At 39.8% G+C, this 72,089-nt stretch overlaps 1 protein-coding gene across 3 annotated transcripts; it reads right to left on the bottom strand.

Annotated features, from left to right (window-relative positions):
• Positions 1–49,931: 49,931 nt before the first annotated feature.
• Positions 49,932–65,156, bottom strand: LOC148027228 (uncharacterized). 3 transcript variants are annotated; one of them, XM_087691782.1, is made up of 5 exons: positions 64,930–65,155; positions 62,262–62,517; positions 53,234–53,436; positions 52,899–53,086; positions 49,932–50,652 (listed from the first exon to the last, which is right to left on the bottom strand). In XM_087691782.1, the coding sequence occupies exons 1-5, from the start codon at positions 65,022–65,024 to the stop codon at positions 50,315–50,317; spliced, it is 1,080 nt and encodes a 359-aa protein (XP_087547908.1). In that variant the 5' UTR covers positions 65,025–65,155; the 3' UTR covers positions 49,932–50,314. The 3 variants fall into 3 exon arrangements, with proteins under 3 accessions (XP_087547908.1, XP_087547909.1, XP_087547910.1); XM_087691783.1 differs by having other exon boundaries at positions 49,932–50,628; positions 64,930–65,153; XM_087691784.1 differs by having other exon boundaries at positions 50,353–50,656; positions 64,930–65,156.
• Between the last annotated feature and the right edge of the window lie 6,933 nt (positions 65,157–72,089).

The raw sequence follows: 72,089 nt of genomic DNA, 5'->3' as shown, positions 1-72,089 counted from the left end.
AATTACTACAACAAAATCAACTCTTGGTAAATGGTAAAAAGAGTGAATTTTTCATGCATAAAATAAATTACCTTGGCCATGTCATCTCTTTTGAAGGGATTCAGATGGATCCTGAAAAGATCAGGATAATCCAAGAATGGCCTTATCTTCGTGATGTACATGAGGTGCGATCGTTTCTTGGCTTATGTTCTTATTACCGCCGCTTCATCAAGCATTTTGCACATATGGCTTCTCCACTTCATGACCTTACAAAGAAGAAGATCTCTTTCCAATGGAAGGAAAAAGAGAAGGCAACCTTCACAAGGCTGAAAACAGCTCTTACTTCTGGACCTGTTCTTATCATTCCAGATCTGGTAAAACCATTTGTGGTGGAAGCAGATGCTTGCGGTGATTGTATTGGTGCAGTGCTAAATCAAGAAGGCCATGCCGTAGCCTTTGAAAGCCATCGTCTAAATGATGTGGAGAAAAGGTATGACATTTATGAAAAGGAGCTCTTAGCAGTGGTTCATGCTTTAAAGATATGGAAACATTATCTTTTAGGCAATGAATTCCTTATTAAAACCAATCATCAAAGCTTGAAGTATTTCAAGACTCAAAAGCATTTGCAGGAGAAACATGCAAGATGGGAAAATTTCTTGTCTATGTTTCATTTTCAAATTATGTACACTCCAGGGAAACAAAATGTAGTTGCTGATGCATTTCTAGAGTGCCTCGCATTGCAACTATTACAGTGGCTCATCATGAAGATTTTCAAACGATGAAGAATACTTATGATGAAGATACTGATTTTGCAGCAATTTGGTCAAATTTACAGCAAGGAGGTTCTCATCCAGATTATTCCATCAAAGATGGTTACCTTCTCATGAACAATTGCCTTTGTGTCACTCTTCCTGTTCGACAAAAGGTGCTTAAAGAAAGTCATGAACCCCCTTATGCAGGGCATAGAGGGAGGGCAGCCACTCTAAGTGCAATTGAGCGCTACTTTTATTGGCCAACATTACGAAAAGATACACATAACTTCATTGAGGCTTGTCTGGTATGCCAAAAATCCAAATATGATAGGCAGAAGATTCCAGGATTGTTGCAACCTCTTCCAGTGCCCAAAGATCTATGGGAATCTATCACAATGGATTTCATCTCAGGTATTCCAAGAACACCTCAAGGTCATGATATGATTTGGGTCATAATTGATAGATTCAGCAAACAATCACATTTTATTCCATGTCATAAAACATTGAAATCCGCACAAGCTGCAAGACTTTTCATTCAACATATCTTCAGATTACATGGTATGCCTTCTGAGATCATTTCAGATAGAGACTCCAAATTCACAAGTAACTTTTGGCGTGCTTTATTTGAGAATTTGGGAACCACTTTAAAGTTCTCCTCAGCTTTTCATCCTCAAACTGACGGCCAAACAGAGGTGATGAATCTCACTCTTTTGGATATGTTGAAAGCTTTTGTTAGTGAACATAAGTCACAATGGGAGAAATATCTTCCATTATTGGAGTTTGCTTACAACAATACAGTGCACTCATCCACAGGGAAAGCTCCAAATGAAATAGTACAGGGTAAAGTGATTCCTCCTCCAATTATTCGCACTAAAGATAAGATTTTTGCTGCTGATGAGTTTGCTTCAGATTTAAAAACAACAATGGATCAAGTTCGAGCCACTATCAAAGTTGCGCAAGAGCGACAAAAGAAGCAAGCAGATAAACGAAGAAGACCTTTGGCTTTTGAAAAAGGTCAATATGTCTTGCTAAAGTTTGATAAAAGCAAGCTCAAACAAGGTTCTGGTCAAAATTCATCTTTTCCAAAGCTCTCCAGTAGATACTTTGGACCCTTCAAAGTGATTGAGAAAATAAATGAAGTTTCTTATCGACTTGAGCTTCCTACTCATTGGAAAATACACAATGCTTTTCATGTAAGTTTGCTAAAACCTTAAATAGGACCAGAACCAAAGGAACCCATTACTGAAGATCCCCCAGAAGTTGAAGAAACAGAGCAACTCTTGGAACCTAAAAAGATTTTGTTTCTCAAGGATCGAACCACGAGAAGTGGCCTTGTGACACGAAAATTCTTGCTAAAATTCAAGAATCTACCCACCACAGATGCACAGTGGGTAGATGAAAAATTCATGAAGGATTACCCAAATATTCTACAACAATATCAAGAAGATTTTCAGCTGAGGACAGCTGAATAAAAGCCAGAGGGCTGTCACAACTCTATAGAAACAGAATTTGTATCCTTTTTCATTAATTTATCTATATAATGATTTATTAAATTTATTTCCTTTGCACTAATTAGATATAAAGAAAAGTGCATTGGAGCTGGCCACTGATGAGTGGTCACAGGTTATGGTGGACCCACACGGTGGGTTAGAGAAAAGATAGTTCACACTTCCACCTATATGACCCGATTGGGCGCCTGTGACTAGAACTCACGCATATCAGGGTTAGCTCGCACACAGAAAGGATTGATGCCTTGAAGTGTGGGCTAGATCCACCAGAACAGACAGTTACAATCAACAAGATGGCATGATCATGAAATGCTTGTATAATGTGCATGTGTGGGCTGAAAGCTTGAAATGCACATTCTTTGCATAGGAAAGTCACATGAAGATTCGGATACCATTTTTGCGATGTACACGGAAAAAGCTTTCATATGATACCCATATTGGGAGGGTCCCTAAATTCTAGGAGATCCTTAAATTTTAGGAGGTCCCTAAATTTTAGGAGCCTCGAATTAGCCTAAAAATGCTAGTCCTAAAAAATAGGGATGTCATTCTAAAAATAGTAAGTTCTGTACTCTGACTGTGCTTACTAAATTTGGTTGTTTCTATTCTTGACAGTATTCAACCCAAAAAGGAAGGCCATAAAGAAGAGACAAGTGTCAAGACACTTGTCACACAAGTTTCCAAGTGTCCCACCACTTGCCACATCTCATGACATGTGGCTGGACACTTGTCTTGTGCTACTCCACTTTCCCCTTTTGTACTAGCTCTCCCCTCTCCTATAAATAAGAGCTCGTTTTTCTTCATTGAGCATCATTTTTCTTTGCTGTAAACTCATGTACAGCACCCACAGATAGCCAGAAACTGCCCCCATCCATCCCCATCATCATCCCCCACTTCTCCATTATCAAATTCCTCCATATTCCCTCTTCTATCACTACTGTTTTACAAGACAGCAAGCCTGTAAATTCATTACAGCACCTCCTTCTTGAGCTCTTTCTTCCATTTTAGCTACAAGAAGCAAGCTCTATCCCTGTACTGCTGATCAACGATGGAGAAAGGTTGAATTCCCTTTTTTCTTCTCTCATACTGTAAAGAAATCAGTTCTTATCATTGCATAATAGATAATGCATGTGTGTTTGTACATCTTTGCATGATCTTGTGAGAGTGAGAATTACTTCTTCTCACTCTCAGGTTGATTGTAACTGAGCTCTTCCCTAAGGGCCTTGGGTTGAGCAGAAATACATTCCTTCGGGGGGGGTTGCCCATCTTCAACCCTCAATCTTGTCTCCATTACTTTTACATTTTTATGGCTGTAATTTTGTGAGTAATTTTCATTTTCAGCTTTAAGTGTTCATTCTCTTTTCTATTAAATCTCGAAAACAAGCAAATATCATAATTGTTAAGCATACTACGTTGTTCAGGGCGTTTACATTTGCTCTTGGATTTTGGCTTCACTTTCAATGGGAGCCATTCGTACTTACATTGTAGAGCTTGGTTCTTTGAGTCCATGGGAGACTCTCTCATTATTACATGATTTATGTAGATACTCTTGATTGCAAAGATTCATGACTGTGGGCTGATTTGCTTCTGATCTTGGTGGATACCTTGTACCTATCATTGTTAGTGGTAGATACTGTGAGACATGCGGGATCTAGAGCATGGCAGTGAGTTATGGTGGATGAAAGGAGAAGTGTGGACTCATGATGGAGAAGACAAAGACACTGTTTGTTACACAAGTGAATTAGGTTCCAAGATTGAGACTTGGACTCATAAACACAATCTTGTGTATGTAGACAATGACATTGACACTTCACTGAAAAGAAAAGAGTACTATCATTGGATTTAGAAAAGGAAGCAAGTAAAATGCTTTATAAGGAAAGTAGGAAACTGTAGTAGGCACCATTGTGCATATGGGATAGGTTAGCCTGCATGTCCTTGGCCCTGAAGCTCCATACAAAGAGGATGTTTAGTGAGTGTGATTGCCGATTCTCAACACCCCTCCTCAATCACAACTAAAAAGGCACAAAGTGTGTAGAGGCTGTAATGAGAACCACCTGCAAAGTGTGGGCACACCACAAACATGGTAGACACCAAAGGCTGTTGCAGAAAAGGCTAAGTGTGGGCACCAAAACATGATGGACATCCAGAGGCTGTAACAGGGGCCTCACAAAGTGTACAGGGACTGTAATGCCAAGTTACATAAGGAGTTTACAAAGCTTATGGCAGGAAGCATTAGGGCAAGGAAATACAAGGCTTTTAAAACAGTCTATCAGAGTTATGAGAGTAGAAGGACTGATGAGTCTTGTCCTTCCGATCCTGGTGGTCTTCATCTGCATCTTCTTCTTCCTTTGCTCCATTTTCTTCTTCTTCTTTGACTGTGACTAGATAGACCTTTTGGGATCTCTTTCTTGCGTGGCAGAACTTCTCGGTGTGTCCGGTCCTTTTGCAGAAGTCACAGAAGAGCTGATTCTTCTTGCCTTTGTACCTGTTGCCAACATATAATGCATGCTCATCTCTAGAGGTACTTGGTTCTTCCTTAGTTTTTAGCTTCTTTTCCTCTTCTAACAGTGATGCCTGGATATCAAAAAGTTCAGGATTTGGCATGTTGATTAAAGTTGTTGATACATTATTATATTCAGGAGGCAAACTCTTAAGTAGAACACCGATGCAAACATCTTCATCCATTTTAATGTTGATTCCTGCAAGTTGGGTTAGGAGTCCTTCCATGTAATTGAGATGTGTGGCAAGTGATGTGCTGGACTTCATTTCAAGCCTGAAGAACTCAATCAGGAGACCGTACTTTGATGATTTAGATTGTGCACCGAACAGGGTATCAAATCTCTTCCATGTATCATGTGAGGTCTCACGGTTATCCACATGGTGGATATAACTGTCGTCTAGCTCCAGTTTGATAATGGCCTGGGCTCTGTCATCATTCTTTTGCCAAGTAGTTGCAAGGTCCGCGTCCCGAGGTTTCTTCTCTTTGCCATTTGTGATGGCCCAGAGACCCTTTTTTATCAATATGAGCTTGATGCGGGTTTGCCAAGTGTGAAACCCGACTCCTTTGAATCAAGCATTTGGAGAGTCTTTTCCCATGTTGAGGTTTCAAGATCAGCAGCAAATCAACACCAGAATTCTGAGATTTTATCAGTAGAAGAGCAGAATGCAGTGTGTCAAGAGACACAGTTAGTGACAGTGTGAAAACACACTATGTCAGTGTTGATGTTGAGCTTGATTCTTCTTGTTCAGGATCGTTCGGTTGTTCTTCAATCTTCTCAGGTCCTTCCCCTCCTTGATTTGATGCTGGGTCAATGGATTAGAGTGGCTTTAGCTTGGTTTAGTGTCAAGAGTGAGAAAAAATGAGAAAAAAAAAGCTTGAGAGATTTTGGCTATGGTGGAATTAGGGTTTCTGAGACAGGGGCCTGGTTTTTCTCAGATTGCATGAGCTGTACTTGATCATTTTCAAAAAAATTTACATGTCTAGGAAGCTTATGTCAAGGGCTATCAAACCCCTATGGAAATCATCCAGATGTGGACAGCACGACGCAGGCAGAGGGCGCAAACAGCCACGGCGCAGTTTGGGGCAGCGACGTCGAATTTGTGCAATGCCAGGGCTGTAGATCACCAATGTGGTTGTTTGTTGTACCAGGAGGGAGCGCCCTGAGTGAAGGAAGATATGTCTAGAACAAAGTTCCTGAAGATATGCTCTACAGAGAGAGATATGAAGGCTCCATGGAGGGTATGTCCTGCAGGCCACAGTTGAAGACTATGGCAGTGACTAGGAATTTTCACAATGCTGAGCTTCAGATAGCCAAATGTCATGGATTGATGTGATATAAGGAAGCTTTTTGAGTTGGGGAATACTTTTCCAGAAGGAAGCTCCAATAGATTTGACCTGTGGAGTGAGATATAAGCAGCTCAATCTGACAGGGGTGCCTGCTGGCTATGGCTGCGATGGAAGCTTCAGTGAGGATAGAGTTGGGAGATGAAGTCATGAGATGGAACTAAGCTGACCAGAGATTAACATGAGCTGAGAGAGAGCAGAGGAGAGCTAAGCCGAGCTGAGCCATGCTCGACTGGGCTTGATACCATGTGAGACATGCGGGATCTAGAGCATGGCAGTGAGTTATGGTGGATGAAAGGAGAAGTGTGGACTCATGATGGAGAAGACAAAGACATTGTTTGTTACACAAGTGAATTAGGTTCCAAGATTGAGACTTGGACTCATAAACACAATCTTGTGTATGTAGACAATGACCTTGACACTTCACTGAAAAGAAAAGAGTACTATCATTGCATTTAGAAAAGGAAGCAAGTACAATGCTTTATAGGAAAGTAGGAAACTGCAGTAGGCACCATTGTGCATATGGGATAGGTTAGCCTGCATGTCCTTGGCCCTGAAGCTCCATACAAAGAGGCTGTTTAGTGAGTGTGATTGCTGATTCTCAATAGATATATACTTGATATGCATTATTGTATGCATCTATGTATCTAACACCTTAGATTTCTTGACAATCTTTGGTATTTGGTGGTTTATGCTTTGTCTTGCACCACTAGTTGTATTACATATTCCAGTCACTACTCGGATATTCCTAATAGTGGGAGCCTACTCTTTTGGTTATTTTCCTATAGACATATGGTCATTTATTGTAGTTTTATAGATAGCTATGCTGAAAATTATTTTTGAGCACTTTCTTTAAGAGTAAACACTTTGTTTGAGCAATCTACTATTTCCTCCTATGGACAGTAGTGTGCTACCTCAGTCCCTTCCCTATAATACTCTCTTTGGCTAAAATTTGGGGTTGATTTATAGTTATTATACTAGCAATAATCTATTTTGTTTGCAAACATAATGGCAGGTGCTTCAAATGCCTCCAATGACAGTGTTATATTCAATATAGCAAAGAAAGCAAGTTAGGCCATTAAAAGCCAAGGGTATAATGTCAAAAAACTGGGATATAGATGATTGGGATGAGCTATACAAGTCTACTATCATGCAATCATTGTCTAAGTAGGTGTACTTCAATCTTATTTCGATTGATGGTGTTGCATATGCATTATGGAAAAACGTATGTAATATTTATGAGAAGTAGAGTCCTACATCTCAATTGTATTGGTTGAAGAATCTTATGGACCTTTGCATGAATAAGGGCACCTCTATTTCTACTCATTTGAATGAGTTACACTCTATTTTCAGCTAACTTATCTCATAGGGTATTCAGTTTGAGGATAACATAAAGTCTTTGTTCTTGCTTGTCACACGATGAGAGTAACGAGATACATTTTGTACTACTATGAATGCTAATACTCTTAAAGTTAGTTTTAAAATGCAATGATGTAGAGAGTGCTTTACTTATAGAGGAAGTGAACAAGAAGAATATTGATGCAACCATACTTTTCATGCACTTACAGTGAGAGACAAAAATGATGGAAATGGGAATAATAATCATGGTAGAGACTCGCAACCCAACAAGGGAAGTCTAAGTCTTGTGGGTAATTATGTAGTAAGTCTTGTGATCCTAAATTCTCTCATACTTTTCATTATTATGGGGAACAGGGTCATATAAAGCCACAATGCCATAAGATACACAATGATAGGAAGAAAAAAGACAAAGGGAAAGCACATGATAATGCCAAATGTTCTGATGAATGCAACATTGTTCCTAAGTCTAGTGTTAATATAGAAGAGATAAATGCATTAGAGTACAATGAAGATGATTGTATCCATTTTGCTTCATCACTTGATGCTACTCAATTGATCGATGATCCATTTTCTTATCTCAGTGTTGGGTTCTTGATTCGAGGGCTTCATTCCATGTTACTCCACATTGTCATTGATTTTATAGCTACCATACTATTGTGGGTTATGTTAGACTATGAGATGACACAACATTGGATATCATTGCATAAGTGATGTTAGATTGCAATTTAATATCGGTGCTTTTTTTGTGCTTCATGACATATGTCATGTCCCAACTCTTACCAAAAGCCTTATCTCAATTGGATAGTTGGATGATAATAGGTACCATATCTCTTTTTGTAATTTTGCATGGAAGATCACTCGTGGCTGTCTTATTTTTACTAGAGGTGCCAAGGTTGGTAGCCTATACCCTTTGCTTGTATCTAGGTCTATTGATCATGTCTTTGCCATGACCAATCTTCCTCGTCTATCTCTTTGGCATTGTCTTGTTGGCCATGTGTCCTTGAAAGGAATGAAAGTACTCGCTCTTTTGTAGTATTTTTTGCCTCTTGACTACTCATGTTTTGACTCTTGTGATCATTGTTTATATGGTAGGTAGACACATAACTCTCATAAAAAGTCTGGCTCTATGTGTGTGGGTGAGTCCTTTGGTTCTTGTTCATTTAGAAGTTTGTGGTTCCATGCTCTGCCAACCATTAGGTGGTGCTAAGTTTTTTTTCACATTTATTGATGATTATTCACATAAGATTTGGACCTATTCCATTGATAAAGTTGATGCACCCAAGTACTCGAGGGAGTTTCAAGGTTAGGCGTAAGGATGTTGCAAACCCTAGCAAACATTGGAAAGGTAGAATTTTAGAGTTCATAAAAGTGTTTAATGAAACAAATACATTAACAGAAGTGTTGATCCAACATGTTTATATGCACAAACAAATCTCTATATATGACAAGAACTACACTGCAAATTATAAACAAAATAGTAAGTTTTTTAATTTTATCATTATTTATTCTTTTGCATCAGAGTTATTTTTAAACATCTTTGCAGTGTTCTAATTCAATCTTGTTTTACTGACAACTCTATATCCATAAACTTTGCATGAATGGCAGAATGTGGAATGTTTGAGTGGCGAGATACATGTTTGGCATGAAGACATAGGTTCTTTGATCTATGATAATAACTTTGCAAGTCAACTTCCAACTCAAAATATCTTTTTTTATAATTCATTGTATGTAGTAGAAAGCCAGAGATTGCAACATGTCCCATTGCCACCACTATCTAGTGGTGGTGAATGGTTTATTGGTAGCTTGAAGTTGTCAGGAGCATGTAAATCCAAGATAAAATCTGACATCAATAGTTCTATGAAACCCACCATAGGCTCCATAGATGTGCATCTTAGTTGGTTTATTCCATTCTCATTGTTTGCACATTTGTTTGGTTCATGTGATGTTCTGAAGAAAACAAAGATTACTTATCAATGCAAGTGTCCATCCGAGGAATGAATGAGTCAGCTATTGGGTGAGTCTTGGCAAGTCAAAAGAACACATTTTATGAGATAATTGAGTGCAGGGTCAACCAATCTGATCTCACATTCATGTAAATCTTTTTTACTACTTTGAATGCCTTGATTTAATTGACATAGGTCTTGCTTAGATGAATTGTTGTGTTAGTTGCATTTACTTACCATTATTTTTATTTTTATTACAGGTATTTCATTGCTAGACAAACTACGTGCATTCACTTTTGATATAGAAGATGGTGACTCTTGCAAGGAGAGTGGATCAACTTGGATCAAGATACCCGAGATGAGACATATACAGCTCTCATAGATGTGGTTATCTTGTGGAATGGTCATAATCCTTTTGTGGTCAGTGCAGAGAGCCATTGGCCCATTTCTTTTTTGAGACAAGAAATCCAATTAATGTCTAATGAGCCCCTCTACACCTTCTATTTCAAGTTAGATAATAGAAAAGTCATGATTTGTAGTGAGCAATTCATGACATGTAAACAATGTGCTTCTCCATATATCCTTGAGACAGTGGAATCCTTGTAAAAAAAAAATATACAGAACGAATATTTAAAAAATCTAAACTTCTGAGTACTTTCAATTTAGATAATCTTAGTTTACTATGATCCAAGCGTGTGATAATATATACTGTAATTAGTCAATCGTGCTGGTTAAAATCATAATTAAATTGCAGACTAGAGTTCTATAATCTATGCAATATTTTCTTTGCATAAATGATATATTGTAGCTTATCTCTTCTACTTATTTCTTAAATTTGAATATTAAATTGGATCCAAGGGATTTTGAAGATATTTTAGATTTCAAGTTAGATAATAGAAAAGTCATGATTCGTAGTGAGCAATCCATAACATGTTAACAATGTGCTTCTCCACATATCCTTGAGATAGTGAAATCCTTGTAAAAAAAATTATACAGAACGAATATAAACTTTTTTTAAACTTTTGAGTACTTTCAATTTAGATAATTTAGTTTACTATGATCCAAGCGTGTGATAATATATACTGTAATTAGTCAATCGTGTTGGTTAAAATCATAATTAAATTGCAGATTGAAGTTCTATAATGTATGCAATATTGTCTTTGCATAATGATATATTGTAGCTCATCTCTTCTACTCATTTCTTAAATTTAAATATTAAATTGGATCCAAGGGATTTTGAAGATCTTTTAGTATTCTTTTCTTAAAAAATTTCTATATTTTCTCTAGTTGGACTTGAATATACTCAACGATCCAAGTATATTCGAAGATATAATAATGTGGAACGAAGCGTTAATCTGTATGAGTAATTTTAACAGTGACTTTTAAGTAAAATAAAAAATTTAAGGTAAGATTTTTAATTTGAAACTTTAGGGTTTTAAAAAAACCTTTATTTAAAGCCCTAGATACATAAAATCTATAACTCCAAACTCATTTTCACTTTCGTTCTCTACTTCCATACACTTGTGCTCTCCTTCCTTCTCTCATTGTGTGCCATGGCTACCACTCCTGCCTTCGCCGCATGGATTAGCTCCACATGCTATGCACACATAGGACACCAGATATACCCTAGGTTTTGCATGACCTTGAGTCTAGAGAGCTCACTTTTCATCGAAGACCATAGCTACAGTATAGCGGCATCATTTTGTGATACAACAAACCCTCTCACTTGCTCTATTCCGAACTCTACTCTCAGATGGATCCCTATAGATTTATTATATAGTTTACTTGTTGGATTGAGCCATGCAAATGTGATTAATCAAGCCTTCGTGCATGTGGGACAGCACCTCTGTGCCAGAGCAGTGCCCACCTCATCCCAAGACCATGCCACGATGGATCTCATTGAGCACGATGCAGCATTTATCCATATATGTTTTGTGCACTGAGATGCAAGAGGACAGTGATGAAGAGATCAACGCACCCTCTTCGCCACAACTATAGTATTTCGAGAGGGAGCCTAAAGAGATCGCACTTGATCCGAGCATAGAGGCACCACAAAGGTTAGCCATTGTGTAACCACCTCCTTGCCCTAATGAGACGCCAACAAGTGATGAGCCACCCCTCGCTTCTCTCCATGCTATCAACATCGAGGGGGTGGAATATCTATTCATGTAGGATGTACTAGAAATTTTGGAGCTAACAGAAGAAGAACTATATTGTATCATGGTGTGTTATGCACATGATGATTTTATAGATTTTGATATACAAGATGTCCCATCACATGTTGATGAGGTGGCTCAATATGATGGCACGAGTATCAATGGCATCTCTACCATTGTGAGAATCCAAGAGCAGATTGAGGATATGGTGCTACAGTATGATATCTCAAATGAGGAGTTTGAGTGGTTGCAAGAAAGCATTTTTGGACCTCGACCCAACTGCACAGTACTGTCCCAAGAGAGAGATGAGGGTGGCCCAATTTTGCAGGAGTAGACCTAGATGCTCCATCACATCAATAGATAAATGATACAAAGAAGGTAATGTTATTAGATTAATGTTATCGGATTCGCGCACAAATTTACTAGTAAGGCCTCTAGGGCATTTGTACCATTGGGATTAATTTTTACTGGGATCAAGCCCCTAGAGAAGCCCTAGCCGGAGGCTTTGCGTCTGGGGGGCCCAGGGCTTCTTTGGGGGCCTGATCCCAGTAAAAATTAATCCCAATGGTCCTGATGCCCTAGAGGCCCTACTGGTAAATTTGCATGCGAATCCGATGTATATGTCTTTAGCACACTCCATGCGTAGTGAGTCTAACACTGAACTCGTGTGATGCAGGACATTGTTTATAAAGATGATTTTTCATCTAGACAAGGTGGCCAATGTGGTAGTCAAAGAAGGGTGTAGGACTCAACATTGAAGGAGTGTATCGGCTAGCCAAAGAAGGGTGTAGGACTCGACATTGAAGGAGTGTACCGGCCAGCTTGTGAGTGAGATTATTGTATTTCATAAGACATGCTCTCTGGCTTTTGCTGAGAACTTCCTGAAGTTGAGGAGGGCAATAACGAAGGCTGGGCACTTCAAGACCATCCCAACAAACTCTAGCTTGGAGAAATTAGTGTTGTTTCGACGTTTAAAACTCCTCTACTTATTCTCTAGTACTAGGTTTGGCCACTTTTTTCCATGGTGGTATGTGGCATCATTGCTATTGTTCAAGTCCCCATGTCATTAGGCAGGAACTACTAGGGCAAAATGTGTTGCTTTCTATGATCAAGAATATCTCTGACCATGGGGAGTGTAGTTCGAAGAAGCCTAGGAGAGAGTAGATGTACTTATTGCCAAATGATATCTCATCACCAATGTATTGCACTTTGTAATCTTCTCTTGAAATAAGAAAAACCAATATTTATTGGATTTGTATGCAATGTAGTTTGTCATACGCCTCATTTATAATTATGTTTTACTTGAATGTTATGTTTATTTATCGGATTTATACACATCATGATTCATAACCTAAATTTAATGCATAGTGCTTTATCGAGTTCGTGTGCAACATATATTCATTTGAATGCATGTAACCATAACTCAAATACATAAATAAAACAAATAATAAGCAAATAAACAAAAATAAAGTGCACCAAAAAAATTGTATTCATATTCATAACATTTTCCATGGGATCCATTACAACCAGGGTTTTACAAAATCTCTTTGGCAGCTACATTCCGTATATGTTTTAGTAGTACACCCCTATCATTGTTGATCTCCATGAGGACTATCCTTCCATCTTCGGAAGAACCTCACTATGTGCAAATCTCTATTGGTGATGATGGCTCTCCTTGCTTGCACTGCTTTATAGACCGAGTCTTTGAACAAGTCAATGAGATAAGCTTCAGCAACTTCCTGTAGTGCAAAGAGGGCTTGGGCAGTCCAACAAACGATGGTTATTGCAAGCATGATCCATCTGGGAAGTGCCTCCTATTGTTCTTAATCAGTATGCCGCCATTCATAATCTCCCACACTAGCTTCTGGAATGGAGCCTTTGGTATCAGGAGGTGTATCTTCTGGTAATGGCGGATCTTACGAAGAGCCAATGTGCCTCGCCTCCATCAATGCTTGTGATATTGGTGTGGTGGTGGTGGTGATGGTGGTGGAGCTAGGGGAGGTGGCCTGTGTATGGGATTTCTAGGGGGGTGTCTTCGAGCTGCTTGCTTAGTGTGTGCCATGTCTTCTAGGAGAGAAAACTCAAAACTCAAAAGTGAAATGTGTAAAATGAGGTGAAACTTTAAACTTAAAGCAAAACTTTTCAAAAATCCTTAAACTTAAATTAATATATCCAGGCTTTGAAAAAATATGACCAGTGATTCGATTGATGTGAAATTTTACCTATGGGCTCCTCTATGACACATCAACTACCCAAAAAAATTTTGGCATCATCAGAAGTCTCTAGAACACCTGTCCGAAGGTTGCTGTCTAGGGCCCTGCAAGGCCCCAAATGCGAGCCTCCGAATAGGTATCCAAGAGGCTTCTGATGGGGCCAATTTTTTAATATTCGTGAGTTTTTATAATGCCTGTCATGTGGATGAAGTTTCACCACATTTCACTTTATAAAATTGACTATTCAATCATTTTTTAAAAATGCATTAACTAGATTATACTTCACTCATAACAGAAAAACTCACCACCGAGTGTGCACAATTGCATATTAAATGTGTTGTTGGCAACCAAACTATGTGAAATATTGGAAACTTAAAAATTCACAAAAATTAAGTCATGGGTCAAATGGAATATCATATATCGTATATAGTGTTGCCAAATCGCTAAATACTATAAAGATATAGTGCATCGGTCCATGTACAACTAATCACTGATGTGTGAATGATTGCGCATTGAATTTATCCTCAACGAAACTACTTTGATAATTAGAAACTTGGAAATAAGAACAATGCAAATCATGGAAAAATAGAATATCAAATATCTAATTTGGCATTACGAAACCATGAAATACATGGTAGATAGTGTATCGCACCAAATACAACTAGAGCTAGGCAAAATTTAGCTCCATTTTGTAGGCCACTGCTATCAAATACTTAAACGTCTTCCGGAAAGATAACCCAAAACTAAGCTCCTTACAATCTACAATCAAACCTGAGCTAAAAACATAGATCCAATTACAATGTATTTTTTCAAAGCATATTGTTGACATTAAGATTAAATGCATCCTTGTCGTTGCGGATCCTATGAACAAGAACCATATCTATGGGCTTAATAATGATATGTTGGGCATGAATGGCTAAAAGTTGACAATCACTCATTAGATCAATCAAGTAACTTTCAGCTACTTCTTGGAGAGCAAGCAAGGCTTGGCTTGACCATCGCCCCACATTCCTTGCCTGGTTCCTTGAAAAGAACTTGTGATGATGCCCTAACTACAAATCTTACAGTATTTCTCGCACCAACCTAGAGAATGGTGCCTTAGGAATAATCAAGCTGACACTCTTTTGGAATTTCCTTATCTCACATAGTGCAGCTATGCCTGGTCATCATCTTCGCTTCTTATGTGTTGGAGGACGTGTATTACCAGCTGTAGCAGTAGTGGGAGGTGGAGCAACTAGAGCATGTGGACCACCTATTTTGGACAATAGCGAGCCATCATTATTGACCACACTAAGGCCACCATTGTTGGACACAGTAGAGCCACTATTATTACTGCAATAGGGCCACCGTTGTCGACCACTAGGGAACCTTTGCCACTCATAGTACACTCACTAGATTTGGAAGAGTGTTGAGCTCTTGCTCTTGTAGGTGCCTTCTTGATAGGAAGCTTGGAATGTGCCATGGTTGTGATGATGAAGGATAGAAAGGTGGAGGGTGGAGTGAAGAGTAATGAGAAAAAATGAAAGGAGAGACTTGACTTAAGTACGAAACTTTTAAACTTACTGTGGTATAAATGAACTTTAAAATTATCATTTCATTTCATTTCTCCACCCCATCCTGCCTCTCTCTCTCTTCTACCACCCTCCTCATGCCCCTTTCTGTCTAGGCCAGTGAATGTTCTGAGGTTTGGACTTTTCATATCTTTGTCTTAGGATTTCAAAATCAACTTTTCATAATTAAAAAAGATAGTTCGAAATCAACTTTGAAAAACATAGTGACAAACCTTCGAAATTTTAAATAAAATTTGCAAGACAACTCATGTTAAAGGTAGGAGTATTGATGTGTCATATCCTTAGTACCCGTGCTCTCTCGTGGACTCTAAATGCATCAAAAGTATAATCTTTATCTAGGTCTCCATTTCTTTCCATCTCTCTCTTGGGTTGCCAACAACCATTCTATGTGGTGTTGTCTAGCTATGTTGTTTTCATATCTTACTTTTCTCACTTCATATATTGCCCTACTTATAAATTCTACTTGAGAGGTTTTGGACTTCTTTTCTTTTTCCTCATATCATATCTCTAATCTCCTATACCACCATTGTAATAATTGCCTCATAGAATTGGAATCATTCATGCCACCTCCATGATCAGTTGCCTTTTGAAAAGCACAACGAGCTTGCCAATGAGATCATTCCATGCCTTGAGTTGACCATACTACCAAACTTCCTTGATCTGCAAAGTATGAACCATGTGCTTCAAGTATATGCTACACAAGAAGAGAGATTAGAAACACAAACTAATTCGACATGATGATATTTTTTTGTAATGGTGGCAATATTTACCATGTAGTGCGTTATGTTGTTTGTAGTCCATGCCTCCACCATGGACTTATGAAATTTAGAAACTCTCTTTAAATGTATTGGCATCACCATCCCTACACCTCAACTTTTGTAAGAGAGTTGTTAATCTATCTAGGTGTATCCACACTTCTGCCTTTGCAATCCTCATTCGTCCCCCATTTCTCCAATCTAGAACAACAAGGTGCAACTTTTTCCGTGCTTCATAACTCTCTGGTTGTTTTACAAGTATATTGCATTCCTCATCTCAAGGTGGAGATATAAACTTCCTAGCCTTAGGTCTACTAAAGCATGGTTTACAAGGGATATTTCCACTCTTTTCTGAATTTTTCTTGTCCTTTTTTATTTCTACTTGGCCCCTGTGCAATCCAACTTTAGAGAGAACTTGTTCTACCTTCTTGCATGTGGCATCATCTTGTGACACAGGTTGCATCTTGTATGCAAAGCATATATATTCATATACTAGCTTCTCAATTATTCTAACCAAACAATGCAATGTGCAAAAGTGAACCCTTATTAGTGGTATTTCCAAAATAGGGCGCCAGTTTGGATCCATTGGAACTAGCATTTCATTTCTCATGACTTTTTGATCACGTGTTGGAGCACCTTATTGTCCTGCCTTGGCAAGCCATTCTTTCTTTCCATCTTTCCCTTTCTTCCTAGTTTGCATGTAGTATATGCACAAAAATTTTGCATTCCCTGCATTTGATAAACCAAACATACACTTCAATGTTTTTAAATCACCTGCAAGATGCCATTCAACTTGATAGTCCCCAAACCCCTTGATGTGTAAAATTGCTCCATTATTTTGTTGTTGAATTACACTAGGTATATTAGTGAGATAAGAAAAACTTTAAGTACTTCATGGTCCTCCTTTGGTACTTCAAATGCTGCAAGCCACCATATTTCATTCTCTGATTGTACATTGGAGTATAAAGGATGGTTCTCATCGATGTGGGGATCCAATGCTCAATTCATAAGTGTTATACTCGCACATTTAAGTTTTTGCCCCTTAATAATCTCACTGTCATCAAGTTTGAGGACAAACTTAAGCTTGCCTCTGCATTCTTCCATAGACATATTGTAGAACTTGACCATAGCAATCTGAGCCCTACATATATCCAATACAAAGTTGTTGGATGCATTCAATACAAATGCAAGTTCTTTGGAACTATACTTCAATATGTGTGTATTTTCTAGATGCGTTGGCTCATCAATTAGTTCTAAAACTTTTTCATTTAGTTGTTTTTGAGCCTTCTTCACATGAAATGGTTTTGGCAGAGGCATTACTCGCTTAGTTTTCAAGACTTGCTTAGAACCTATATCCAATTGTTGATAGAGCATACTATATGACTCAAGAACTCATTCCCACCTTATCGCATAATCCCTAAGCATCTGTAGCAGTAAACAAGTTGCTCACATCCCTAAGATGTTCACTTGCGACACCATCTATAATGTCCTTGAATTTATGATTTTCCAATGCATTTTTTACCATGTCCTTGCTTAGGACTTTGGCAATAGTATCATTCTCTGCATGAGGGAACATATTTCTCATTGTAGTAGATTGAGCATATATCTGTCTATGATATTGTCAACTTCCTTTGGTTAATTGGTGAATTGGTTTAACTAATCGGATGCGCCAACATGCTTCTTTGGTTTTTAAAGTGGGTCCAATCTCCAAATTTTTTGTGAGCTTCCTCTTTATGTTTTGATTCTCCTTCTCCAAGTCCGTAACTTTAGACTGTAACTCCATATTCTGCACATGTATAGCATGCATAGCATCTTCAATGACAAACATTGCTTGTTGTAGGCTCTGGTTCTCCCTATCCTTCTTAGCCAATAATCTATCATTTTCCATCAAAGACTGCATATTTTCTTGTAATCTTATCTGCATATTTTTCAAGGCTTGATGAACATGTGTTAATCCTTGTGTGACAAGTCTGCATGTATATCCATGCGATCCTTCATTGCCTTCACAAACAAACTTTACAAATGATGTAAGCCCTTTAAATTGTGGTGGCCTTTGAATGACTTGATCGGGTGGATAAATGCACCCATCAACCCAAAGGTCCACAATTTTTTTCCTTGCATTTCTTTCTTATTGCATCCTGTATCTTATTGCATCATCCCTTTCCACAATTCTTTTGAACATTGGTGCATATTCATCCTCCAATTGAAAGTGAATATCTCTCTTTCTCTTGGTACATCCCGCACCTGCATCCTGTAAAGAAAATATATGCCAATTTTAACTTGGATTAACATTAAAATCACACAATTACACCCCTTTGATTCACTATATTTGTATTCTTTTTTACCTAGTTGGATCTTGTCTCTTTCTCTTGATTTCAGTCATAATAGACCCTAATCTACCTATAATCTTAGCTTTTAATCTACCTTTAATTAGCATCTAATCTTATCTTCTATTCTATCCAATATATATATATATATATATATATATATATATAGAATTGATCAAAGATATATAAACACATTTATACAGAAGCTTGGCTAGTGGAGAACAATAATATCATCTTATCTTCTACCCTAATTTACTCTTTGTCGCTCTATCACTTATTTTCTTAGTTCATCTCGTACAGTCCTCTCTCTCTCTCTCTCTCTCTCTCTCTCTCTCTCTCTCTCTCTCTCTCTCTCTCTCTCTCTCTCTCTCTCTCTCTCTCTCTCTCTCTCTCTCTCCACGAATTGACACTTAAGGATTAAACAACAACTATGAAGAATAATAACATCATAAAGATTTAAAAAATAAAGATACCTCCATTATTACTTGATTGCTTGTAGTATAGAGTGTTAAAGAGGAAGATAACTTATAGCATAGTACTAAAGAGGGAGATTTCTTGTAGCAGGGTAGAGAGTGTTATAGATAGAGATTATTTGATTTTAGGTAATACTATCAAAACCACTCCTAAGATTGCTTTTAGTAGGGTAGAGAGTGTTGTGGATCGTATTAAGTGTTGCTTCAGAAGAATTCGTATGTGCAAGAAACCATATTCTGGAGGGAAGGAGAATAGTATACAAAATTTCGGACAAAACTAGAGCTTTGAGAGGAAATTAAAAAATGCCCAAAAATAGGCATATACTTGTCCAAAAAAGATAAAATTTTACAAGGAAACTCTTGGTGTCTCTGGGCAAAAAATAATCTTAAAATATGATATGTACATCATTTTATATCATTTTTTAACTTTCGCCCTTTTAAAAAGCAAGAATGAGAATGATTCTAATATATTTTCATATTGAAAAGTCACGAGAGCATTAAAAAGTCGTATATTAATGATTGGATCCTTTTTTAGAGAAAATAGAATTGTATTTTTTTAGTTATGAGGATTTTGAGAAAAAGTAACCTTATCCTACATTTTGGAAATAAAATAATAGGTAAAATCTATTAAAAATACAAATACGAGATTTGCTTGATTGTAGAAGATCTCTTATAATAATGATATTTTAGAATCTCTTTTTAGAGAGAGAGAGGTGAGAGAAACGTTAAGGGGCAAAATAGAGAGTCCATATTTCTCCTAATGTTCAAGAAGTCATGGTATGAGACGTGCTGGTGATAACCTACAAAATAAGTTAAATCAGTAGTTCGGTGAAATATAAGTTTCAAGAGGCTATGGAAACTTTAGATGCAAGGGGAGCTCTCGAGGAAAAGGTGGATGGCAAAACAGAGGTTCTAGCTATTTTAATATTGTTTGTCATTATTATGGCAAAACAAGTCATATTGCAATCCATTGTTATGCTAAGATGGATGATATCCATAATGGTAAATTGCAACAAGGAAATTATGCATCATCTTCATGACAAAATGAAGACAAAAATGAGTGCATGTTTATTATATAGCATATTATGAATGTTGTTACAAGAAAAGGGATACATGATTATGTATGGTATGTTAATTCAAGTACATCTAATCATATGACCATTCATGTTGAATGGTTTGGAGAGATGTAAGATTTACGAAATCTAGGTTATGTGCAAATGGGTGATAATTCATGCCACCCAATTTCACACATCGAAAAAGTTCCCTTGTCCTTGCATAATGGTCGGAAAAAGATTCTATCATATGCATTACATGTGCCATCAATCATAAAGAATTTAGTATCTATTGGCCAAATGGTAGAGCAAGGACTGCAGGTTTGATTTAATTCAAAATGTTATTTTGTAGAAGACTTTAATGATAAGTGTTAGTTGGTCGCAAAAGGAAGTCGAGTTGGACGCATGTTCACCTTAGATACTGGAATTCCTACTATGAATACTATTGTCTATCCTAAAGGAAAAGAAGTGGTTGTAGATATTAAAATATAGCATAAATGTATTTGACATGTAAATGTTCAAAGCCTAAAATTAATGCTATCCAAAGTGTTGGTTACAAGATTGTCTCTTGTTAGAGTTGCAAAATTGTATAAAAAGTATAAAGCATGTCAGTTTGGTAAGCAAGCAAGACGATCTTTTTCACATGATAGAGATGTGAGTAGGAATATTCTTGATATTGTGCATATACAAATGTTTGAAGGCCTACATAAAACATATCTCTTGATAGCAACAAATATTTTATCATGTTTATTGATGATTGTTCAAAAAAGTTGTGGATATATTTCATGAAGAAAAAGAGTGATGTACTTTAGCACTTCAAAATTTACAAGGCTGTTGTTGAAATAGAAACAAGCTTGAAAGTTAAGTACTTGAGGTCAGATGGAGGGAGAGAATACCTCCCTAATGAGTTCAATAACTTCTTGAGGTCTCATGTGATAAAGAGACTATTTACTTGTTACAGGTATACCCCACATCAAAATGGGGTTGCAAAAAGAAAAAATAGGCATGTTGCAAAAGTTGCACGAGCATTGATGGCTAAAAAGAATATGTCAAAATATTTTTTATATGAAGCTATTTATATTGCTATCTATATTATGAATAGAACTCCCATAGTTGTAGTTCATGGGATGACCCCTGAAGAATGCTTTACAAGGAAGAAGCCAAATGTGTCGCACTTGAAAGTGTTTGGTTGTATACAAAGTGTACATATAAGTACAACAAGGAGGAATAGACATAATCTCATTTGATGGCTATCATCTTCCTAAGGAAGGCATAACGTTCCACTAGGAGAATTTTAATGAGTAGATTTGCAAGATTCTTGTCAGTTGAAATCTTGGCAAGCTCTATTTGCTTATCCTCAACAAGTACATTTCTGATAAAGTGATTATAGAGAATGTGCTTTCTCTTCGCATGAAAGATCAAATTATGTGCCAACCGAATGGCACTCGTAGAGTCCAAATGCAATGTAGGAGTCATAGTCATACCAAGGTTTGCTACTAGATAGCATAATTATAGGGCCTCCTTGCAAACCTCGGACAAGGCCATGCATTTCTGCACCCTAGACATCCAAGAAATAACATCTCCAGCAAAGATGGGGACATAACCAAAGGTGGACTTCCTACTATTTGCATATCCTACATAATCAGATTTTTTGTAGCCCATGACTCTAGTATCTTGGCCACCATAACAAATGCACATATTTGTAGTGTCCTTAAGGTATCTCATGATACCCTTCATAGTGTCCCAATGTCACATGCCAAGTGTCACCATATAACAAGCCACAACTCCCACTATAAATGCTATGTTAATTCTAGTGGCTATCATGACATATATCAAGCTACCCATCATTGATGAATATAGGATCTTAGCCATCTTGGCCTTCTCATCATATGATTGGGGACAATCTACTTAAGACTGACTTTCACATGAGAAGGTAATGGGCAGCCAATAGGCTTACTAACATACATATGGAATCTCTCAAGGACTTTATGAATATACTCCTTATGTGATAAGTAGAGAAGTCCATTACAGTGATTGTGTATAATGCACATACCAAGTATGTGAGAGGCATGCCCCGTGTACTTCCTCTCAAAGCTCTTCTTGAGCTAAATCTTCAAAAAATATAGCTCATTATGAGCACTCCCAACATTCAGCATGTCGTCAACATAGAGCACCAAATGATAAGGCAACCATCACGAGCCTTCTTCATGTAAAGACATAGATCCCTATAACTATGGGAGTAACCTCGTGAATGCATAAAGGCATTAAACTTACGACATCATTCCCTATGTTCCCACTTAAGTCCATAAAGACTCTTCATCAACTTGCTCACTAGGTGTTATGTGCCTTTTTTCTCAAGGCCCTTAGGCTATTGTATATAAACATGTTGAGACTTCAAGCTTGTGTGTGTGACCAACAAAGTCTTAACTGTGTCCAACTGTATCAGCAAGTGTGGGACATTAAATATGTTGGTTACTTTAGGCTGTGTGTGAATGGTCTGTAGACCTTAGAGTGTTATATTCACTTTGATATATGTGTTATGGAATACAATGAAAAAAGAGAGATGAGCATACGGCTCTACTCTATTGCTTCAACCCTTCTCTCTGTCTCTCTCAACATGGTATCAGAGCCATGAACCATGGAATTCTTGTGAGCTTGGCTTGGGTGAAATGCCACATGGAAGGGCCCATTTTGGATGAGCATTGACAAAAAGAAGACAACAAGAAGGAGTTGCTTTTATCTCCTGGAGTTCAGTGTGAATTGGTAAGAGGTTGCACCTACACTCAACAAGCAAGAATGGGCAACTTTGATGCTAACTATATTCAGTTTATGTGTGGCATATCAAGTGCCAATTGAAAAGATTAATAAAATCACTAAGTTGTAGTAAAAAAATAAAATCAATGGACAACATGACAACAGAAATTTTGTGCTTGTTTTTTCTTGCAATTTTACGCTTGTTTTTCTAGCATACAATACTTTGCAAAGGTCATGCTCGATGCCATGGATGCTTACAAATGGACTTGAGCTTCTAAGTCATATATTTGGACATGGCAACGATGCCATGGAGTGTAGATCTAGATGCATTTATATCAAGCATGCTATCCTAAAAATAATGAAAGCTCATATTTGAAACTCTACAATTCATGGATGTTTGGCACAGTATATGACCTATCTCTCATGCATTTAAGCATTGGTTTGGAATGTCAAATGCTTAACTTTGAAAAGCTTTGACTAGTTGAAATCTATCCTGGAAATTCTAGCACCAATACAGGGCACGGTTCGATCCATAAATGCCTTGGAATGATGGATATAACTATCTAGAATGCTAGGTGAATGTCTGGGAGATGGGAGGCTCCAGGTACTATGTGACATTTATCTATGATTATAGTCGCTATACTTGGGTTTATATCTTGAAAACAAAGGACGAGGTGCTTGTTATTTTTTAGCAGTTTAAAAAGCAAGTTGAAAAGGAATTTGATTGTTACATCTCTTGCTTGAGATCTAACAATGGTGGAGAGTATGTGTCAAATGAGATTTTTTGGCTAAAAATGGCATACATAAGCAGCTTACATGCAGGTACACTCCACAATAGAATGGGATAGCTAAACGGAAAAGCAGGGTCTTAATGGAAGATGCACGTGTAATGATGAAAGAGAAGCAGATGCCGCTCTATTATTGGGCAGCCTAACAGGACTCCCACTGCAAGTATTCATGAGATGACACCATTTGAGAAACTGTATGGCTACAAGCCTTATGTCAATCACATGAAAGTATTTGGTTGTCTTGCTTATGTGCATATCCCTGATGAGAAGAGGAAGAAGCTAGATCCGAAAGCACATAAGTGTATCTTTATTGGTTATTCGCATGAGAAGAAGGCATATAAATGCTATGATGCCTCTACTCGAGAGACATTAGTCAGCAAAGATGTTATCTTTGATGAGATGGCCTCTTGGTATATATCACCGGCTACAGTGCCATTGGATATGCCTTCTACACATGTCTCTACAATTGATTCGTAGTAGCAGAGTACTACATTGATAGGCCTTAGTGGTATGATGGTATCTCCATGGACAAGGAGATTGCGGAGCTCTCGCTCACCATCCACTGACACTACTATGTCAGTGAGGGGGAGATATGATGTGATGGATAGCAAAGGGAAAGAAAAGGTCCGTGAGGATACATCTGGTATGATGACACCTGGCATGATGACTTCAGGCTATGACTTAGCTGACAGTCTAGACAATGAGCTTGGTATTTCAACTGTGTATATGCCTGGCACTAGGCAAAACATGTACATTCTACCTCATGAGAGAGAGGAATCGAGTAGTGCACCACAGCTTAGATGCTCACAAAGAGTCAAGTAGCCTGTAGATAGGCTAACTTACAGTGGTTACTCTACGAAGCATTATGCTTACATGACAAAAGTGACGAAGGTCAAAGAACCTACTACATATGTTGAAGCAGTGATGAATAAAAATTGGTGCACAGCTATGGATGAGGAAATGTCTACCTTGGTTATGGGATCTTGTACCACTGCCATAAGGAAAGAAGACCATTGGCTGCAAAGGCAGTGTAGAGAGGTACAAAGCCAGGCTGGTTGCTAAAGGATATGCTCAACAGTATGGGTTAGACTATGAGGAAACATTTAGCCCTATTGCCAAGATGGCAACCATACGAACAGTGATCGCATTGACTACTGCTAAAGGTTGGAATTTGCAGCATATGGATGTGAAGAATGCATTTCTCAATGGTGATTTAGCATAGGATGTTTATATGGATCAACTTGAAGGGTATGGACACCTTTACTTTCAGCATTATGTATGCAAACTGGAAAAAGCATTGTATGGGCTAAAGCAAGCTTTGAGAGCCTGGCATGCAAGGATCAATAATTACTTGCATAGTTTAGGATTTACTATTGACAAGGCTAATCACAGTCTGTTTACGAAAAAGATAGACAAAGGCTTGGTAGTGCTGGTCATCTATGTCAATGACTTGATAATCACAGGTGATGATGACTTGGGGATACAGCATGTTATGCAGATGTTGATTTCTAAATTTGACATGAAAAGACTTAGGTGAACTGAAGTATTTCTTGGGTATTGAGGTGATCAAGGCTAAAAATGGTTTATGGCTGATGCAGAAACACTATGCCATGGAAATGCTAAAGAAATATGGCATGACTGAATGTAAACCACTAGATACACCTCTTGATTAGAATGTCAAGTTGGACGTTAGCATTGGAGCTGAAATTGATGATGTGACTATGTACAGGCAGATGGTTGGTAGTCTGATCTACTTGACTATTACTAGGCCAGACTTGAGTTATTCTATTGGGCTTATAAGTCAGCTCATGCAGAAACCCAAAAAGCCACATTTGGATGTTGTTAGGTGGATTATGAGATATGTAAAGTCCACTGTAGATTATGGGCCGTTTTATGTGAAAGATAAGCCCTTGACACTCGTTGGATACACGGATGCAGATTGGGCAGGATGCTCATATGATCGTAGATCTACAAGTGGTTATGCCTTTGGATTAGGAAGTGGAATGATCAGCTGGAGCAACAAGAAGTAACCTACGATTGCATTGTTTAGTACTACTGAGGCTGAGTAAAGGAGGGGTGCTCCATTAGTAATATGTGAGATTGCATGGATGTTCAAGCTTATGGCTAATTTGGACATATAGGTGGATGCTCCAACAACCTTGTTATGCGACAATCTCAATAGTGTACTCCTGGCAACAAATCCAGTATACCATGCTAGGACTAAACACATTGAGGTACACTACCATTTTATCAAAGAGATGGTTCTTGCAGGGAAAGTAGACCTTATGCATGTGAAGACTGATTAACAGGTTGGAGATATATTTACCAAGTCTTTGGGTAAATATAAGTTCAGTCGATTTCGACAGCTACTTGATGTACAGGTTTTATCTTAAGCTTGAGGGGGAGTGTTGAGACTTCAAGCTTGTGTGTGTAACCGACAGAGTCTTAGTTGTGTCTAGTTGCATCAGCAAGTGTGGGACATTAAATAAGCAAGTTACTTTAGGTTGTGTGTGAATGCTGTGTAGACCTTAGAGTGTTGTATTCACATTAATATATGTGTTATGGAATACAAGGAAAAAAGAGAGATGAGCATACGGCTCTACTCTGTTGTTTCAACCCTTCTCTCTGTCTCTCTCAACAAAACATCCTTATACAAGTCCCCATGAAGGAAAGTCATTTTCACATCCATCTAGTACAAGTCCTAATCCATCTATGCAACCAAGGCCAATACTAAGTGTAAGGTAATCATATTGACCATGAGAGAGAATATCTCATCAAAATCAACTCCCTTCTCATGCTTAGACCCCTTAGCAAACCAATCTAGTCTTATATGCTAGCTTGGGGGGGATACCAATGGCACTCTTCAACTTGTACACCTACTTGCATGGCAATCATGTTTTTCCATTGGGCAAAGGAACTGAATCCCATGTACAACTTTTCTCCAGTGAATCATACTCATACTGCATGGCCCTCTCCCAAGAGTGACTATCACCTGTGTATATAGCCTCCTCATAAGTAAGTGGCTCATCACAATCTATCACTATGACATAATGCAAAGAGGGCTCAAAACACTCAAAGGATGTGAGGATCTAGTGCTAGTTGTGGAACATATATAGCCTACCTTCTCTATCCAAACATCATGCTCCTGCACAATAGGTGGATCCTGGGCCACTACATCATCAACATCAACTATAACATGTTGTCAAACCTGGGCTTGTTGTACTGTAATCTTCTAGGAAGCTCCTCTTAAAAGATCACCTTATATATCTCAACTATATACTCTTGTCTCATATGCATCTTTTCCTCGTAAAACAAAACATTATGGTTGTAGATAACCTTCTTAGCCTGCAAATCCCAATGGTGATAGCCCATCTCACCTACATCACCATATCCAAGAAAGATGCATTTGATGGACTTTGGATTCAACTTATTACATTTGTCTTTGGAAATATCCTAGAAAGCCTCACCTCCAAGGACATGCAAGTGTGCATATGAGAGAGGTTTACCATAACACACCTCCTTTGTAACTCTAATACCAAAGAGCAATGCATGGGGATCTATTAATCAAATTAACAATAGTAGTAACTGCCTCAACCCAAAAGTGATGTGATAAGCCTTCCTGATTAAGCATACTCTTTCTAGAATAGTCCTATTCATGTGCTCAAAAAAACCATTCTAGGGTGCAGTATACGGGGTGGTTAATTGACACTTAATATCCCTCTCATCACAAAACTACTCAAATTCCTTAGAGACATATTCACCCCCATTGTTAGATCATAGGCATTTCATCCAATGCCCAAACTGATTCTCAACCATAGTAAGAAAACACTAAAATGTAGGGCTACAAGAAAGAATGATGTGCAAGGTTTAGAAAACTTCTCTTGGGAAAATGTTGTTCGAAGATTTTGTTGCTCCATTCACACTACGAATGACTATTGTACCTAGTCTTTAAATACCTTTTAGCAACGTTCATGATCATCCCTAGGAAGACATCTTCATACTATCCACAAGCAAATGGAAGTCGAGTCAATACTTCTAAATGTTCTTGCATAGACTATTTCAATCTCTACAAGTGACTGAACTAATGAGCTCATAGAAGCTCTTTAGGTATGTCACCTAAGTTATAAGGCTACAATAGGCCAAACCCCCTTGCATTTTACCTATGGCATTGGCCATCATGCTTGTTGAATTTCCAATCCCTAGTTTATATATACCAGTGAAGAATAGATGGAAGCTAATGAAGCTTAGACCAAGATTCTCAAAGTATTAGAATGACTCTAAAAAACCCTCTTGTTGGTCATGCATATACTACAATAATAGGGTAAAAGTATATATGAAGGCTTGGTTCAACCAATATATCAAACAACAAGATTTTGGAAAAGGAAATCTAGTTGTACTTTACTCCATGAAAGGATACTAAAAATAGATGAAGTTTCAATGAATATGACTCTTCCATTTTCATCAAATTAGCAAAAAGAGCAACATAGAACTTGAAGGATTAGAAGGCAAAGGGACCAACTACTTCTATGGGAGATATATAAAGAAATATATTTTCCAAAGCATCCAAAGCATAAGACACCAATACCTATGACTAACATTGTTGTTAGAGTAATAAGAACCATTGAGATTGACCAAGAAGACAAATAGCTAGTACTATCAACACATCTTATGATCAAATTGACTACAAAGAGAGAGCATCTCACCAATTTTCTCATTGCTGAAGGCTCCAATTTCAAGATTCTCACTTACAGTGCTTGCATGGAAAAAAAGTAAAATCTTAGAGTTGTGCCAACAATTACAACTTTCAACCCAGGGGGGGAGGAGTGGGGGGTTCTCTACTCTTTATTGGTTAAGTGTAAGATCCTAATGTCAATTGAAACTGAAAGCATGTCAAGAATTGCATGATGGAAAAACTTGCTTCAGCTGTTGCACCAAACACACATCATACACATAAGAGGAAGCTCACTCAAGAACTCAAGAAGAGAGATGGAGGCCAAAACATTTTCTTGTTGGTTCTTTTATGAACAATACAATGTACACAAAGTATAGATAAGATATAACATAAAGAAAAGTGACTTACTAAGTCAAACTGTGCATAACTGACTATAATAATTGACTGGCACTAAAACTATACCAGTTGTAAGTAGGTGTAACAAACTAAATATAATAAGTAATAAGTCAGTGGTGGCCATGTGAGAATCGTAATGACCACCAATGACATGCTGAGTGTAGATGTGTAAACCCATCTAACCAAGCGGTCCATCATCAATATCCGCATGTGTTGAGCTTGCCATCTCAACACTCCCCCTCAAGCTCAATTATATCTCTAAAACTCCCAATAAGATTCAAAATTTTTGAAGCTTCTCTACACCCAATGCTTTTGTGAAAATGTCAACTATCTGATCATGTGTGCTAGCATATACCAAGTCAACCTCTCCTGCAAAGTACCTTCTCTCTTACACAGTGGTAATGCACCTCAATATGTTTTTCCCTAGCATGGAACACTAGGTTCTTAGCTCACTATATGCTACTCATGTTGTCACAGTGAATGATAATTGGACTATCTCTTTGTACATTCAAATCACGCAATGACTTTTGCAACCATACTACCTCACATGCTGCCATAGCAACACCCATATGGGGGCGAGAGGCAGGGGGAGGAGAGCGGGGCTCTCTACTCTTTATCGATTAAGTGTAAGATCCTAATGTCAATTGAAACTGAAAGCATGCCAAGAATTGCATGGTGGAAAAACTTGCTTGAGCTGTTGCACCAAACACACATCATATGCATAAGAGGAAGCTCACTCAAGAACTTAAGAAGAGAGATTAAGGCCAAAACATTTTCTTTTTTGTTTCTTCTTCTTCTTTTATGAACAATACAATGTACACAAAGTATAGATAAGATACAACATAAAGGAAAGTAACCTACTAAGTCAAACTATGTATAATTGACTATACTAATTGACTAGCACTAAAACTATGCCAATTGTATGTAAGTGTAACCAACTAAATATAATAAGTAATAAGTCAGTGGTCGCCATGTGAGAATCGTAATGACCACCAATGACATGCTGAGTGTAGACGTGTAGACCCATCTAACCAGGCAGGGGTCCATCATCAAAATCTACATGTGTTGAGCTTGCCATCTCAACACTCCCCCTCAAGCTCAATTGTATCTCTAGAACTCCCAATAAACTTAAAAATTTTTGAAGCTTCTCTGCACCCAATGCTTTTGTGAAAATATCAGCTATCTGATCATGTGTGCTGGCATATACCAAGTCAACCTCTCCTACAAAGTACCTTCCCAATGTTTTTGTGAAAATGTCAGCTATCTGATCCTGTGTGCTGACATATACCAAGTCAACCTCTCCTACAAAGTACCTTCTCTCTCACAAAGTGGTAATGCACCTCAATATGTTTTGTCCTAGCATGGAACACTAGGTTCCTAGCTGACTATATGCTACTCATGTTATCACACTAAATGATAACTAGACTATCTCCTTGTACATCCAAATCACCCAATAACTTTTGCAACCATACTACCTCACATGATGCCATAGCAACACCTCTATACTTAGCCTTTGTGCTCGATAAAGCAACTGTAGGTTGCTTTTTGCTGCTCCATGTGACTATTGGACTACCAAGGGAAAACATGAATCCACTAGTAGATCTTCTATCAAACATGCTACCATCCCAATCTACATCTATGTATCCAAACACATGTATATCCTTACCTACCTCATAAAGAATTCTATAATGCAAAGTGAACTTCACATATCTCAATATGCGTCTAACTACATCCAAATGAGGTTTTCTAGGTATCTACATAAACTAACTGATAAGGCCAATAACATAACTCAAGTCTAGCGGCCTTGTAATAGTCATGTAAATCAAACTCTCTACTATTCTCTTGAACATAGTAGGATCTTCTATCTCATTCCCAACATCAGCACTCAACTTCACATTTTACTCCAATTGCACTGAAAGAGGCTTACATGTTGTCATACCATACTTGCATAATATATCCAAGCCATATTGTCTTTGGGATAGTCATATACCATCATCACATCTAATCGCTTCAATACCAAGAAAGTACCTCAACTCACCCAAACCCTTCATCTCAAATGTCTTTTTCAAAATATCCTTGACTTCAATACTCCCACTATCATTGTCACTTGTAATAATCAAGTCATCCACATAGATGACTATAATGACTAAGCTTGCATCTCCCTTTCTCACATAAAGTGAGTGATCAGCATTAGAAACATAAAAGCCAATGTTGACAAGATACTCTCCGATCTTGTCAAACCACGCTCTAGATGCTTGCTTCATCCCATAAAGTGCCTTCTTTAACCTGCACACATATTTGGGATGCTCTAAATCCTCATAACCTATTGGTTGCTCCATGCACACATCTTCTTGAAATTCACCATGCAAGAAGGCATTCTTGACATCCATTTGCTACAAAATCCAACCTTTTGTTTCTCCCAAAGTAATCACACATCTAACAGTTGCCATCCTAGCAATTGGACTGAATGTCTTTTTATAATCTATACATATATTTGAGCATAGCCTTTTGCAACTAGCCTAACCTTATATCTACCAATAGAACCATCTGCATTATTCTTAATTTTGTAGATCCACTTATAGCCAATAGCTTTCTTACCCTTAGGCAATAGTACCAGATCATCCCAAGTCTTATTAGCTTTTAATGTAGCCACCTCCTCATCCATTGTTGCATCCCAATGAGCATGACCAATAACATCCTCAAAGCAAGTGGGATCAACATCCTCAACCACTTTTACTAATAGGCATAATGGTGAGGTGCATAACTTTCAAAACCAAATCTTTTAAGAGGGTATCTAACCCTACTAGACCTATGTACCACTCGATCACTTAGTGGAGCCTTTACATTATCGTGTTCTCTCTGTACACTTAGTGTCTTGATTCAAGGAATATGAAGCTCACCATTCAAACTCCTTGAACCACTGGAATCTCCATCAAACCCCAGATGACTAGCAAATGTATCATTAACATGTGACACTTTCTTCTTCCCTTTGTCTTGCAACACTAGTAGATGCACTTGAAGATGTGAGATTTCTCCTTAGCCTCCCAAACCAAGGGCTAACTGTAGATGTAGTACCAGATGATGTTTTTGGTCCACTAAGGCTATGTGATTCTTACTTTTCTTTCTACAAATAACTATCATGATCATCATCGTCATCCAATGCATCACCACTAGATGCGTACCAAGTGCTCATCTCATAAAAATTAACTTTCCTGATCACTTTGAACCCACATGTGATAGGATTATTACAACATACCCTTTCTGCTCTAAAAAATATTTAATAAAAGTACATTTTTCAACCTTTGATCTGTTCTTCTTCCTCTATAAACAATAAGTTGAGCATGGCAAGAATATGCATCTAGTTTTTCTCATCATTAGGCAACCAAACGTATGGGCTCAAAGACTTCACTATGATAGTATAATTTGTATCTCCTCTAAGCACCTTGGATATGGTCTCGAGATCAATGGATATTGTTTTTTAGCTTTCCATCTTCTACCCTTAGTGCAACCCGTCAATTCCCCAAGAAGACCATTCCATTAACCCATTCCTCAATGATTCGGGGATTTCACATCTAAGGGCAGTCTAAAAGCAAGTCATAGTCCACTACTTTTATAACCATGAATTTGACTATGAAGCTAATTCTCGCAATTTTGATAGGCCAATCATGTAATATGTTGAGCAATCAAACTTTGTAGCTATCAACCCCATTGTCAAATTAAAATGCATGTTCTCAATGGGTAGATTTCCCTATGCCTCTAACATTAAGTGATTGAGTATGCTAACTCTGGTGCCTGTACATATGATCCCTCTTCTTGGTGAGTCACTTAGAGCCTCCACAGGAAGAATGGTGACTTCTTCTAAAAATGTATTAACTCCAATAGTTCTTGGAGAAGGATCAATTTCTTCCACACTTACATTATTTCTTTGAATCACATGAAGTGGTGGTTTCTACAATTTTGTCCCACCCTCTATCCAATGCTTAAACCCTTTCTAAAAGTCAAGGGTACTACCCATTAACAACCTAAGCAGTATTGTTACGTTGGTCAAAGCCAATGTGGCAACAAGGTTGAGTTTCATGTCCTTACACTGAAACTAGTGACTTAGATGGTTGCTAGTTCATTCTTGGATTGTGAGGCTTTGGCCCATTCCAACCTCACATAGATTAGAGGCTAAATTTTTTATTTAAGATCTTTGTCTTAGACAAGATGGTGGCATGGTGCTTGATAGCCTTATATCACTCATATTGAATGCATAATTTGGCGCTTGCTTAGCTTCTTGCACCCACTTCTTTACTTTATAAATTATTTCCAATTGTTGCTTAGCATGGGGATACTTCCTGTTGGGGGTAAAGGCGCCTCCGCCGTGCCGCCCCGTGTATTACTACACTGACAGTACCCGCCACTGCACACTGCAGGTGGCGGGCGCCCGTCACGTCACTTTATTCTTTATTCTTTTAGTGACAGTTTGAATAAAGGAAGGCCCGGTCACACATTGTGACTGTTGGAGTTCCCATTTCTTGTCTCTCTCTTTCTTGCTCTTGCTCTCCCGCCATAGCTCGCGTGCAAGCTTCGATCCTTCTCACCTTTCAACTGGTATCAGAGCTTGGCATTCTCTTGCTCGAGCTCGACTCGGTGCTTCCCGACCTTCGCATCGACTCGCTTCACGCATTTGGGTCTCCATCCCGGCAGCCATAGCCGACCTCTTGAGCTCCCGACTCCCCCCGGCTTCCCGAGCTCCATCCTGGCCTTCTTGAGCTTCATCAGGGCCTTGCCCTTGAGGTATTGCTTCAGCATTTGCAGGCATTTGAGTGTATTCTCAGATTGAAACAAGGCAGGAACAAAGGGCAGCCACTCTTCTTGAGCTCCATAGCTCATATCTTCCCTCCCCTTTGCATTGGGCCTTCATGGCTTGGTATGTGCCTACCTTGGGCCATCATTGAGCCCCCCATTACCCCCTTTTCAGCCCATGTGGAGCAACAGCAAGTTCAGCACCAACAGGGCAGATTGCATCATTTTTTTCCAGGCTGTGAGCACTCATCTACTTCAGCTCCACACTTGGCCATTGCTTCTTGCTCTCTACCTTGATCAAGAGGGCTATAGACTTCATGTTTGATGTCATTCAAGCTTTGGGTATTGGTCTTGATCTTTCGGGGCTGATTTCTTCAGATTTGGGACTGTCATAAACTGTCATAACAGGCTGAAAACAGGGCAGCACCATTGGCATTAGCATTTGTTGCTTATACTCCATTCCGGTTGTGCTATTTGATGCCCGTATGCGGTCTACATGATGCCTAGTGCCTTGGGAATGTATGCACATGATTATGCCATGATTTTGGCTTGAAATATTGGCTGATTTAGGACTGTTATTTACTGTTATACAGTGCTGGAAACAGGGCAGCCACACTTGGCATTGGCATTTAATGCTTGTACTCTACTCCGGTTACCTTGTTTGATGCCCGTATGCGGTCTACTTCCTACCCGGATGTATTGGGGATGTATGCATTTGGTTTGACCATGATTTTGGCTTGAATTTGGGGCTGAAATCTACTATTTAGAACAGTAAATACATGCTGGAATAACAGTGGGCTGAAGGTACTTTACATGCTTTGGCACTTACCTACCGATACCGGATGTATGCTTTGAGCTTTGGCATGATATCTCTGACATTTGGGGACGACTTGGAGCATATGTATGAGATTATGGGATGCTTTTGAGCTTCGCATTAGCTCCGTCTTCACTGGCATTTGGACCGACTCGGCATGCTCGTGGACCGCCTATGCCTCATGTCTCTGCTTGACAGTTAGGCTTTTGCATTACATGCTTTGGTTCGTGACATATGCTATTTGGTTCGTGTATGCCATACCGACATTTGGAGCTTGGATTTGGATGTATTTGAGCATTCCCGGCTTACTTGATCACTGATCTTGGTTGCTATTTGGATGTCATTGAGTTGACCGAGAGCTTATTTGGGCTTATGTATTGCTTCATGGTTAATACGACCGGTGCTTCATGTATGTCATGCTCTCTCGGATGCGCTTGATGCATTGACAGGGTCACTTATCACTGGTGCTTTCTCTTGGGTTGTTTGAGCTTCTGAGCTCGCTTTGTACACCTTTTGTGCCAGTGGGAGCATTTTACATGCTTTCTTGACCTTTGACAGTTGCATGCTATTGGAGCACTTACATGTATTTGGAGCAGTTTATGTCTTGAGCAGCTACATACGCATTGAGACTTTGGGATCATACTCCGATCTTTATGGATATGCATTGATGTACTATTGGTTCACAGGATGCTTATGAGCTGAGTCTCATATTTGGATCTTTCTCTTTGAGCAGACACCTATTTGTGTCAGGTTTTGGCAGTTATAGGAACACTTTGCCTAGAGTGTCTGGGGGTGTGCCTTTCACTGGCAGATGTTATTTTGACATGCTTTGGTGTTGAGCTCTTGTTCTTTTCACTGTCATTGGCCTTGCTTATGTCCGTTTCATGCCGGCTTTGGACCTAGCATTGTTTGCTTGACATTGGATCCTATTTTGGGACAGTTTGCTCTCTAGACTGCATACCTGCAATTTATTACAGCAAGCAGTTATTGGTGGACTGAGGTGTACTTTTCATGCTGAAATATCCTGATTTGGTGTACCGCACCTAGTACTAAGTGGGCAGCAACTTTTGGCACACTTTGCTCACCCTTTGGACCCCGTTTTGATCATTTTTGGGCAGTTTCTGCAGTAAAACAGCAAGCAGTTTTGGACTGTTTGGGCATTTCCAGCCTGCATAATGGCGTCATCTTCGCATGATAGTGCCATCTTTAACATTACAAAGTTGGATGGTACCAACTACTCTTACTGGAAGAGTCAAATATGGCAGGTTTTGGTGCAGAAATCTCAGATTAAGCCACTTCGGTTGAGTGGGGAGCAGCCTGAAACTATGGACATTGACGACTGGCTTGAACTTGATGAGCTATGCAAGTCCACGATTGTATTGTCTCTCACTGAACAGGTACATTATAATGTATTTGAGGAAGCACAGAGTGCATGGGACCTATGGAATAAGATCAAGAATCTTTATGATAAGAAAAGTCCGGCGAGTCAGATGTACTGGTTGAAGCAGCTTATGGATCTGCGCATGAAGGATAATGCGACTATGTCTGCTCACTTGAGCCAGTTCCATGCTATACTGAAGAACCTGACTTCGCAGGATATCACCTTTGGAGAGGAAGTAACTCCTCTTTTCTTGCTTGGAACTCTGAATGAGTCATGGGATGTATTCCGCACTGCTCTTTGTGCCTCTAGTGCTACTCTAAAATTGGCAGATGTTGAGAGTGCTCTTCTTCAGGAAGAGGTGAATCGCAAAAACTTGGATGCCTCTCGTGGTAGTCATGCTTTGACAGTTAGAGGCAGGAATGACAGGTATGACCGTGGTAATGGCCGAGGCCGTGACTCGCAGAAGGGTCGGTCTAAATCTCGTGGTGGCAAGTCGCGTAGTAAGTCGCGTGGACGCAATGCAAATGTCACTTGTCATCATTGTGGGAAAAAGGGCCATATTAGACCACAGTGTCATGAGTTGCGCAATGAGAAGCGCAAGGATAAGGGGAAAGATAAAGTGCAGGAGAAGTCCTCTGATCGCAGCATAGTACCTGCGAAGTCCAACGTCAAGATTGAGGAAATTAATGTCACGCAGACTGAAGAGTCCGATGGTGGTGATGAGTTTATACTTGCAGCTAGTTCTTCTGATGCTTCACACTTGACTGAGACACCTAGTATGTATGCACAGTGCTGGTTATTGGATTCAGGTGCGTCCTTCCATGTGACGCCTTACCGTGAGTGGTTTCACTCTTACCGTACTGTATCTGGATCAGTCAAACTTGGAGATGACAGGTCTCTTGATATTGTGGGCTGTGGAGATATTCAGTTGCAGTTTTCCACTGGCAGTTCCTTTTTGCTCAGGGATGTACGTCACGTACCTGCGCTTACGCGTAGTCTTATGTCTGCAGGACAGTTGGATGATGCAGGATTTCATGTCTATTTTGGGGATTCTACCTGGAAGATTACCAAAGGCAGACTTGTGCTTGCTAGAGGCGCCAAGGCTGGCAGCCTCTATCCTCTTGTTGTATCTGGGTCTTCTGTAGACCATGTTTTGGCAGTGGGCTCTATCCCACATGTATCACTTTGGCATGCCCGTTTGGGGCATATGTCTTTGAAAGGAATGAAAATGTTATCTGGTTTGTAGTATCTTCCGCCTTTGGATTATGCATGTTTTGACTCGTGTGATCATTGTCTTTATGGTAAGCAGAATAGGTCTACGCATAAGAAATCGGGTAGGCCACGCATGAGTGAGCCCTTGGCATTGGTGCATTCCGATGTTTGTGGGCCTATGCCTTGCATGTCTATGGGTGGCGCGAAGTACTTCGTTACCTTCATTGATGATTTTTCTAGGAAAGTGTGGGCTTATCCCATAAAGCAGAAGTCCGATGTCTTGGCAGTTTTTCAGAGATGGCTTGCTCTTGTTGAGAACCAGACTGGGTATAGGCTGAAATGCCTTAGGACAGATAATGGGGGAGAATATGTCTCGCATGATTTTGAGCAGTTTTGTGATGACAGGGGTATTAAGCGTCAGTTGACCGCCCCTTACACCCCATCCCAGAATGGTTTGGCTGAGCGCATGAACAGGACTATTCAGGAGCGTGTGCGCTCTATGCTTAGCCATGCAGGCCTACCCCAGAGTTTTTGGGCTGAGGCAGTTAGTACGACAGTGCATGTCATAAACCGATCGCCTTCCAGTGGATTGGATTTCCAGGTTGCAGAGGAAGTTTGGGCTGGTAAGCCACCCTCTTATGCGCATCTCCGTGTCTTTGGATGTGAGGCATTCTGCTATGTGCCCAAGGACAAGAGGAGTAAATTGGATCCAAAGAGCATTAAATGCATATTCCTTGGCTATGGTGAGTCAGGAGAGATGGGCTATCGCCTATGGGATCCACAGGCGCGGAAAATAGTACGCAGCCATGATGTCGTCTTCCATGAAGACAAGATGCACAGGCAGCCTGAGAAGGTGGTTGAGATCCGCAGAGTGATCTTTCAGGAGGAGCCTAGAGCTCCAGCACAGCCAGTAATACAGCCTGCAGCAGTTTCTCCACAGGGCCAGGGTGTTGGACAGGCAGTTAGACAGGCAGCAGAGCCTGCGGTGAGACGGTCTGCTAGAGACAGACGTCCACCTGACAGATTTCAGCCCTCTACGCATTATGTTTTGGTTACAGATGCAGGAGAGCCTTTCACTTATGATGAGGCTATGTGCAGGGGTGACAGTCACTCCTGGGAGAGGGCTATGCAGTCTGAGATAGACTCCCTGCATAAGAATGAGACTTGGGATTTGGTTGCCTTGCCTAAGGGCAAGAAGGCTTTGCCATGCAAGTGGGTGTACAAGCTGAAAAGTACCCCTGGACACCCCAAGCCGGCATACAAGGCTAGATTGGTAGCAAAGGGTTTTAAGCAGGAACATGGTGTGGACTTTGATGAGGTCTTCTCTCCTGTGGTTAAGATGACCACCCTGCGCTTAGTCTTGGCTTTGGTTGCACAGCTTGACTTAGATCTATATCAGATGGATGTCAAGACGGCTTTTCTACATGGGGACTTGCATGATGAAATCTATATGGATCAGCCTAAGGGCTTTGCAGAACCTGGCAGGGAGCACCTAGTGTGCAAGTTGAAGAAGAGCTTGTATGGCTTGAAGCAGGCACCTAGAGAATGGTATCATAAGTTTGATGCCTTTATGCAGTCACAGGGCTACAGCAGGAGTGCTATGGATCCGTGTCTTTACACGAAGAAAGCCCGTGATGGCAGTTTGCTTATCTTGGTACTCTATGTTGATGATATGCTGATAGTAGGGAAAGCTCATGATGAGCTAGATGCTCTTAAATCTCAGCTGAAGAAGAGCTTTGAGATGAAGGATTTGGGACAGGCCTCACATATACTTGGGATGCGCATTAAGCGCGATAGGCATCAGGGACTTTTGTATCTCTCACAGCGGGAGTACATTCATAAAGTCCTTGAGCGCTTCCGCATGCAGGACGTAAAGCCTATTGGCTGTCCATTACCTTCTTATGTGAAGGTATCACAGGCCGATTGTCCGCAGACAGATGAGCAGAGGGCCGAGATGGCCAAGATCCCTTATGCATCAACCGTGGGCAGTTTGATGTATGCCATGATAGCCACTCGTCCAGATATTGCACATGCAGTTGGTGTTGTGGCACGCTATATGGCTACACCTGGCAGCAGACATTGGGATGCCGTGAAGGGTATCATGAGGTACCTGAAGGGCACAGCAGATATGTGTATTTGCTATGGCAGCCAGGATACAGGGGTCGTGGGGTACACTGGCTCCGATTATGCAGGACATGCAGATAGTAGGAAGTCCACTTCTGGCTATGTATTCACCTATGCTGGAGGGGCTATCTCTTGGATGTCCAGGGTTCAGAAGTGTACGGCTTTGTCTACCACTGAGGCCGAGTATGTTGCAGCCACTGAGGCTTGCAAGGAGGCCATATGGTTAGGCCGTCTAGTTGCTGACCTTGGGATTGATGCTACACCTACACTGCATTCGGATTCTATGAGTGCCATTCAGTTGGCTAAGAATCCGGTCTTCCATGCAAAGACGAAACACATTGAGGTGAGGTATCACTTCATACGTGGTGTCGTGGAGGACAGGTCTGTTGACCTTGTCAAGATCTCCACTGACGAGAATCCTGCAGATTTGCTCACGAAGAGCCTCACTACTGAGCGCTTTGCCTTCCTCAGGAGGTTGATGGGCGTTGGATGAGACGTCACCTTTCCTCACCTATGTACATTTGTACTGTCTTTTCTTTTTCTTTTCTCTCTCACTAGGGCAGATTCGCCTTTAAGTGGGAGGTTGTTGGGGGTAAAGGCGCCTCCGCCGTGCCGCCCCGTGTATTACTACACTGACAGTACCCGCCACTGCACACTGCAGGTGGCGGGCGCCCGTCACGTCACTTTATTCTTTATTCTTTTAGTGACAGTTTGAATAAAGGAAGGCCCGGTCACACATTGTGACTGTTGGAGTTCCCATTTCTTGTCTCTCTCTTTCTTGCTCTTGCTCTCCCGCCATAGCTCGCGTGCAAGCTTCGATCCTTCTCACCTTTCACTTCCTTTCCTTAGAGGCTTCCACCTTCTTAGTATGAGGAGTGGTTGTGATGCTCTAAGCTCCGAACGTGATTTTTTTTGTTAGTTCAGTCGTAATCCCTTTGCTTTGCAATAGGAGGTTTTCAACTAGTTTTTTCTTCCTCTTCATGGTGTTCTTCTTTCCTATCACAAATCCATTTTAGCGATGGACAATCCTAGAATACTAACAACACCTTTCTTGCTTTCATCCCTATGATTTCATTGATAGATATGGGCATTGTATCCTTGTCATGAATCATCTCTACCGCAAAGAGTGTGAGAGGCACAAATGGGACAATGGCCTTACTCATGTCAGCTTTCCTACTAGGGTAATCATGATATCCCACATTTAGGGCATCATTGGTCGAGTTGATTATCCTTGGAAGGGTCAATTTTTTGGGGACATCTTGAAGACACGTGCCATGGTTGTCCCCAATTCCAATACTCGATGGGATTTTATATTGAGTCGGCGCTCGTCCTCTTCCTTGCCCTAACACCATCACTAGTATAGTCAATACTCCATGAGAACTATGTTACCCTCCTCATCATAAGTCACATATGGGTTTGAATATTCCTCTTTCTAGGTCAAATCCTTGATGTAGTTGGGTGGGAGCATCACCTGGAGGGTAAGTGACTATCGGTGCTAGGGGTGGGTCAAGATATTCATGATCGGTTGATTCTAGCTCATTGCACTACTAGCTTTAACTCATTGGGAGCTAGCAAGGCTAACTACTATGGCCTAGGGTAATATGGTGCCTTATTTTCCTATGGGTATGGATTATTGTTGAATGGGTTTGCATACGTTAAGTGCCTAGGCACTCGCAATAATCTATATCATATCCAATACATCCACAATTCATGCAAATTCATGGAGATCTAGAATATTCAGATGGGAGATGGTCACCCCTGCAATGCATGCATTGAATCTTTGGCCAATAAGGTTACGGTTGCTTCAAGGTAGTCTCGTTAGTTCAATTTGGTGTTTCTTGAATGTAGTGAGGAGATCCTATGCTACAATTAGTTTTGCGCTTCTTGTTGATGATGTAGCATCATTTCTAGCTTTGTCCTTCTTTTCTCAATTCCTTTTCCTATCCAAATCATCGATGTATATAGCCTCATCTAAAACAGCATTCAAATTAGACCTATCTAGTGTTGAGTTACTCGTTGTGGCCTCCTAAATGTGTTCATCTTGAATTCCCTTAACAAATGCTTTTGAGATCCTCTTGGGATTTGGCAGCTCAACAAGAGGGATTTTTTTGTACAAGCTTTGAGAATTTAAGACTCTATACTTATCTATCTACTTGGTGACTAATGGGACTTTTGATTGGTCCTTCGATCTTGATGTGGCACCAAGTTCTGCCAATAATGATTCGGCCATGTGTGTTCTGGTGTGGAGGGCATACGAATTATCTAATAGCCTCCACTATACTAGATCAATTATTGAATCAATAGAGGATCCAACAATGTTTGCATTTTGCAACATCTTCCTTATGTCATATATCTCTTGTTGCATGCTCTCTTTCTCACGCTGAGCAACTAAGGTTAGCCTAAATTCAACAGCTTCTCTAGTTTGTCCTTACTTTATCCATATCAACCAAGGTGCTATGTTGATCTTCTAATGCTATTAACGACACTTCGCTAGCATCCTTATTCGTAGGAGCTCCAAAGTTTTCAAGTGTTGCCTTCAACTCTTCAGGTATATCTCTCAACAACACTTCTTTTTCCATTGTGTTCTATCTTAGCGAGGGTTGTTTGACTATGTTTCGGCAATGTTGTCTTTTGAAGTTTCCTTTTTCATGTCTTTCCCTTACATTTTCAATTTGGTCCTTTTGCACTAGATTCCTTTTATCATTGAGGATTGACTTAGATTTGTTTATTCAACAGCTTCTCTAGTTTGTCCTTACTTTATCCATATCAACCAAGGTGCTATGTTGATCTTCTAATGCTATTAACGACACTTTGCTAGCATCCTTATTCATAGGAGCTCCAAAGTTTTCAAGGGTTGCCTTCAACTCTTCAGGTATATCTCTCAACAACACTTCTTTTTCCATTGTGTTCTATCTTAGCGAGGGTTGTTTGACTATGTTTTGGCAATGTTGTCTTTTGAAGTTTCCTTTTTCATGTCTTTCCCTTACATTTTCAATTTGGTCCTTTTGCACTAGATTCCTTTTATCATTGAGGGTTGACTTAGATTTGTTTATCTTAGTCACAAAGGGTATGTTCAACTAGCTAAAACCATAGCTGTGCCTTGTACTCAACTAGGATTTTGTACTTTTTGTGAGCAATGTGACTATTGCAACATGAGTTTTTCAATGAGTGCTTGTGCTCAATTAGCCTATAATCCTTCCTTTCCAAAACAAGTATGATTTTAAAGACAAGTAATCAACACTACAGCTCACTTTTACCCACACAATCAATGGTTACAATTGGAATCCTCTCACAACTTTTAAGACGATGCAACTTCCCACCCCAAGCATGGCTTTATCAAATGCGTATAGACTAATGGGGCAATTCAAGAGTCAATGCCCACAAATTGACACTCTACTTCTTGAAAATTTGGAAAAGCATGTGTACATACATTAACGTGCATGAGAGAGTAGGCAACACTGAGTTATGATGAGTTTTCCCAATTGACTTATTTGTGTCCCCCTAGGTTGAAAGGATGATTTTCCTTGTGACTCACTTCCCCTTAAGTAGTGAATGTTCAAGCTTTGACTCAGTTAATGAGTAGATCGACTAACAAGTTGGCAAGTTGTCAACAAGCCACAAGGTTGGCAAGTGGCTCATGTCTTAGTGGGTGGGCAATTACTACTATATGACACAAGTTTCAAGACTTGCACAACTAATAAGGTGACAAGATATGTTTAGGTATCAATGAATTCTTGCTACAAGGGCTTGATAAGTTCTTGTTTGATGCCTTTTGATGAATAGACTAGTCTCGTGTAGATTATTGGCTAAGTTTGGGTGTTGACACGTGATTATTAGACCATTGATGTGTGACAAGATGACAATGGATTATACCCTTAGTTTCACTTGTCAAGTTGATAAGTTGTAGTTTTTCTTGTAAGTTGGTGCCAAACTGGCTAGTTGACAAGTTTTGACAAATCAGTAATAAGGGAGTTTCAAGTTGACAAGTTTTCAAACTAGCAGTGACAATTGTATTTCAATAAATTAATCTATCATTGTTGTTGAGCAGGTTTGTTGGTAAGTTGAACATGTTGACATGCTAACTAGTTGACAAGTTGGCGGTTTTTTGTCTTGACTGATTGCCAAGATTTCCTTGACGACTAGTTTCCCTTGAATAGCTTAAGTTTTGTTAATTGATTTTGTTTATTTGCTATGGCGAGTTGATTAGTTTTCTATTGATGGATTGGCAAGTCTGAGGTTCGGCAAGCATATATGCTTTTTGACAGGTTGACATGTTTTCCAACAAGTTGAGAGATTTTCCCATGATGAGTTGATAAGTTAGGTTTGAGGAGTTAGGTTTGACACGTTGGGGTGCACAAATTTGAATTTATAGTTTTAGTTTAACAACTTGGATTGACAAGTTTTGGATCAATAAGTTTACATTGACATGTTCTAGTTGATAGTTTAATGTTTAGATTTCAAGTTGAGGGGGTTTAGGTTGACAGTTTTGGGTTGACAAGTTGGGATTGATGGGTTGAGATTGATGAGTTTTGGATCAATAGATTCAAATTCACAAGTTTAGATTGATAGCTTTGATCAATAAGTTTTAGCTTTACATGTTGGAGTTGACAAGTTTGATTTTCCAAGTTGAGATTGACATGTTGGGATTGACAATTTTAGGTTGATAAGTTCTAATCAATGAGCTCGATTTGACAGGTTTTGGTTCTTATGTTGACAGGTTTACATTGACAAGTTTTGGGCTAAGAGGTTTGGCTTGACAATTGGTATCGACAAGTTGAGACCGACAAGTTTTAATTCGTAGGTTTTAGTTTGACAAGCCCAGTCGATGAGTTTTAGGTGACAAGTTTCTAGTTTGACAAATTCACATTGACCAGTTTTAGATTGACAAGTTTTAGGCTAATAAGTCCGTGTCAACAAGTTTGGTTTTATGGGTTTTGGTTTGACAAGTTCATGTTGATGAGTTTCAAGTTGACAAGTTCACATCGAGGAGTTTCAGGTTTTGACATGCTTTTGTTTGGCAAGTTTATATCGACAAGGTTTAGATTAAGTTGAGGTTGAAAACTTGCAAGTTGTAGTTACACGGAGATTTTTTCCAAAATTTTAATGGGAACATGGACAACCCAAAAACGACAACCTTAGATAACTGCCAACTCTTGTTGCAACCAACTCATTCAATGCCACTAGTCCCTCCACTATGAGACACCCACAATAAAAGTTTTCGACATTCCAGCCTTTCATCCAACTCATGCATAAAGGAATTTTTAATTTTTTTTTTAAACTGTCGTTCAATTTGAAATTTTTATTAGATTTGGAAGTACCTTGATTTTCTTTTCTGAAACCCTCCTCCTTCTCTCTTTAATATCCTTTAAAATCAATAGTGTCTTCTGCTTGCGATGGCAGCGGAGAGAGACAGAGAGTGGGTCATCATCGATGGATGCGTCCTCTTGCAATGGTGGTGGTGCTAATGGCTGCGGTCGTGGCATGGATCGGAGATGAGAGAGAAGGAGAAGGGAAGGGTGGGACAAAAGGAGTGGAGGCAACGACGTGGAATACTAGACTGACGAGGGAGAAGGAGAGGATATATTGATGATGAGCGAGGTGAGCAAGCTCCATGGCCAAGCATAGCGACATCCAGGGTGAGCGTGTACGTGTCAAGTTCGAGCTCAAGCGGCCAAGGGTGGCATCGTGGTCGAGCTGTGTGGGCCAGGGTGACAATGTGCTGCTCCAATGATGGAGACGAAGGGGACTCTCTCTCTCTCTCTCGTGCTCGTGGGGTATTGTCCCCTCTCAATGCATTTGGAGGGCTTTTTCGTTATAATTTCTCTTTTTCCATCCCAGAGATGCCTCCCCGTTCACATGCGATGGTTTCAAGCTCGGCAATTTCGAAATAATAATATTTTTTTTTCCAATCCTTATCACGATAGATTGATGCTCCTTTTGCTTACCTTGTTCACAATTATTCTCTTATTCCTATTTATGATGCATTCTCATGAAACATTTTACAAGGGGAAAAAAAAAACTATCTACTCTTAAAGCAAAATCCTCCAAGTACCCAATCATTGACTAAGATCAAACAAAGACTAACTACTCACATGCGTTTCAACATCATCACTAGTGTACCCGCCTCTAATCTGTATCGCATCACATGTGAGTAACTTTCGTGGTCAATGCATCTGTATGTTGATTGCAAAACCAAAAAATGCTACATCCACACACCAATGGGACCACAAGACCATGTGCACACCCTTATTATTCAAGGGGTTAAATGCACAAAGAATGCAACTATCTCTCACCTAGGCTACTCACATGCACATACAAACGTTGTGAATGGACTTATCTTTACTTACCATGCCATCATGGCTTCCTTGGTGAGTTGCGCTCCACGATCCATGCACATGCTCACTCATTCTCCTCTTCACTCGTGTTGTTGTCATGCTTTCATGAACCTCCAAGGAATGAAGAGAGATAAGGAAACTTCACTTTCCACATCCCTCATCTCCTTACTCTCCCTACTTGACATACTCTCACTCTCACTTGCTATGCTCCAAGAGAATGGATTGAGAAGAAGAGAAAGGTATGAGCATTCCTCACTCAATATCTCTCACTTAGAAGTTCTCATCAAGCTCACTCTGTTTTTCAAAAATAATAATTACAATTTGCACAAGAATGAGCCCATCCCTCTATTTTACATTGATAAAAGTTCTCAAATTTTTATTTAATGCTCATCGTTTTTCATTCTTGTGCTTGCTTATTGAACCTTGATTAATAAAAGATTACAAGCAACTTGAGTGGAAGTCTAAAAATGATGGTATAGTTCAAAACAAGCCACTTGTAGTATCCGGTATGTCTAAGAAAGCATTGAACTCCTTTGGAATTTTGCCCAAAGCCTTGCCTCAATTTATCAAGGTGTTTGTCCCAACAAGAGTAGACACAATGGTCATCAATGAACACCCTTAGTCTTGTTAATTGAAGTTTTTTTCTTAGAACAATCTTAAGATGAGATGACATACTTGGGGTATTGTTGCTCTAGCTTGTCTTCTTTGGTAGGCTTTTGTTTCTCATGGCATCTAGAAGAGACATATGTTATTTAATAGTAATGCCAACAACATATCTCTTCCCTTGTTTGGAATGTTCCATGGCTTCTATTGTGCACAAGGCCCATATTTGGAATCAGCCTATAGTCTATCATGACTCGATTTTCCTCCTCATCATAAGAGACATAGAGGGAGTGGTGTAAGTTTCTTATTCCATTAGTTCCTTTGTATGGTCTCAATAGTACAAGTCTTTGATCATTGTGCACATGTGGTGTAAGGTGGCCCTCCATTGGCTTGATAAGGATTATTTGCATAAAGTTTCAAATAAGGACAACTTTTTTGGGGATTGACACATGGTTGCATCATATTGGTCTAGTTCAACCTTAATTTGATGCATTCTAAAATCTTCACTACCTCTTCTTTAAGGTCTACTTCTTGTGTTAAGGTCAGCTTTGTTACCTTCCCCCTTCTCATTCCACAAAGTGATGATGAATGTTATTTTGTGCTTTTTACTTATTCCTCTCTCTCAAAGTGTCATCCACTCTCATGGCTTCTTCAAACGTTTCATTCAAATTGTTTCTACCAAGGCTTGATTTATCAACTAAAGCTTTATAAAATTGTTTGTCCTTGATTTCGTTGATGGAAAGTATTGTCACTAGCCTTGGGGTTTGGTCTTTATGCATAAGAAATTCTCTTATGGATACTTTGAGCACTAGTCATGCAATCTTTATTGGCTTTGTTTTCCCTTTAGCTCACATTCATTAGCTCAACTATAACATTGTCTACATAGCCAACTTCTAAGTATCTTTATGAGAAGATCCTAAATTTTATCAAAATTAGTTTTTCAATGTGTCTAGACTCGTAAACCGTGCTCCATCCCTCTCACCTAAACAAAGCATGAAATCTTGTGCTTTTTTTATTACCATCGCAAAGGTTATTAGCCTCGCGACTTGTTTGAATTGTTTCACAACATTATATGGGTCATCAACAACTACTCTATATTTGTCAAATATAGTCATCATGGGAATCTCATATTGCATAGTAGCTATTGTCAACCCAAATCATTGAGGAATGTTTTTCCAACTACTACTACTACATCTATATGGGAAATTGGAGATTTGTCCAAAAGCTTATTAAGTAATAGAGCAAGCAAGGTGTCCTCCTTAACAGTTCAAACATCTTCCTTGCTCCATCAATTTCCTTATCTTACCTAGTTTGGGTCTCATGATGTTGTTTGGTAAACTCTAGTTGTCTCTCTACCAATCTAAGCAACTCTAATGGTAGCTATGGAGTCAATGACATCAATGTCAAACTTCCTCTTGATTCAATATTTAGGGCTCTCTAATTTTCGTTGTAATGAGCTTTCAAGCTTCAAGGACATGGTCAATTCTTTGATCCTCCATCCTAGTTTTCTCTTGGTTAATGACTTCATCAATTATGTCACAAATAAGAGGGATGGAAGTTTGACATAGAACTTCATCTTTGGATGAAGACAGCTTATAGCTTGGGTAAATACATTCCATACAAAAGTCGAATATGTTACAAATTTGTGCCTATAGATCCTTATTGGCTCAAATGACCATTTACATTTATCTTTTGCAAAGGTTTAATCTTTTTAGGGCTTAGTTCCACTAAGGTTTCCTTAAAACTTTGTACAAATGTTGAGAGCAATCACAAATCTCAATTGTTTTATTTCCATTTTTTCCTTCCCATTATTGGTTTTTTTTTCAATTTGATTGTTTATGTAGTCTTCTTTAAAAATTTAGTCAAAATTCAAACTTTTCCTAGCATTTTCTTGGTGCCCGGTCTTATCAATTCTTAGTGCTCCAAAGTTCAAGTTAGTGGTCTTGGGTCACTATTTAAGAGGAAAGTGATTAGCACTCTTCCTCTCATTTAGACTCCATTTAAGTCTTAGTTGATGGTCAATTTGACTTAGTTAGGTCTTACTAATGTCTTCTAGTGTAATGTCTCTTATAATCTCACTCAAAAGACAAGTCCATGATGCAAATCTTGCCTATTTATGGGTATGTACTAAGCCTTTGGGGCCTTCTAGCATGGTTCCTTCAAGGCAAGTTGGTCCTTCATTTGTATGGTTCTCTAAATTCCTTAAGCAAGGTGTTTTCATCCTCGACTTCTAAGTTTGGGTGGTTCTCAATGGATCCAATTAGTCAAGTGAGATGATCGAGAGCCTATATGGTTGGCCTCAAGGTTTGTATGCTTTGGTTAGTATTTTATGGTATTGCCATCTTATTAGCAAGCTATTAGTGAATATTTCTTCTCGGATGTGTTAAATACATGGTTTACCCTAATTTTAGGACATAATTCCTTAAGATATCGATCATATGACAAGTAGGGTGCCTTGATCATGATCACTGCCAAATAGGATATTGCAACAACTAATTGTCAATCACTATGATTGGGTTAAAAGAAGGAACATCACAAGTGGATTAAAATAATACCACTATTGCATTCTAAGTATCATCACCACTACAAAAACAAGGCAAAAGCAAAGGTTTTGGATGAAAGCAAAGCTTTCTCTACACATTACAACATGTAGCCCATAGTCCAATCAATTGCAAGAAATCTCAAAGTTTGCATCACTTGGAGCTTGAAATCATCACCAAGTTTGTAGTGGAAGGGGAGGATTGGACGTGCAATTTGAACCTACAAGAGCGTTCACCTATAGCATCCACAATCTAGGTCTTCACAAGATCTCATCTCCTAGGTGCATCCAAACTTTACATTTCAACTACAAATTGATCGTGGAAGAAAAACATATTGGATTAATTGTCCCTATGATTGTATGTTTTGTGATTTGTTTGTATCATGCTTCAACCTCGTCCAATATTCACCACAAGTACATCTGAGTGGGATCGCCCATGATGAACAAACTTGCCCACAAACTTACATGATTTGCAACATGAATAAAATTGAAAAAATAAACATCCATGATTTAAAGAACCAAGTAGTCCTATACAATACATGGATGCCTCTTCTATAGGCAATAGGGTACATAATTTCTCATTTACCAACCCTGAATGTGCTTAAGAGTCTAAGATCCACAAATATATCCACCTTGGAAATGAAAGTCTCTTGAGAGTCGTCCATATCATGTCCCATGTGCTACCCCACTCAACTTTGATCCTATTTTTCGTGAAAGTGATTTAGTTTGAGCTTTAACTCGCATGCAAACTTCACTGCAACCAAGCACCACTTTTCCTAACATAACCCAAACAAGTACAACTCGTAAGGAAAATTTCTAATCAGAATTAAATAAGCTCTTTGCAGATAATAATTACGAGAGGTTCTGAAATGTGTTAAGCATTTGCAACAAAAACAAGGTGATAAATCTATTTATACCATACTCGTTTGGGTTTGGGAACAGAGAATGATGTGGACCAAACTCTCTTGAGATTGGGCAACCCCATTCCACCACATCTGCAAAGTATGCAAGGAAACCTAAGGCTCAACTCAGGTTCCACAATATGTAGCATGTATCAATGACTAATGAAGTCAAGAAGTGAATTCATGCAAGTCAAGATGTAAGTCTGGATACACAGTTAAACAAGATTAGGGCACACTGCACAAGGAACGGCTGGTACCCAGAGAAGTTTCAGTTGGGACAAGACTGGAAGCACAGTGGCAATTTGAGACCAGTTAAGATGCTACCATGTAGCTATCTTTGTATAAAGCAGGAGGCAAAGGTACAGTTTTGTCATATACAATAACAGCATGCAATGCACCTTCACCCAAAGCTTAGCAGCAATCACACTCATTAGTGTCTGAAAGATTGACTGCTTCAATCCAAATCGTGCAACTATGACGTAAGTACCTGGCAATGTCTCCTAGGCTCCATGGTAGTACGTATGGAGTTTTAAGTGACTCTTCACTCAGAAAACATTTGTAGCTGGTAATGATTGTCATTCATAATGACTCTCTAAATTCTCCAAGCCCTATAAAGATAACCGTTGCTTGAACCTTAACAACTGTAGGGACAGTGAGAAGCAAAAGCCAGTTGAAAGAGGAGAGAAACATACCATTTACGCAAATGCTAAGCAGCCAACATTTTCAATATTATCGTCACTTCCAATTACAGCACGTCGTCAATTATTTATACAATAAATAAAGCATGTATGCTTGAGATGAGGGATAACAAAGGCTAACTTCAAAACTGGGCTAGAGGAATGAGAACCTCGGAATGGTTAGAATTTCTGGAACCTAAAACAATGGGATACCCATACCTCAGACAAAGATTGTTCCCAATTTGGGAGTACACCCAGAAATTTTTCCATTTACTCCGACACCCTTCTGGAGACACTGAAGAATGTTACAACATCACGTTAAAGTCTGATGTCTTGTAAACTCTGAATTCTGCATTCAGATCCAAATGCAAAGATGATGATTACGGTCCCAACATCCACACTACCGATCCTTTTTGGTTCCATCCACAGCTTTGGCTTTCCGAAGCAGCTGTGTGGTTCTGAATGATGCGTCATCTTTGATAAAACTCCACCATAGCATTGTCAAGGGTATAGTGGTTGCATGCCAAAGAGAGTGAGCATCAAAAGCACCCCATACAGGGGGGAAGTCGTATATCTCAAGAAGCATGGCAAGTGCACCAACCAGAACCACAAACCAGAGTTTGAATCTTGCAGGATGGCGAATATACCCAGCCCAGAATGTCCACAAAAGCAATTGTAGCACTCCCATTACCACACACACCTTCATGTTCCAGCCTGCCCGGCAACCAAGAGAAAAGACTAGCTTCAACAAGAGTCATAAAAGATCAAGTAAATTTCTGTTCAGTGTGTCAGAAATTCATCTGCAATGCACTCACATTTTTTCAAGAGTTGAAGAGGCGATAAACAGTTTTCAGAATATGCCATCCTTCTCTATGTGTTGTTAATCAAAGTAGCATTCCATGGTGAGCTTAGAGAGCATAGTATAGTTGCAGGCAGTTACAACCTAGTATTGAACTAATACCAACAAAAAGTTTCACAATAACAAAGATTACAACTTTTGATGTTCTTATGCCTCCCTAAGTCTCAATGAGCTGGATGTTGAGATTGTGCCCAGTGTCTCATAGGACACATGCTCATCCCATGTGTGTCTATTGCAAGCACCTCATCTCCATAAAACTAAAACCCAAGTGCTAGAAATTCTTCATGTTTAAATATTTTTAAGGTCTTAGGACCAAAGCATGGTGTCAAATTTTCAATTTTAGCATGTAAAAGATGAACATGGACGAGTCAGTTCCCAGATCAGTTAAGCAAACTCAACCTTAGATATGTGTGAGTATGCTATTCTTTCCATATGCATATCCAATTTTTTTACATGATATGAATGCATAGACTCTAAGATACATTTGTGAGAGTGCACAAGAGAGCTTATATAGGCTTCACTGCATGTATTTGTAAGCCCTCCACTTTGAATGCACAGCTCAACGCACCATCACCATCTTGTGCTATGGTGCAAGAAAACTAAGGCCCAACAGTTGTTTGTATATCTCCTAGTTTTACAGCACAATTAAAAGATACTTTGTAACTATGAAAATACATTAAAATTTCCTGTGTATGGATAAGTATTAGAATAAACCCTAACCCTGGTAGAAAGCAAAAACCCTGATTTGGTTAGTGATGCACAATGTAGGTAACGACTTCAGATAGCAAGGCATGGAGGCATGTGAGGATGGCCATTCTGCCAAGGCAAATATGTTTGCCATAAATAAGTCTGATGTCACACAAGACACGTCACATGACAGGTCATTAGAGGATCATATATGCTATTAGTCTACTCATGTTGATGTGGTCTTGAAAAGTTGATTATGCCAACCATCTGACAAGTAAAAAAGCTCGCCATGGGAAAAGCAATAGCAGGGTCACAATGAGCCCTGCCTTCATATGCAGGCATGGCTTTTTTCTTTCAACTCCTTTGAATGTGCTTACTATTTCTTTCTGTGAGCATCAAAGCTAGCCACTCTAATTGATATGTATGATGCAACAACATAACAAGTTAGCACCATATGCAGATGACAGGTATGTCAGTGCCAACTTATGTTCAACATGGGATATTTCTGTGAGCATCAAAGCTAGCCACTCTAATTGATATGTATGATGCAACAACATAACAAGTTTGCACCATATGCGAATGATAGGTATGTCACTGCCAACTTATGTCAACATGGGATATTTGTAATCAAGGCAATAGGCTAGCCAGACAGGTACACATTCTGAAGGCTGGCAGGGCAGAACGTTTTAGCACATTGGAAAATAAGTACCAGAGTGCATATAGCCATCTTAAGAGGCACAATACGATTGCAATAGGGACCTCTGGAGCATGTAACTGTCTACTTAGATCAGACAGAAAGACCCTGACTCTGAGAGGCAGTGAGCTCATAGCCCTCTGTCAAGGGTTTTATATTCTCTATATGCTTTCTTCACCTTACGAAGTGAAAAGTCTTATTAATTTAATGATAATACATCTTGTTTGTTGACATCTCGAAAATACTCAGGTATTGTTGAAGCAGTTAAACCAATCTCATGCACACTCCTCACGATTCATTCATATCTAGGCCAATGTATGTCCGCCTATTAATGCAATATCTACAGGTATCTCATGTTTTCTGTTTAATGCTAAAGGTATCTCAACAACAGCTAAGACACTAATCAAACAGATAATGGTGATCATGAACCACAGCAGGAGAGAAAGTGCTTGGAAGGTCATCCCAGCAGGACCAGGCAAGTTCAGATTGAGATCCTTGTGCTCCTTGATTCAGCATTTTTTGATACACGTGCATTTGCATTCATAAGATAACTGGCAGACTGTACTTGTCAGTAATGGTAATTAACCAATAACAACTTTGGTCGTAAGCCGGAGTGTGGTTTGTATAATTAAGGCCTGACAGACATTTGTATAATAAATACTCATCTTAGAACAGAACATGCAACAATTTCAATATAAGAAGTTTAAGAGTGAGGAACCAGGAGAAATAAAGGGCAGAGCATACCATAATCAAAGTCATAAAAGTTGAGATAGAGAATGTGTGTAGATACAAAGGCTACTACTGGAGCGGCAACCATCACACGGGCTGCCTCAACCCTCAAATTCAATGTTCGAATAATAGCAACTATAAGGGACAGTCCTATTAGAGCAACAGCAGAGGAGTAATCTAGTTTTTCTGTAAAAACTGTGTCTCTGCAATAAAAAAGATAATACAGTTCGCCTCCTTAGTACATGATAAAGACAGAATGCACCAATAAGATGAGTAAAATTCAGAATTAAATAAGGCTTATCATTTATGTTTTCAAGTGAGACTTTCTCCAAATGATGAAACTCAAATACCTGGCATGGAAGGCTGCACTCCAAAGCCATGAATTTGCAGAGGCTAAACCATATACAGTCCATAAATCACTATACTCATAGTAAGGTCCTTTCATGCCTTGTGGCCGTTGTGGCAGCTTGAAATGCACGAGGAGGAGAAATGAAACACAGCCTTGGACATGTAAAGCTAGATTGGCAATTGAAAAAACAACTGCAGCAGGCTCCTGCCACAGCCAAATGCATTTCAAAACTCTCTCTCTCTCTCTCTCTCTCTCTCTCTCTCTCTCTCTCTCTGTGCATGTGCGTGCGTGTGTGTGCATGTGTGCTTCAGACAGACACCCAGCTCATTGCCCACTTTCAGATCCCAAGATGTTCCTTGGCTACACAGCAACCCCAGCTGCATAGGAGAATCTGAGATATATTGCCAGACATCATGTCGGCAAACATTCCACCTTGGAGGAGATTTAAGGACAAGTTGAAGAGACCAATGAGGGAGTTCATCAGGTGAAGGCTATTAGCACACCCCCCTTTCTTCTCACCCCACATTTGTACCTTCTAGACCACCTTTGTGACACTTTTCCTTCAATCTTTTTTCAACAGCACTATACAAACAACAATATTTCATGATTACTGATATTACACCCACACCATCTATAACCTTGTCATAGTTGTAGGGAGGGGGTGTGAGGATACACTAGGGTTTGCAAAGAAAACACAAAGTGCATGAACATGACTAAGAAAATAAACTAGAACAAGAACACACAAAAAAGAGCAGAACGAAGAATGAATGCTGAAATGAGTGATGAATGAATGAGCGAGAGACAACCATGTGCTCAAGGAACCAAGGCTGTCTAAGAACCAGTGTCTCTCGTGGCAAGGGCTGAGGGGCAATGTTGGAGAGTATGGTCCTCATATGAACAGGTCCTAAGTACAGCAAAACACCAATCTCGATGTAGAAATCTGATGTAAACCACTCTGGCAGCAACATAGATGCATAAGACCGTCCCACATAGCATCTAGAGAGGATAGATAATAACAAGGGCTGAAGACACCAGGGCAGCAGGCCAAAGTCACAAATGCAGCAAGATTGATGGCTAGAGAGTCAAAATGCAAGTGTATGCAGCATCACAAGAGTGAAAAAACACAGCAACAAAAAGGGGCTAGAGATGTAGGTAGCAGCTCCTAGATGTTGTAGGGCAGCAAGGCAGCAGCTTGATCGGCAGCAAATGATAAGAGAGATGATCACAATGATAATGAAGAGAGAATGTGGTGGCAGGTGTAGAGGCACCAGGCTGATAGAGGAGAGCGCGCACTGAAGGTAGAGAGTGAGGATTAACAGGGATGAAAGTAGCAGTGGACACTAAGTACCCTTTTACAAATCTTCCTTAGCTAGTTATCCTATAACTTAGAAACATGGAACAAGTAAAATGGGGGCCAAGAGCACTAGCACACCCTTCCCTAAGGGACAAGGATGGGGAACTATCGAGAAAAACAACGTACCAGAGAGAGAGTAGGGTTTGCGGGGTGAAACACAAAGTGTGTACGGCAAACACTAAGAAAGAAAAGAACCTCAGAAGAACACAAGATGATGCACTGAATCATGCTATAAGGAGAAAAGCTGATACAATGGAGCCGAAGCCTAGAAGATAATTGCACTGTCCTTTCTGAATCAGGCGGCAGCACCTATAAGGAATCTGCATAGTGAAGGGAGCGAAATGCAATCCTCCAGCAGTAGGGATATCTAAGATGTATGCTGAAGGTGAAGGACAGCTGTCAAGGGAGTGAAGCACAGTCCTCTGATGCCGTCTAAGTGGAGGAGAGTGATCACCAACTATTGAGGGAGTATAGTGCAGTCCTTTGATGCCAGGAGGAGAGATTGGGCTGCAAAATGCAGATGCCAAACGATGGAAGTGGGGGGCAGGATGCCAAAAGCAGACTCCAGCAGCCTCAAATGATGATGCCAACTGTGGAGGAGGTCGCAGTGTGAGCAAAAGCCACCAGGATGATCAAACGCAACGTGCAGAGCCTGGGGAAGATGACGCCAGCTAAGGATGATGATGTCAGATGGCTGGCGGCCCAAAATGCAAGGCGTAGGGCATGTTGGGGAAGACACCAATTGTGGGGAAGGCCTCCAAAGGCTGAAACGCAAGCAAGGAGTGCCTAGATGATGGAGAGAGACTGACGCCAATGGATAGAGATGGTCACAAGGGTGTATGAGTTGTCGCCAAGATGTGTAGATGACGCTAGTAAATGATGTGCAAGAAGCCACAACCACAATGTCCTCTTGTAAGGGGTGTGGGGGCAGTGGAGAGGCTGGAGAGAGAGTGGAGGCGTATCTAATGACAGAAGGAGAGAGGTGAAGAATGAACAGTGAGTGTTGAATGTGGAAGAGGTGGCCTATAAATAGCATGCACAGTCTAGCGGCACACCAATGATGTGAGCACCCACTGATAAAGTGCCCAGAATAAGGGCGCCAACCCTTTTTGGGGCTGTTAGTGTGAAACCCTAACTGAAGGAGATGAACTGAAGAAATGGTTTCTCAACACCCCCCTCTCAGGCCCAAAAAGGTATGGAGAAAGAGAAGCGAAGAGATGCAATACTACATGCTAAAAAATGCTCATGCAGCAGGTGCCACTTGGACAGTGTCCCTTGTGGGAAAGTTGTTCACTTGTCCAAGAGCCCTAGTACAAAGATGATGAAAACATGCAATGCATAGGAGGAAGAAGATGTAGAATATTCCTAAGATCCAAGATTTCCACCTGAAAGGGAACCTGCAGTAAAGAACAGTAGACAAAGGGAACTGGAGAACCCGAAACTCAACCTCGGGAGAGAAGCTACTAGCTCCGTGCATCCATGTTGGAAGGAATACGAAGGCCTCGTCACCAAGTCGCAACTGAACCTCCAAAGCCCCGAGCTAGGTAGATCCTCGAGATCTTGGGTATGAGTAGAAGAGATGACTAATGATGGGTAAAGAACTTCATGTGGAGTAGGTGCCCCCTCTAAGACTGGAGGTAAAGGAGCCCCCTCTGAAGGTGAAGTAGGAGTAGAAGTCCTCTTGGAGAGCGAAAAGAGATCATCCCTCGTTGAATTCCCCTCTGAGATAGATAGGGAATCCAAAAACTCCATCATCTGATGTGGAAGAAAGTGCCATCAAGCGTGCTGAAGTATATATCTGGGGGGGTGAAGAACTCCCAGAGGTGGCCTCTCAAACCTGAGTAGGTGAGGGTGAAGGGTGGGGCTCAAACTGAGCAATGAGTGGGCAACAGTCACTACTTCTCAATGGAGCGGACCGGGAAGCCAAAGAAGAGAAAGGAGTCGAGCAACCACTCTCTCTCGAAGGAGCGGATTGACGAGGAGACGGTATTAAACAATCACTGTCTCTTGATGGAGCGGACTGCAGAACCGCGGGCCGTGGTAGCCATTGTACCTGAAAATAGGTGGGAGAAGACTGCCAATGGCATTGCGACGATCTCCAAGGGGTCGTAGCACCAATCGATCCTCCATGTGCTCGAAAGGACTTAGTGCGCATTGGATGTGTCTTATTGCCTTGAGTATAGTACTCTGATAGCCGATGCAAACGATCTCTGTGGCCCAAAAAGGAGATATGGCACAAGGAGTGCCGAGGAAAAGACGCATATACTCCGGTGGGGTAGGGAGCAAAAGTCCAAGGTAGCAAGCAGTGGTGGTGTGTCTGGTGATAACATAATAGGAGCACCCAGTGGTATGTCCATTTGCATGTGGAGAAGTCATAGCAGCGGAGTGTCAACCTATAAAAGGGAGGGAGCATGGGAGAAGAGAGGGATATCTCCCAATGATGCAACAGAAGATGGGGACTAGTTAGAAAAAGATGCCAAACCCGCAACCTGTCTTTGCCTTCTCTGATGCGAAGGATCTTTGAAGCTCTCTGAGCATCTCCGGCTCTGATAGAATGTCGAGGAAAACGATGTACCAAAGAGACAGTAAGGTTTACGGGGTGAAACACAGAGTGTGTACGGCAAACACTGAGAAAGAAAAGAAACTCAGAAGAACACAATGATGATACACTGAATCATGCTATAAGGAGAAAAGTTGATACAGTGGAGCCGAAGCTCAGAAAATAACTGCATTGTCCTATATGAATCAGGCGGCAGCACTTGTAGGGAATCTGCACAGTGAAGGGAGCGAAACGCAGTCCTTCGACAGTAGGGATATCAAAGATGTATGTTGAAGGTGAAGGACAGTTGTCGAGGGAGCGAAGCGCAGTCCTCTGATGCCATCCGAGAGGAGGAGAGTAATCACCAGCTATCAAGGGAGTAGAGTACAATTCTCTAACGCCAAGAGGAGAGCCTGCGTTGCAAAATGCAGATGTCAGATTGATGGAAGTGGGGGCCAGGATGCCAAAGCAGACTCCAGCAGCCTCGAATGATGACGGTAGCTATGAAGGAGGTCGCCTAGTATGAGCACAAGCCACCAAGACTATCAAACGCAATGTGTAGAGCCTGGGGAAGATAACGCCAGCTGAGGATGATGACACCAGATGGCTAGAGGCCCAAAACACAAGGTGTAGGGCCTGTTGGGAAAGACGCCAATTGTGGGGAAGGCCTCCAAAGGCTGAAATGCAAGCAAGGAGTGCCCAGATGATAGAGAGAGACTGACACTAATGGATAGGGATGGTCGCCAGGGTGTATGAGCTATCGCCAAGATGTGTAGATGACGCCAACAGATGATGAGGAAGAAGCCACCAACCACGAACCACGATGTCCTCTTGTAAGGGGTGTGTTGTGCTAAGACATGCACTTAGCCAAACCCTAAAACGGGGAGCGGATCGAGAAAGTTAAGTGGGAGAGGATCTAGAACCCTAATTTTCTATAAATTAACAGCCAACCCTCCACTCTTTCACAATCTCGTTTTTGCAGGTTTCAGGTGTTACCAGCTTGCTGCCCACACCCCGGTCACGGAGGACATCTCAACCCTTGTTGTCCATCACTGTTCCCTACAGTCTGGCGCCTGTTTCTAGCCCTCCACACGCTGATTGCTGCTGTTTCTGCCTGGCGACTGACTGCTGTTCATCTGCACTGCTGTCGTACAGCCTGCCACGCCAGCAAACTGCTGCGTTTGCAGGCTCCAGCTGCCGCTCTGACAGTTTTCTCTCTCTTGTCTACAGTCGTTGCAGTCTTTCTCTCTCCTGCCGGCTGTCCTACCTGCGTTTTCAGTTTTTCTCTCTCCTACAAGCTCCATTTTTAATCTTTCTCTCTCCTGCAAGTTGTCCTGCCTGCGTTTTTAGTCTTTCTCTCTCCTGCAGGCTCCGTTTTTAGTCTTTCTCTCTCCTCACTACTGTCTACATCAGATCCAACTTCTCACTGCTGTGTTTGTTGATGTTCGACGTCCGGAGGCTGCCTTGCTGCAATTCGGGATCCGTTCAGAGTACAACACACTCTCCAGCTCATTACTCCTGCCCTGATCCTAGAGATACAAGAGTTCGAGGTTCAGTATTCATTCATTGCATAGTGTGTTTGCTGCATGAGCTTCGTATTATTAGTAGTCATATCATTTCATTTATTCACTGTGTTCATTGTCTCTGAGTTACTCTAACCCTAACCTTGACTGTGTCCTTTTTATCAGTCTGTGCTTTGTCATACAGTTTCTGTTTATGTTTCTGTGTTAGGGTATTTTTCTTTACATGGTATCAAAGCCTGGTACTCTCTGAGAAACCTAGGCCTTTGACCTGAAAGCTCTTCACAAGAAGCAAGAACAGTAGGTTCAAATGACTTCAAACACATCAACACCGATTCAGTCTCTAGATCAGCCTATGCCGAACACCGAGCGAGTGGACCGATCAGCTTGCTCCACAAAGTTCCGACATGGTGGGAGAGACATCTAAGTATATGGAAGAAAAGATAGGCAAGCTGACCTCTGAGGAATATAAACTGATCATAGTCTATCGACAAAAGAAGATTGAGGAGCTCGACCGAAGGATTGCCCTTCAAGAAAAGCTTCTAAATGAAGGTATGCATGGATTTCACTCTTCAGATGTTGCGTGTAAGTCTGATGATGTTGCAGGGCTGTCGAGACCTCCATCAAGGATGGGCCCCCATCTTGGAGAGTAAGATCCGGAGTATGTTCCATTTTTTCATTGGAGATAAGATCCGGAGTATGTTCCATTTTTTCAGACTCTTCCGTCCTCTCCGGTGCAAGGTACTTTTGATTCGTCTTTTGTGCTTGCTTCTTTTACCTTGATGTGGGCGCCCACTGATAAAGTGCCTAGGATAAGGGCGCCAACCCTTTTTGGGGCTGTTAGTGTGAAACCCTAACTGAAGGAGATGAACTAAAGAAATGGTTTCTCAATAGGAACACCTTTCATCTAGCTGGAACATTCCAGCCCACATTCTCGACATGTATTCCAATTAGGGGACGTTTGAGCATAGAGAATGTGACACTCCAATCTACCGAGGGTGACTCAAACCTTTTGAAGGCTCGTTTTTAGCAACATTCTCCAAATCTTCCCACCTTGCTTATGCACCACCAGCCTATCTACAAAATCATAAAATGGTGGCTTCTTCCCAAGGCTGGTCCAAGCAAAACCCACCCAAGGACTGGTCATGGTGTGAATTGAATGTCAAGTGCCATGTCCATGGTGAGGGGCACATCAATGTCATTATGGGAGCACAAGCAAAGCCAATTAAGGTGTTTGCTCATTTTTGGGGGGAGATTGGGAAAATTTATAGTTTTGCACATGATTGACACTAAGAAAAGGCTAGAGCTTAAAGTGTGCACCGTAGACCCAAATGCCTTGGCTCAATTGAGACAACGTGTGGCCATTGATCTTGCTACATATATGTCAGATTTGCATAGAATTAACCTCACTCCCTTGTTGAACCTATCCACGACTATAAAGATTGGATGATTTTGAAACCACCTGCTCTTCGAAAGGCTAACAACGAAATCCATTGATATCTCCTCCCAAAGCAAACCTAAAATAAGTAACAATTGTAGCTTTCTCACACCTTGCAATTGTCTAGTTTTGAGGTCTGCCATGCCTGCAATCCCCTCATGTACCAATGAATGTTATGTCTTGCTTCATACGTGGGCAAAAGAAATGTAGCAAAAGCTTCTCAAGAGTGGAACCTATCATGAAAATACGTCCACCATTCTTCAGCACATGGTTTAACAAAAGACCCCACTTGTGTCTCTCAATACATGTCATTAGCTCAACACATCTACTACACCATTCTCCTTCCCAAGTACACAATCAATCTTGAAACTAAATTGAGACAAGAATTACCACCAACACAACTATTAAGGAGTCGTATACTACTATAATTAAGTGAAAAGCTAGCATACAACTTGCTGATCGGACTAGATAAGAAAATCTTGCCCAATTAAATAGCATCTCCACTTCTTTTAAGGCATGTACAATGGCCAAGAGCTTTTTCTCATGGGTGGAATAATTTGACTTAGCTACCTTGAGTTTCTGACTTTCATAAGCCACAGGATGACCGCCCAACTACAACAACACTCCTATACCACAACCACTGGCATCATAAATCACCATAAAAGGTTCATTGGAATCTAGCAATCTAAATATAGAATCTCAAGGGTACATAGCCTTCAGGTCCTTTAAAGCTTGGTCCATGTATTGTATTCACATCCATTGCAACTCGTATTGTAGCATGTGTAACATGCGATGTCACCTACACATAGTTCTCCGCAGACGTGCGATAGAACACTATCAATCCCAAGAATAAGTGCATCTTTGAGGCATCTTTAGGACAAGGCCGTTCCTCGATTGCTTTGAGTTTCTCAAGATCCATACAAATCACTCCTATGGAAATGATGTGCTGCAAATAAGAGACCGACATCATGAATTCACACTTCTTCCATTCAAGACAAGTTGGTTCTCTTGCAACGACTACGAGACCCTCCACAAGTGATCATAATGCTCCTCTTATGACTTACCGAGACCAAGATATCATCAAGGAAAACAACACGTTTCCCAACAAGAGGCTGCAACACCGAAGGCATGAGAGAGCAATGAGAAAAGATTAAAGAGGTCTACAAAAGGGCTCCATAATTCTTAAGAAAGGATGTGTCATGCTTGAACAAATGTAATTCACAAGAAGTAGACATTTCCTTAGGACTATATACCAATCTAAAAACTTAGAAGCTTAGGTTGAAATGGAAACCCTTTTGAAAGTCAAAACTTAGTCCAATTTAACAAACAAAGCTTCTATAACAATCCCTGTAACATCTACTCTAATACATCAATATATAAGTAATGTGTGTTTTTTTTAGCTTTTTGATTACTACAACTTAACATTGGCTATAATGCAATTTTATCTCATAAGGTCATTGTTCTTGACACCCTCATGGCCATGTCTTATCCTCACACACTTTTGCTAGAGCTATGCATGTAGGTTTTTCCCTACAAGCCCAATCCTATTTAGTAAACACTAGCGATATCTACCGAATCTTGGTTTGATTTGGCACCATATAAGTCAAACTTATTCTAGCAAGCAAATCAATTCATGCATTGACTTTAGGGCATCAGTACACTTATGAAAGTATTCTAGCTTTGTTAAACCAAGGGCCAAAAGTCAATTTTAAGATATGCTTCCGCTAAGAGCTTTTCAAGGGATGAACTATCGCTATGGACACTAATACAAATAAAGAAATATCCTCATTACTTACAAGGAAAATATGAAGCCACAAGGACTATCATCTACAAAACCTTATTTGCACTCCACAAATTTGTCTAATCATATATAACTAGAGAACCCTAGACCGTGATGCCATGCTTTCCACGATGCTCATTATGACGTGTAAGCATCTACCCCTGAGAAAAAGGTTAGGTGATAAGCTCCTATAACTTCATAGCCTAGAATCAACAATTGTCGCAAATTACACATTGTATAACTCAAACACCATCTGAAAACTAGTACATCTCTAGGAAAAGACACTTGAAAAATGGGTAAATCCCAAAATGCTTGACTGCCAAAAGATGTGATGACCCGTAGAGCATGACAAGCAAAAGTAGAAATATGCACAACCATGATAGTTTATAATGACAAACCTGGAGGCTAAGCACACGCTTAAAAGGCCATTTTCCATAATACTTGACAGGTGGCTGCCCTTCCCTCTGTCTATCAGCTTCCCTCCATGTCATGCATTGATATCGGCACTCATTTGTGCAATCCCAAGCTATCCATTCATCATAGGGACACTTGCTCTTAGAACTGTCTGAACCATAACCATTAACAGAAAATCTACATCTTGAAAAGCAACTGCCGTTGATGCAGCCTGTTTTCTCACATATTTCCACACAAGACCTGAAGATAAAATGACCAGCATTGAAAATATGCAGTAATCAGCATCTAATGAGGTAAAAAGAGTATTGTCAGACAAGTGTGTTGGGACAGCATTCAAGTACTGGAAAAACACTAGTGATTTTGAGCAATGAAAGCAAAAGAAATACAGTAAAAGATATCAGGTGTGCTAACCACATTTCCTATTTTTGTAGCTCATTCTCTAAGAATATAGTGACAACAACACACCACTAATGCATGGCATAAGATCCCCAAATAAGGAACCATTAACAAAACTGAAGGAAGACGGGAGGGTCCACCACTGCAATGTCAAGATAAGGAAGCTGCTGTCAACAGCTCCTTGGTTCAAAATACAGCTATACAGCCTCTTTTGAGGAAGGGGGTTTGGGAGGACCATATGCTTGCTGTCACATGGCAGATATGCAGGGACATGAGCCCATATCGTGAAGGCATAAGGCCGTTCAAAAGCAAAATCCAAGTTTGCCAACCTGCAAGTACCTTGCCTGGATTAGCAACTTTGACAAAGGTCGAACGTGGCTATTCAGGGGTTTAAATTGGAAGACATGATTTGTGAAACTGATTCATAGTCTACCACTGCTGTTCTCCACTCTCAAACTAAAGCTTCCTCCTTAAGACTAAATTTTACATATGCTCAGTTTGCTCTTGGTACAATTACTCAAAGCAAAAACAATGCCTGCACTTAAAACATTACAAGGGACTTGAAAAGGTCTTTGAAGTTCATACAAAGGACGTCTTCAACAATAACATCCTTTAAAGTACTAGAAGCGCAAATATGTCATATTCCCAGCTGAAAGCAGCATTATTCATTGCTAAATAATGGAAAGAAGCAGCTCTGCCTGAAAATTGTGGGGTCCATTACCAAAGATGGGAACATATTTCACAAAATTGCATATGTCTTGAACAGAAGGTAAATCAAGCCACTCCACCACTGTTTAATCTTCCCAGGATCCATCATGACAATAACTCCTTTGGCAATGCAACCTAAATAATTAGTCTCATCAAGGTTCAAACACAACACATTGAATTGCATCAAAGATGCAAGCACTTTTCCAATGTCTATTGCCTTTGGCCACTGCACTGTTCACATAAAGTGACCACAAGGACCATCCGTTCTTCCATAATACTCTCACTATTGCCCTTTTGCATGTACAAAGTTCAATTCTTTTTCAACTTGGGTAACGTGGATGCAATTTCCCAAAAAGTGTCCATGACTTGCAAGCCAATTGAACATTTTCAGCACATGCACCCCAGCTGTGCAATTGTTCCACATAGGACAAGTTGTTTGTCTGGAATTTTATTTCATTGAAGTTCTTCAAATCCATTTGGAATGCTTTTCCTCCTTTTGTAACACGACAATAAGCTTATCACAAAAATAACCACATACTTGCAGTCAGAGAAATTTCACATTCTCTATGTGTTGCCACACAATTGGCCAATCCAAAAAGGAGTTACACAAATAGTAAAACCTCATGAAGGCTAAGCACTGAAAGTTGTCTGGCAATCCTCATGTGTATCATGGGGAGCAATCTGTGCCCACAGGCCCACAATCGTGTCCTTGGCTATCCAATCACAAGGCCAATAGCAGCTAGCTTGAGTCAATTTCTCCACAACGACATTGCTTTTGCACAAGTAATCAAGAGTACAATGCTCACCGACTTTGTATAGTTGCATTTAGTCTATATATGACCATTCTGAATAGATTTCATGGTAAACAGCCATACAAATATGTTGACTCAAAAATCCAGCTGGCCTAAAACTTTCTAATGTGAGCCTTAACATCGCTTGCCTGACACTAGCAAAATGTATTGATCATCTTACGACTCAAAACAATGAAGATGAAACAAGAAAACCTAAGAAACTAAAGTAGAAGTGGCAATTTGAGAGATGGGAATCAGTCAGTGTACAATACACTAGTCTAATGGAAGTGTAAGAAGGAAGTCCGTGCCATTATCTCTTTCTCTTTGCTTCTCATCGAGGCTCTTGGATATGAGCTCTCAATCATATCTTCTTAATATTGACAGGACACGCGCTGTCAAGCACAGAAGGCTTTTCGGCTGCATTTAAATCACGTATACGATATAGTTGACTCCCAAAAGCTTTTTTTTTTGTTCATGTGACATAAATATTCTCCAGGGGTATCTGGTAAGAGAGACTGAATGCTCTGCGCAGATCTGTAGAGTTGTTAGGCGGATCTGGGATGGATGTGAAACAGGCAGTCACGAAACAATGTATTCAGATAGAGAACACGCGTGCGCACACACACACACACACACACACAAACAAACACACACACACACACACACACACACTCTCTCTCTCTCTCTCTCTCTCTCTCTCTCTCTCTCTCTCTCTCTGCGCGCGCGCGTGTACACTGTGTTCGGTGAGTGAGAATACCTGTATGCAGAATCCCGGTCTCCAGCGCTGCTTTCACAGATTGAGACGATGCAGGAAGCCAAGAAAAGCCATAGAAGACATCGCAAGCCCACCATTGTTGAAGGAGGATGTATCAGGAGCAACCCCAGCTGAAAGGAAAGGCAGCAGAAGACTCCTCTCTCTCTCTCTTACTCCTCTCTCTCTCTCTTTCACACGCAGCTTTCGTCCCACTCCATATCTTACATAGTGGCCCCACACCGTATGGAGCTTCTTCTAAGGTTTGAACTTTACCCAAAAATAAAAGTCAATAAAAATTAGTTACAAGTCACATAAACGTAGGACAAGTGGCCCAATTACAAAGAAGGTGATGTAATGACAAGGGTCATTATATAGTCATGACTAGCCGCTCCTTGCCTAGGCCACACCAAGCAGAATGTCCTTCAAGCCCTAAAGCTTTGGCTTCACACTACAAGAGTATTCTTAGTCATAGAAATGGAGTGAGCTTCCAGCCTTAAGAAAGGCTTCACACTACAAGAGTATTATTAGTCATAACTAGTGAGACACGTGCGGCCAGGTAGCTCCACATGGTTTCAATGATGTTTTTTAGAAGCGATGCTTTTCCTTTTCCTAGAAGATCTTAATGAGGTCCTACAATTTGGCATGTCCATGGCGTTCATTGTTGTTGTATATTGTTAGCATAAGGTGGCTTTAATCAAGACACCAACACCATTCTACGATTAAATATGGTTATATACCTTAATCTTTGTATTTGAAAAAACTATTTGATTTAGATTATTTTCATTAAGTTTAGATGAATCATATTGATGTTGGTGAACTAAAAGTTCCTTAAGCTATATCTAGGCAACATGAATAAGCGTCTTTTGAGCTATGTATGGGAATTGAAAGTGTGTTTTTTAATTAATTACATTAATCTTGATGAATTAAATGTGCTTAAACCATATCTAGGTAAAATGAATATGTGTCTTTTAAACTATGCATGAGATGAACAATACTCAATTAATTACATTAATCTTGATGAATTAAATGTGCTTAAACCATATCTAGGTAAAATGAATATGTGTCTTTTAAACTATGCATGAGATGAACAATACTCTCAAGTTTTTTATGTTGATTACATTTGACTAGAAATCTATCGTACAACCTAACATGTTGTCTTAATAAAGAGTACCTTGTAAAACATAAAACCAAAACCTAAGAAGTTGCTTGATCAAAGGTTGAGATACTGTGGCTTTGACATTTCACTCTAGTATTTTGGTAAAGAATTAACTTATAACTTTGTAAAATCATAGTAATAACACAAAAAAGCATTAAAACATGCTATACAAGCAATTGCACGTGTCTTTTTATTATTTAATAAATATGGAAGAATGTGCTATTCTCCCCATCTTTGGAGAAGATATGTTCTTTTCTTTACTATTAAATATCATGAACATAAGTTGTAGTAAAAAAACATAGTTTTGAAATAGATTCTAACCATACCAAAGGTTATTCTTATGAAGATCGCACTTTCCTTGTTGTAGTGAAGCCTACGATCAAGACAATAAATGAAATGAGGCTACATTGATTCTAAATGCAAATTAGTGATTACTACAATGTAAACTAAACTAATATTTTTATAATATTTATTATCACTATTAATTTTGATATAAGTTATTGTACTACAATATAACTTAAATAACACATTATCAATTGAATTGTAATAGCACATTAATCATATCATGCATAAGGCCACTAATGGTTTAGTGTTATTCTCTCTAGCCACAAGTCAATATACAAGCTCCCTACCATAAGTCAATGCACATGCTCTTTTCAACTTCCAAAGTCACTGGATACCACAAATCTCTTTATTAGAAAATGGGAAGTGTAGGAGGCATGGAGCTATAAAAGGCTCCTTCTATTGATCCTAAGATCTAAAGGCGTATGAGGCATTATCCTCCCATGCACCATGTTCTACACTAATTAATAAACTAATGATGACTAACTAATAAACTAAATAACTTTAATAAAATAATTAACTACTAACTAATGATAATAATTTAATTATCTATGTATTTATATTATATAACAAACATATAGAGATCCTCTTGAACTGCATCGTAGAGGCCCTCAGTGTAACGTGCCCACTTATCAACTGTCCAAGCACGTTTTGGTGGGTCCATTGAGAAACGAATCTAAGCATTGCTGCCCGACACTCCCATGGAATGTTTTGGGGTTTGTCACCTATGATTTCCCGAATCCGCCTCGCAATGGAACGTTCGCAGCTGAACCCGCTAGGATCGACCTGAAATCTGGGCTCCTAATGGCCAAGGTCTCCTAACAGCATTCTAATGTCGTGTCCTGAACATCCTACTTTACGCAAAGATACCCAAGCCGAAGTTGACCCATACCGCACTTGGTTCAAGGAGAATGGGAAATGAGAGGGATGTGCTGCTCGACCTCTCTGCCCATAGGGCATAGTCCCATTTCGGTCCTCTAAAACGGCATGAATCAGGGTTCTATCCTAACAATTTCTAAGGTTAAAGACAGTAAAACCTTGTGAGAAGCCTCCCAATTCTTTGGGACCACCCTGTCGTAGGACAGACCAGTCGGGGGCTCCATCCACCCACTTCCCTCAATGGGCATTCTTTAGTTATCTAATTAGCTCCCATCACATTTATGTGTGACATTTAAAATCGGCTTCCTTAATTAAGCCTTTTAAGGAACGGGATTCGTTCACATAATTTACAGCACATACACGAATATAGAGCAAGCAATCTATTGATAAACAAGTTCCTTAACTTATCTGCAAGTTAATCTTTGTCTCCTGTCCATATAGGAGAAATTATGTATCACTTTTGTCCAACAGAAGTAACTGGTCCAAATCACATGGCACCACAAATTCTATCCTTTATCTAGAATAGGATCTCCCAACATGCCCAGACGTTGGGGGCCACTAAGGTCCTCAACTCCATTCTAGACCTAGCAAGGGGTGTCCAGAGCTCCACTTGACCTACAAGCTATCTAGGAGTGAAACATCATTCCCGTGGTTGGCCTTTTCACCACTCGACCTTCGACCCATGAATCGAGCAGTGCCCTCTTTAGGTTAATCCGCGGTGTGATCTTGGAGGTGATCCACCCGTGCATATATATCCTTCATTAATTAAATCCTTTAGGAATCCACATAACAAGGCATTCAACCCTAATATCATTTTCTAGAAAAACATTCCTTTATCCCCATGGCAACTTGTCATCACAGACCCTTGCCATGCATTTTCCATAAATCACAAGCACTTGAAACAATCATCCAAACAATAAGCCACAACCAATTGAATGTAAAAGCATTTTGGATGTTTGTTCGATCAACCAACAAAAAACCAATTGTATTCTTCCCAAACAATGCAAGAATAGTTGTGATAACATTTCCATCGCATATCTGCTCTCCCCCTTGGGATCAAAGAGTGATTCTATGTAAAATTTACTTAGCACTTGTATGCACAATTTTTAATGTCATTCTTTTTATGATTATGCCATTCATAACCCCTAACCGATTATTCCTTGTAATTGCTCTATCAACGAACAAGCCATATGCAACTAGGTGCAATTAACTTCCCTTGATACATGCACTTTGCAAGCTCCATCTTTCGAATATGTGAGATAAAATTTATCGTTTTCGATGACCTATACTCGTGCATCATAGTATGGGGCCTAATGTATCTCATACGAGAATCAAAGCAAGAATCTATCAATTTGGGAATACATTACTTATGACCGGTACCGTAGTTGAATTGACAGTGATGCATGTGACATCCTTTGCTTGGAGGCCATCGTCCGCAAGCAGATTTGAGAGATAAAGAAGGTGGGATAGATTCGAGATAGGAGAGCGTAAGAGAAGATGGCTTAGTCGAAGATCGAGACATGAAAAATTTAACTAACTCTCTCCCTCGCAGCCTCTCGGGATAACTCCTCTCTCTCTCTCTCTCTCTCTCTCTCTCTCTCTCTCTCTCTCTCTCTCTCTCTCTCTCTCTCTCAAGCTCCTTCTCGCAATCTCTTGGAGGGGTATCCTTCTCTCTACCTCTTTCTCGCAGCCTCTCGGGGTCTCCTTGTCCTTCCTTATGCCTTCCCATGCCTCATATTTATTGTGAATTAGAGAAGAAGGGTTGTGGCTGAGAAGAGGAGCTCTTTATGGACGGGATCTTGGAAAAATCAATGATCTGATGCTCAAATCATAAATCTGATGGTTCCATTGGCTACGAAAGGAAGGTAAAACTCCAAGACACTTGATTAGAAATCTTTCAGATCACTCCTTCTTTCTCTCCCTGTTTGAAGTGTTGTCTAATGCCTATAGACTGCGATCACGACCACGCATGATTTTGCCAATCTCTCTCTTTATTTTTTTTTCTTTTTCTAAAATCTCCAAAACTAACTAAAACATCACTTGTATTTTTTTTTAAATGGCATCCAGTTCTAGAAATATCCATATGTTTTTAGGATAATATCTAAAATATACTAGTCTTATCCAAAAATCTAATATTTTTAGACTAGTGATTAATATGGCTTATAACTCTCGTTCACGCTGTAACTTCCGTGAAGGGTGGCTACGGTTCTTGTCAATCTGAGAAAAATATCAGATTTATGACTCTCGATTTTTTAATATATATATATTTTAATTAAATAAAAATTGTTAATTATTAATGTTAGTTAGTTTTTACCTTAGTTAGTCTTTAGTTAGTAATCTTACTAACTTATTAATTGACTAACTAACTTTCGAATTAACCAACTAATTTTTAATTGCATGGAGATATTACACTCAGTCAGGCATTAAAGGCATTAGTTCATTCTAATGTTGGGATGCTTCATGTGTAAGTGAGCCACTTGTTAAGGAAAGAGGTTGCAAGGTTGGTGGATATTTTTTAGAGGGAGAACGGAAGTCCATCTTTTCTTGGCAACAAATGGAAGGCTTACTTTTCTTGGCAATAGACTCTCTCTCTCTCTCTCTCTCTCTCTCTCTCTCTCTCGTGGCCTATAGCAATATCAATATGTCTTCCCTAGCTGGTTTCTTTTCTAGGTAGGTAGGTATATGATTTCCTCTTTCTCACTCACTCACACTACTTGCTTGTTTGATTTTTTTTCTTCTATTTTGGAGTTTTCTTTTTAAAAATTTCATGTTGGTCCTTAGAAAGTCATAAGCTTGTCGGCTCTCACATTGTAGGCTTAATTTTAAGCATAAGTATTCATTCTTAACCTCAAACTCAACACATTGCCACCCATGTGACAAAGCTATTAGCTTTAACCATATAATGTATTCACTATAACACGTTTGTGGGGATCATAAAAAACACAAGCCATAGTGGACCAAACTAGCGTCTTTTTCACAAAATCAAAACATACCTAGCACTTAGAAAACTCTTCTCACCAAGCCTTAGTTTATTTACTAGGTCAACACCACGTCCAAGGCTTTGCAATGGAATGAAGTGATTTGGGGACAAACAGGTATATGGTGTTAGGGATAGCCCATGGAGTGCACCTTGCCACAACTAGAATGCCTAAAACGGGGATGCCCACACCTAAATTAAATGGATACAAAACACCTAATTGCCACATTCAATTTGTGTCAAGTCGTACTCATCACATAAGTCACATAAGTTATCTTAGTTGTGCTAGTAACAAGGCATCACCTTAGTTTTGCCAATTGCCTAACTTCTATGATCACATAAGTTGTTGCTAATCAAAACCAAGAACTTCATTTGATTATTTAAATTTATTAAGATAAGAACGAGAATATGAAGTTAGTTGATAGCTTATTTTTTGGCAAAACACCAAGTCTATTAGAGTAGGTATATTACTTTAATTAATGATTCAAGAATGTAATCGAATTTAGAGACAATTTTACACTCACATGGGAGAGTTGCTACTTTGTCTTCTTCGTCTTCTTCTTTTAGACCATTTTGATGTCAAAACAATGATTGCTTCTTCTTCCTCATTTCTTCTTAGTAGCCTATCATGCCTTCTTTCCTTAAAGCTCTATCGTTCTTGAGTATCGTGCTATATATATTTTTAAGATGCTTATTCCTTAGGTGCATCCTTATAAAGGTGATTTCATCCAAGGGCTTCATGGATCCAAACCCCAAGCACCATTGCTACAACATTTGAGTAACCACGATGGGCAAATAGAAAAAGAGATTGAGATCCATCTAAGTACATAACACAGCAAGTGACTAGCATCCATTTACTTGCCTAGCATCCATTTGGGTGTCTAGGGCATACTTGTGGGGTCCTAAACTTTGTTCTTTATTCTTTTAGTGACTATTGAATAAGGGAAGACAATTCACACATTGTGACTATTAGAGTTTCCATATACAGTGTCTCTCACTCTTGGTCTCTTGCTCCATCTACCATAGCTCTTGCTTTCGCTTGTGTGCTTCCACTCAAGCTCTATCTTTCAACTGGTATCAAAGCCAACCATTCGAGGAGCTTCTTTATTCTTTACTTTAGCTTGAATTCAAAGCTTTAGCTCAAAGTTTTATGACAACCATTGTTTCTTCCTCTCAGGATATGCATCGAGTCTTTTCTTTTCCCAACTTGTTTTAACTTGCTCCTAGCTTGCCAAGGAGATTCCTTTTGAGTGGATACAGAGTATGTTGCAGAAGTCATGGACAGTTATGGCAGCTTGACAACACTTTCATATTCTGGCCATTTTACCCATTTTGAGTGGATATAGAGTATGTTGTAGAAGTCGTGGATAGTTATGACAACTTGACAACACTTTCGTATTTTTGCCATAACTTTTGCATACAACATCGAATTCAAGTGCTCTATAGCTAAAAATGAAGAGTGTGATAAGTGCTACAAATTTGAGCACTCATATAGTTGACTTTATATAGTCTTTAGTTCTCTATTTCACATAGGACTTAATAGTTCTAGTTTAGACAACAAATAGTAAAATCCATAAAGCATGTTTGATACTTTGGGGATGCTATTTTGGTACCCATATGGCATGGTTATGCTTTGGGATGCTATTTTGATTGTTTAGAGCTTGATTAGCTTAATTTTGTAGAGATTTATTGCTATAATAATTGTTTTGACAGCAAGTATACAAGATTGGATTCCATGCTTTAAATGCCTATTGTGCTTACATGGTATTTCATGTATGCTACATATCTACGGTGATGTCTAGCATTGAT

The sequence above is a fragment of the Lygodium microphyllum genome, chromosome 13 (genome assembly GCF_053477565.2).
Source record: "Lygodium microphyllum isolate KBCC chromosome 13, Lygodium_microphyllum_v1.1.10, whole genome shotgun sequence".
Taxonomy (NCBI): Eukaryota; Viridiplantae; Streptophyta; class Polypodiopsida; order Schizaeales; family Lygodiaceae; genus Lygodium; species Lygodium microphyllum.
Note: the sequence above shows the minus strand (reverse complement) of the source record. Positions and strands in the feature narration are given on the sequence as shown.

Coding starts and splice junctions, on each gene's coding strand:
- LOC148027228 (XM_087691782.1), bottom strand. CDS start 65,024: ATGGTGGGCTTGCGATGTCTTCTATGGCTTTTCTTGGCTTCCTGCATC. Junction 53,437..62,261: donor AGCGTGTGCTTAGCCTCCAG/GTTTGTCATTAT, acceptor TGGCTGTGGCAG/GAGCCTGCTGCAGTTGTTTT. Junction 53,087..53,233: donor AGTGCAGCCTTCCATGCCAG/GTATTTGAGTTT, acceptor TTTTTATTGCAG/AGACACAGTTTTTACAGAAA.